We start from the raw sequence: 71,169 nt of genomic DNA on the forward strand, positions 1-71,169 counted from the left end.
CGACTTGTAGGGCAAGGGGCGAGCGACCCCTGCCCACATAATCTTCCTCCCATCATCATCTTTCTCACCCCTATGTATGACCTCTACCACTGTGTTTCAAGGGTAGATGTCTCTACCTTGCAATATCTAATTCAAAAGTACCCCCCTTACACTGTGTCACATTGTGGTATGACAGCACCCAAACTGCTAGCATGCCTGTTGATACAGAATTGTTAAAATAAACCTTGCCAGTATATGTTTTCAGACACCGATTATTTAGTGTCGTTTCACTTTAATCCACCCCAAGGGAATTATTAATAAAAACCTGAGTTACCCCCTCTCCCCTTTTCCTGGGGCGGGTTGTAACACCAATCAGCACTGACTCCGCCCAGTATGCGGAGCCAGTGACGCAGAACAATCAACACGGACTCCACCTCTTGACTCCACCCAGTGGGCGGGGTCAGTGCTCTATAGAAGCAGAGTACATACCGGACGGCAGTGGGTATTCTACCAGACACGCGACAGAACAGCAACAGCAAAAGCAGAGACCAGAATGGGCTAAACCCGCGATTGTTAAATCGCGCACTGAGACAAATTCTCCCTAACCCTAGCCCTTACCCATACCCCTAACCCTAACCCTAACAGTAACCCTGTCTTTTGCTAACCCTAAACCTAACCCTAACCCTAACCCTAACTTTTGCCAACTCTAACCCTAACCCTAAATTTCCTAACCCTAACCCTAACCCTTTCTAACCCTAACCCGAACTCAAAACCTAACCCTAACCCTAACCCTAACACTAAACCCTAAACCAAAAGGAAACTTCCTTTGCTTTGCCTACTGGGCGGAGTCAGTGCTGATTGGTGTTACAACCCGCCCCAGGAAAAGGGGAGAGGGGGTAACTCAGGTTTTTATTAATAATTCCCTTGGGGTGGATTAAAGTGAAACGACACTAAATAATTGGTGTCTGAAAACATATACTGGCAAGGTTTATTTTAACAATTCTGTATCAACAGGCATGCTAGCAGTTTGGGAGTTGGGCTATCAGTTGGGAGGCATGGCTGAAAACAGGAAACAACAGCCCTAATTCCCAGGAAAGAAAGCCTGGAAGCTTTGGCTTTGTGGTGCAGTTGGTGGGCCACACTGGGCACTCCATGGGCAGGCAGCAAGAGTTTTCTGGATCTGGGAGTCAATCTGGGGGCCTCGGAGTGTTTGAGGGGAAGTTGGGAGTGTCCTGTGGGACCAGGATGGGATTTGAGGGCTCCTGGAGGGGCTGGGACGGGTGTATAGTGCAGGCATCGTCTAGTATTGATGGGGGTAATCAGTGAGCTGACTGTTTCATAATCATCAAAATTTTAACATACAATATGATTACTAGAATAAAAAGCAAAAAGGTAATATCAACAAAACAGTAACAGGGTGAAGCTCTTGGTTGAAGACTGGTTTCTTCTTTTTCTCCAGTGATTTTAATTCTTTTTCGTCTGGGTTTTAATCCCATCTTTGGCATTTTGCTGCGAACATTTTGTCCCCATATCCATTGGAAATTGTATTAACTGTTGATGAGAACAAAGTGGAATCCCAAGGTATGTGATATGTTGATAGGATTTCACTGGTTGGCTTTTAATTTGTCCAGGTTTATCGCCATAATGCTTCTGCTCTTTAACCACTTGAATCAGAATGAATTGAGTTGTTTTCTGGGTCAGGTTCTCTTTTTGAGTCCAAGGTTTTTTAGTGGATTCAGTATCAGGTACAAAGGAAATTGAGGGAGGTAAAGAATAATCTTCCCTTTGTTCATTATCACAGGGATCACTCAGTCTATTTTCATTAATGTGAGGAAAGCTGGGAGACTCTAGAAACATCAGTTGAACTTCAAATTCTCCTTGTTTCTTTCTCTCCTGAGACTTAGAATCAGGGTTCTCTGTGGTTTCCCAAGTCTCAATGCCAGGGTAAGACACTGGTTTATGAAGTTGCCTGACCAAACCAGGAGCCTGTTTTTTTAGCAACAGTTTTCTCTCTGCACTCTGGTGCAACAAGACTTTGAAGGAGGTCAACCTCAGTTTGAAGCAGCTCATTTTTAGCAACAAGTTTATCCGATTTTTCTCCTGTTTCCCTCTCAAAGGCTAACGATGACTTCAGCACCACATTTTCTGATTTCAAAACAGTAGATTCAACATCAGAAATCCATTCATGACTTCCCTGTCAGCACTCCATCCAAATGTCTGTGCTCTCACTTTGACCTGAGAGAAACCTCAGGCAGGTGGAAAAGGGCAGATAAAGAAAAAACAGATGGGTCCAGCAGAAGTGATGCTGCTTCTGTCAAAAGCAGAGCAGAGACCGAAAGCACTTGAGGAAGTTGCTTACAGAAGCACTTGTGCATTCCAAGTTACAGCTCAGGAGTCTCAGTGACTTGTCCAACATGAGAGTTTCTTTTCCATTTCTCAACCCCCAGATTCCTCAGGAGTAGGAAACTGGAAACACTGACTGAGAAAAGCTCCATTCCTTCCTAATAATTGTGCTTTGCCCTTCCCATTTGACAGTGCTCTTGGAAATGTGCTGCTGTGATCTGGATCTGTGAGCAGCCCTGACCTCCCAGAGCACTCATCCAATGGCAGGAAGACCCCCCCTGGCTCCTGCTGGGGTTCTTGCCACCACGACCCAGTATGGGTCAATGGAATGGGGAGCAGGGCGATGGAACCAGTAAGGACCAGTTAAGGGGGTTGGGGGCACTTCAGCATCTCCATCAAGGTCAGACCAGTACAGAGCAGCATAGACCAGTATAGATCGGTATAGACCAGTATAAACCAGTATGGACCAGTATAGACCAATATGGGTCACTGGAATGGGGAATGGGGTGGTGGGACCAGTAAGGACCAGTTAAGGGGCTTGGGGGCACTTCAGCATCTCCATCAAGGTCAGACCATTATAGACCAGTATAGACCAGTGTAGACCAGTATAGACCAGTATAGACCAGTAAAAAACCAGTACGGACTAGTATGGACCAGTATGGACCAGTACAGGTCACTAGAACAGCGAGCAGGGTGGTGGGACCAGTAAGGACCAGTTAAGGGGCTTGGGGGCACTTCAGCATCTCCATCAAGGTCAGACCAGTACAGACCGGTACAAACCAGTATGGACCAGTATAGACCAGTATAAACTAGGGTAGAGCAGTATAAACCGATATAAACCAGTACGGGTCACTGAAACAGTGAATGGGGTGGTGGGATCAGTAAGGACCAGTTAAGGGGGTTGGGGGCGTTTCATCATCTCCGTCAAGGTCAGACCAGTACAGACCAGTATAAACCAGTATAGAGCAGTATGGACTGGTATAGACCGGTATAGACCAGTATAAACCAGTACAGACCGGTACGGGTCATTGGAATGGGGAATGGGGCAGTGGGACCAGTAAGGACCAGTTAAGGGGGTTGGGGGCACTTCAGCATCTCCATCAAGGTCAGACCAGTACAGACCAGTATAAACCAGGGTAGAGCAGTATAAACCAGTATAAACCAGTACGGGTCCCTGGAACAGGGAATGGGGTGGTGGGACCAGCAAGAACCAGTTAAGGGGGTTGGGGGCACTTCAGCATCTCCATCAAGGTCAGGTCAGTATAAACCCGTATAGACCAGTATGGGCCAGTATAAACCGGTATAAACCAGTATGGACCAGTACAGGTGACTGGAACGGGGAATGGGGCGGTAGGACCAGTAAGGACCAGTTAAGGGGGTTGGGGGCACTTCAGCATCTCCGTCAACGTCAGACCAGTACAGACTAGTATAGACCAGTATAGACCAGTATAGATTAGTATAAACCAGTATGGACCAGTATAGACCAATATAAACCAGTGCGGGTCACTGGAACAAGGAATAGGGTGGTGGGACCAGTAAGGACCAGTTAAGGGGGTTGGGAGCACTTCAGCATCTCCATCAAGGTCAGACCAGTACAGACCAGTATAAACCAGGATAGACCAGTATAAACCAGTATGGACCAGTAGGGGTCACTGAAACGCGGAATGGGGTGGTGGGACCAGTAAGGACCAGTTAAGGCAGAACTCAGTTGGGACTTAGTGGTTTGGGGGTGGGCGTGTCCCTTCTTTAGGTGGGCGTGGTCTCTCCCTGGTGGGCGTGTCCCATCCCAAGGTGGCCATAGCCTCTGCAAGTGGGCGTGTCTTTTGCATCCTCTCCCCCTCCCTGAACTGAAAGCTCAACTGGGACTTACTGGGTTTTGGGTGGGTGTGTCCCCTCCCAATGATGGACCCACTTTCAGCCCCTCCCCCCACCTTGAAGGGCCCCCCCAAAGCCCCTCCTCCCCCTTCCTGCACCTCCCCAACCCTCAGGGTCCCTCCTGTCCCACCCCAACCCTCAGGACCCTCCTGCCCCTCCCCCCACCTCGGGGTCCCTCCTGCCCCTCCCCCACCCTCAAGGCCCCGCCCACCCCTCCCCCACCCTCAGGGACGGTCCTGCCCTTCCCCCACCCTCAGGGAACCTCCTGCCCTTCCCCCACGCTCAAGGACCATCCTGCTCCATCCCCACCCTCAGTGTTCCCTCCTTCCCCTCCCCCCCCCCCACTGGGGCCGTTACTGGTCCCTTACTGGTCTGTACTGGGAAGGGAGAGGGGAGGGGCCGCCCCCTCGAGGCCCCTCACCCCCAGTGACGTCACCGGGTCCCAAAAATAGCCCCGGGGGCCCAAACTGGAGGGGGGACCTGGAGCCGCTCCCAGTGTGACCAGTTCAGGTACTGGGAGGGACTGGGAGGGACTGGGAGGGGGCAGGGCTTCCCCCCCTCCCCCCTCCGTGTCCTTGGGGTGACCTTGGGGAGGGAGGGGGATGGGCCGCTCCCAGTGGCTCCCAGTAGCTCCCAGTAACCCCAGTAATGCCTCCGGTATCTCCAGCGACCCCCCCAGTAACCCCAGTGACCCCCCCAGTAGCTCCTAGGAGCTCCCAGTAGCCCCAGTGTCTATCCCAGTAGCTCCCAGTAACTCCCAGGAATCCTAGTGTCCATCCCAGTAACTCCCAGTAACCCCAGTGTCCACCCCAGTAGCTCCCAGTAACTCCCAGTAAGTCCCCCAGTAGTTCCCAGTAACTCCCAGTAACCCCAGTGACCCCCCCAGTAGCTCCCAGTAACCCCAGTGTCCATCCCAGTAACCCCAGTGACCCCCCCAGTAGCTCCCAGTAACTCCAGTGTCCATCCCAGTAACCCCAGTGACCCCCCCAGTAGCTTCCAGTAGCTCCCAGTAACTCCCAGTGTCCCCGCCAGTGCCTCCCAGTATGTCCCAGTTTAACCCAGTTCCCTCCCCCCCCCGTGGGCCCTGGGCCGGGTGGGGGAGGGGCGGGCTCACATTTCCATGGCAACATCCCTTTCCCTCTGGCCCTGTTTCTCCCAGTTCCTCCCAGTTTAACACAGTTTTTACACATTTTTCCCCATTTTTCCACATTTCCCCCCATTTTCCCTCATTTTTCCCAGATTTTCCCCCATTTTTCCACATTTTCCTGAATTTTTCCCCATTTCCCCCCCATTTTCCACATTTTTCCCAATTTTCCTACATTTTCCCAGATTTTTCCCATTTTTCCCCAATTTTCCCAGATTTTTCCTCATTTTGTCCAGATTTTCTCAGATTTTCCCCCCATTTTCCCACATTTTTCACCATTTTTTCCACATTTTTCCCACGTTTTCCCAGATTTTCACACATTTTTCTCCAGATTTTCCCAGATTTTTTTTTCCCATTTTTTCCACATTTTCCCAGATTTTTTCTCACATTTTTCCCAGATTTGCCCAGATTTTTTCCACATTTTCCTGGATTTTTCCCACAATTTCCCATATTTTCCCCATTTTTCCAAAATTTTTTTTATCTTTCCCCATTTTTCCCCATTTCCTGGATTTTCTCCCATTTTTTCCACATTTTCCCAGATTTTTCCTCATTTTTCCCAGATTTTCCCAGATTTTCCTCAATTTTTCCCGATTTTCCCTATTTTTCCGTATTTTTTTCCCATTTTTTCCCATTTTCACACATTTTTCCTCATTTTCCCCCATTTTCACGGATTTCTCCTCATTTCCCCCATTTTCCCACAGTTTTTCCCAATTTTTTCACATTTTCACAGATTTTTCCCCATTTTCCCACATTTTCCCAATTTTTTTCCCACATTTTCCCAGATTTTCTCCCTAGTTCCCCAGATTTTTCCTCATTTTTCCCATTTTTTCCCAGATTTTTTCCTGATTATTTTCCCCATTTTCCCGGATTTCCCCCCTTTTTTTCCCACATTTCCCCGGATTTTTCCCAATTTCCCCCCATTTTCCGTGATTTTTCCCACATTTTCCCAGGTTTTTCCACATTTCACCCCATTTTTCCCACATTTTTCCCCATTTTTCTCAGATTTTTTCCCCATATTTCCAGATTTTCCCAGAATATTCCCCAGTTTCCCCCCATTTTTTCCCTATTTTCACAGATTTTTCCCATTTTTTCCCCTTTCCCCCCCATTTTTCCCACATTTTTCCCACATTTTCTCCCATTTTCCCCAGAATTTCCCAGGTTTTTTCCCAATTTTTCCCCATTTTCCCAGTTTTTTCCCAATTTTTTCCCCATTTTCCCGGATTTTTTCTCAATTTCCCCCCATTTTCCCAGATTTTCCCCCCATTTTTCCCCCATTTTCCCAGATTTTCACACATTTTTCCCCATTTTCCCCCTTTTTTCCTCATTTTTCCATATTTTCCCAGATTTTTCCCCATTTTCCCCAGAATTTCCCACATTTTCCCCCAGTTTTCCCCATTTCCCCGGATTTTTCTCACATTTTTCCCAGAATTTTCCGCAATTGCCCCATTTTCCCACATTTTCCCAGATTTTTCACCATTTTCCAGATTTTCCCCCCATTTTTCCCACATTTTCACAGATTTTTCTCCAGATTTCCCCCACATTTTTCCCCCATTTCCCCACATTTTCTTGGATTTTTGGGTCCCCAGTTTTCCAAATTTCCCAAATTTCCCCAGTGGGAAAAAATGGGGGGAAAAAACAGGAATTTTGGGGAAAATGGGGAAAAATTGGGGAAAAAAGTGGGAAATTTGGTGAACACGAATGAAAAATTGGGAAAAATGGGGGAAAATTTGAGAAAAAAGTGGGAAATTTGGGGAAAATTGATAAAAATGGGGAAAAATGGGGGGAAATTTAGGAAAACTGGGGGAAAATCCGGGAAAATGTGGACAAAGGGGGGAAATTTTGGGGAAAAAGTCAGAAATTTGGGGAAATGGGGGATTTTGAGGGGAAATGGAGGGAAAACTGTGAAAAAAGTAAGAAATTTGGGGAAAACGGGTGAAAATTCAGGAAAAATGGGGGATAATTGGGAAAAATTAGGGGAAATTTAGGGAAAAATTGGGGAAAAATGGCGGAATTTGGGGAAAATGGGGAAATTTGGGAAAAATGGGGTGAATTGAGAAAAAAAAGGGGGAATTTGGGCAAAATTGGATGAAAAATTGGGGAAAGTTGGGAAAAATGGGGGCAAATTTGGGGAAAATGGGAAAAAATGGGGGAAATTTGGGAACAATGGAAGGAATTTGGAAAAGAAATGGGGAAAAATTGAGAAAAATGGGGAAATTTGGGAAAAATGGGGGAAATGGGGGGGAAATTGGGGAAAGAGTGGGAAATCTGGGAGAAATGGATGAAAAACTGGGAAAAATGAGGGGAAATTTGGGAAAAACTTGGGTGTCCCCACCAGGTTCGGCCCCGCCATGGCCCCGATAGCCCCGGGATCAGATGAGACCCCTCCCCCATGCCCTGAGCCCTCCCCCTCCCCGAGGTCACTGCCCTGACCGCCCGAGTCCAGGCTGTGACCCCTCCCCCACCCTGTGGCCCCTCCCACACTTTATGGCCCCTTCCCCATTCTGTGGCCCCTACCCCATTCTGTAGCCCCTACCCCACTCTGTGACCCCTCTCCAACTTCATGGCCCCTCCCCCACTCTCTGACCCCTCCCCCACTCTATAGCCCCTCATCCACTTTATGGCCCCTCCCCCACTCTCAGACCCTTCCCCCACTTTATGGCCCCTCCCCCACTCTGTGGCTCCTCCCCCACTCTGTGACCCCTCCCCCATTCTGGGACCCCTCTCCCACTCTGTGGCCCCTCCCACACTTTACGGCCTCTCCCCCACTCGGTGACCCCTCCCCCACCGACAGCTTCTCCCTGCAGAGAGAACAGCCAACACACTATTTCACTTCTCACTTTAACAAAGCTCTTTTCTCCTTCAAGCCCCTCAAAGGCGCCAAGGCCACATAGGAGGCCACACACAAACAGTACTCCTCTTCCCACTTGACTACACCTTCCCCCTCACTGTTCTACAGGGAACACCAGGAATCTGCTCGCAGAGGCCTCTCGTTTCCCATCAGTAGCTCAGCACAAGGAGTTAAAGGAGCTCAAGCCTTAGGCCACAAGAGCTGACAGCGAGGAAACTTTGGGAGCAAACTAATGCTGCTAACACGGACCCAGCTGAATCCAGCACACAATCACAGAATCCAAGAGTCCTTCAGCTTGGAAAAGACCTCCAAGCTCACTGAGTCTTGTGCAGCCCCTCCCCGACCGCCTGCAGGGACTGGATGATGCTTTGCACAAGCACCAAAAGGAATGTTGTGAAAGCCATGGCCTGCAGGAGGACACAGAGAAGGGCTTGGTTGGGGCTGGGAAGGAGGGAGCTGGCGCTGGGGGAGCGGGGATGGAGCCTCGGGGATGTGGCGCAGCAAGGACAGGGGCCCAGGCAGCTGGCAGGCGGCAAGGCCTCACCCCCTGCCCCAGCAGCAGCACCGGGTCCTGCCCAAGGCACTCCTGCCAGGGGCTGGGCCCTGCAGGCAGGGGCAGAACCCACTCCCTGGGGCGACCTTGCTGCCCCGGCCCTCGTCCGGCCCAACCTCTCCCTGTGTGCGTGCTCCCCACAGCACAGGTTGCACTGGGCAGCATCCCCTGATGGGCCCTGCAGAGCTGCCCCACAGGGACACTTCCCTTTTATGTCACAGGTGCCACAGCCTGTCCCAGCCAGCCCTGCCCATTGTCCCCACCCCGGCTCAGTGACTCACAGTGGCCCCTGGCAACCAAAGAACCAAAGCCCCACACCCCCAGAGTGCAGCCCTTCCCATGTGCAAGGGGCCCCCAAAGGGTTCCCTGCACAAAGCAGCCCCTCCAAACCCTTGTCAGATAGAAAACTGGGGGACGTGACCCTTGGATGCTTTTAGGACAGAGATACAAGCTTTTCTTGAATAATGGAGGCGGTCACTTTTTTATTATTAATATTTACAGTTATCCATTTGGGGACAGGATGTCCTACAGGCTAATGTGGTGTCACATTTGGAGTGAAAAGTACTTTTCAAAGAAACCCAGGGTGCATGGGTGATGCAGAGGAAGCTGCCAAGTCACCCAATGTGAAGCTCAACACTGCTTTGCAACAGCACTGCCCTTTCACACACATCTTTGGCAAAGACAAAGATGTCAGGCTTTAGTTTCTAAATCAGTAACACTTGACAAGACCTCTTTATGAACTGACAGCAAGAGAACTTAGGAGCAGCTTAGGGTTGGCAAGTGTAGGAGCCAAGAAGAGAAGGACTGATGGGTATGTCATGAACACTGACAGCTGGATGGTCGTGGAGCTGACCAAGGACTGCTAGACACAAAAGACATCACCTGCTGGACTTGGCCCAAACACCAGCCCCCTCCTCTCCCTTCTCAACCACTCAACCACAGCCTGCACACACCCACACCTGCCAGGGCCAACTGGCTGTTTCTCTTCTCTTTTCTGCCTGGGGGCGAAGGAAGAAGGACAGGAAGGGCATTTGCCTTCGGGTCAGAGGGAAGGGGAAGGAGATCCCCCCAGATCCATCCCTGGCAGGATGGGGGCTGGAGGAGACATTGGGGGACCCCCAAGAATATTTTCGAGGGGAAGAAAGGATGGGGGCACCCACAGGGGGTTGGGGGGGGGACACCCAGGAATCTCGTGGTGGGACACTGGGGAGTTCCCAGTAGTTTCTTGGGGGGGTGGACCCCCAGCAGTCCGGGGTGGAAAAATGGACAGAGGAATCCACCGTAAAGGGTTGGTGGCACCCAAAAGACTCTAGGAGGGGGTCGGGAGGGACCCCGAAGTCCTGAAGAGTGTTTGGGGGTCCCCAGGAGGGAGTCTGGGGGTCTGAGGTGGTCCCAGGAGATTTTCAAGGGTTAAGGGGATGCACAGGAGATTTGGGGGAGGAGGGGGAAAGGCGGAGGGTCCCCAGGAGTCTTGGGGGGGATCTGGGCGGTTCCCGAGAGTCTTGGGGGAGATTCGGAGGGGTCACCAGGAGCCCCCGGACCCCCTGAACTCACCCCACACCACCATGGCCTCGTTGGGGCCGCACGTGAAAAACAGTGCGACGGGGGGAGACCCTGGGACCGGGATCGATCGGGACCAATCGGGTTCAATCCCAATCCTCCCCTCCCCCGCCATCACCGTCCCGCTCCCGGCAGCCCCCGCGGAAGTTTCGACGTTCTATTGGGTGACTCACCGGCACAAGGACAGGGGCCCAGCAGAATTTGGCAATGACGTCATTCCAGCAGAACCATTCTATTGGCTGCGACCCACGAGGGAGCCCCAAAACCTGTTCATGGCTTGGGGGGGAAGGACAGCCGGCACGGCCGGGAATGGGGGTGCAGAGGGTGTTCAAGTGCCCAGGAAAGGGGCAAAAAACTTTCCCCTCTCCCTCCCAGTGCCCCCTCAGCCCATCCCAGTGTCTCCCCTCTCTCCCAGTGCCCCCTCAGCCCATCCCGGTCTCTCCCCTGCTCTCCCAGTGCCCCCATCCATCGAGGTCCCAGCCCGGCCCTGCCCCCTGCTCTGCTCCGGCCTGGATTTCTCCCCTGCAGGGGCAGCTGAGGTGGCTCCAGGGCGGGCGGGAGCTTTCGGGGCAGGGGGTGACTCCTGACATGCTGCTGGAACCGCCCCTGCCTGGGCGGGCCCGTCAGCCTGGGGCACCTCCTCACCCGAGCCTGGGGGACGGGCCGGCAACTGGGAGGGGCTTTGGGAAGGAATGGGGAGGCTGAGAAGGGCTTGGAGGTCGTGGGGGTAAGTGGGAAGGTGTTTGGGGAAGTTTGGGGGTTTGGGAGGGAGGTTGGGGAGATTGGGGCAGCTGTGAGGGGTTTTGGGGAGTCGTCGGGGATGTGGGAAGGAACTGGGAGAGAGTTTGGGGGCATACTCAAGGGGAAGGGGGCAACTAGGAGAGGGTTTGAAAGGTCCTGGGAGGGCTGGAGGTAACTGGGAGGGGTTTGGGGGCATCTTGTGGGTTTTTGTGGGTCTGGGAGGCAGTCTGGGGGCCTCGGAGGGTTTAAGGGGAACTTGGGAGTGTCCTGTGGGACCGGGATGGGATTTGAGGGTTCCTGGAGGGGCTGGGAGGGCTTTATGCCTTTATACTGCGGGCATTGTCTAGTATTGATGGGGGTAATCCGTGAGTTGACTGTTTCATAATCATCCAAATTTTAACAAGACTTTGAAGGTGGTCAACCTCAGTTTGAAGTAGCTCATTTTTAGCAACAAATTTATCCAATTTTTCTCCTGTTTCCCTCTCAAAGGCTAACGATGACTTCAACACCACATTTTCTGATTTCAAAACAGTAGACTCAACATCAGAAATCCATTCATGACTTCCCTGTCACCACTCCATCCGAATGTCTGTGCACTCACTGTGGCCTGAGAGAAACCTGCCTGTTTGCAGCGCACTGACTGGGCAACTTTTCTTTTTGCAAGTGGAAAAGGGCAGATAAAGAAAAAACAGATGGGTCCAGCAGAAGTGATGCTGCTTCTGTCAAAAGCAGAGCAGAGACCGAAAGCACTTGAGGAAGTTGCTTACAGAAGCACTTGTGCATTCCAAGTTACAGTTCAGGAGTCTCAGTGACTTGTCCAACAGGGGAGCTCCTTTTCCATTTCTCAACCCCCAGATTCCTCAGGAGTAGGAAACTGAAAACACTGACTCAGAAAAGCTCCATTCCTTCCTAATAATTGTGCTTTGTCCTTCCCATTTGACAGTGCTCTTGGAAATGTTGCTGGTGTGATCTGGATCTGGGAGCAACCCTGACCTCCCACAGCCCTGACCACACACACCTCATCCAACGGCAGGAAGAACCTGCCTGGCTCCTGCTGGGGTTCTCACCACCCACCGACAGCTTCTCCCTGCAGAGGGGTGGGCAACTACCCAGGCAGGATGAGACCTGACCCCAGCAGGCAGCAAAGTCCCTGCCCTGGCACAAAGAACCCCGGAGCACAGGGACCCTGCTCTGCAGGACAGCCCCGGGCATCCCTGGCTGCACCCCCACCTTCCCACCCCGCAGCCATCCCTGGCAGAAGGAGCCCACCTGCGCTGTCCCTCTGACGGTGCTGCAGGGAAGGCCTGCCCTGGAGAACATCCTCCTCCGACGCAACAGAGAAACTGGGAGAGTCCTGACAGATGTGCAAGGCTGTGGGATGTGGTAGCTTTAGGAGATTCCTCCAGGAACACAAGCGACATTGCCCTGCACCTGTAGACTCACTCTGCAGAGGAGTGTGAAGTCGTGTCCCCAAGTTGTGTCTCAGCTGAACACCTGCCATCTTTCTGCTGCCTTTAACCTCCCTTTGCCTTTCTTCTCTTCTCTCGTGCCTACAGGCAGTGCCCTCGGCCCTGCTGGGCTGTGCAGAGGAGCTGCTCCTGGGCAGAGCTGTCTCTCTGCAGTGCTGCCCGCTTGCCAGGATTTCCCTGTGTGCCAGGAGCACGGCCCAGCTGAGCAGCACAGCAAGAGCCAAAGGCAACCCTTTCTCTGCCCCTCTGGGTTCCCCGCAGGTGTCCCTGGGGCTCCAGGGGAACCTGCTGTGGAACAGACTGAAGGAAACAATGATGTTCCCTCTTCTCACCTCTTCAGTGACACTTCTTTCCAGCAGTGACACTTCTTTCCAGCAGTGACATTTCTCCTCTTAGAAAATTACCAGGGTATGATGATCACCTTTTCTAGTTTCATCATTACACAGGACACCAGGAGGGTGACAGCAAAGGATCTGGTAACTCCCTGGCACAACGGGGGTTTTCCTGGAGTCACACAGAGAAATGTGTCAGGGCTCTGAGAGGTGTCCAACCCTGAGCTGGACTGATGCACACACGGGGGTGTTCAGAGGCACTTCCCTGGCACACACACAGGCAGTTCATTGCAGCAGGGGCAGTGTCTCCCTGGGCTCCTGCTACCACTCCCAGAGCCTGGAGCCACCTCAGCCCTGTAATGCTCCCACCCTGCCCACTCCTACACTTCAGATGAACATTGGGGTTTTCTAGTCACTGGAACTGCCCAGACCAGCCCCTCCCTGGTGCCCCCATCTCCCTGCCCCGCCCCAGCCCAGCAGAGCAGCACAGTCGTTTCTGGTCCTGCAGCAAGAAAGGGAGGCAATAGAGAACAGGGACAGTGACTGCATGTCTGGACTGCTCAGGAGATCATCAGCTCAGGCGGCAGCTCCTGCAGCCCCAGGGCCAGACCCGCTTCCCAGTGGCCCAGGCAGCTGCTGCCACGTGGGCACAAGCTCTGCTGCCCAGGAGGGTCCTGTAGTGAAGGGCTTTGCAGATGGCCACGTAGCGGTCATAGGACATGATGGTGAGAAGGGCAAGCTCCGCTGTGATCAAGAAGAAAAGCAAAAAACACCTGTGCAGCTCATCCTGAGTAGGACATGCCCCTGGTGTTCCAGAGGGAATTGGCCATGGCTTTGGGGAGAGTGGTGCAGATGCAACCTGGGTGTGTGAGGGAGAGGTGGAGCAGGAAGAAGTCCCTGGGGGGTGCGCAGGTGGTGGTGGTAGGCTATGGCGCTGAGGATGAGGCCGTTGCCCAGGAGGGCAGCCAGGGAGATGCCCAGGAAGAAGCAGAAGTGCAAGAGCTGCAGCCAGGAGGAGGAAGTGGGGGATGGAGCTGCTGTTGGCCATGAGCTTCCTCCGGGCATCAGGAAATGTCCAAGGAGGAAAAGGCAGTGAAAACTTTGGGACAGGTTTCCTAGATCAAACCCATGAATTCCTCTGAGCATCTACCCTCATCCCAAGTATCTGCGGTCACACATATATAGATTCTGGACTGTAGAAGACAGGCTTAGCATGACTTTAAGATGATTTCTTCTCAATTTTTTGATTTATTTTTCTACTGCCAGGTCTGAGAGGGGCATCGTGGAACCAAAGGAACCCTGAGACATTTCAGAATCCCACATGTGTTGGGTCTGTCTGAGCTGGAGTTCATTTTCTCACTGCAGGCGTCACAGGGCTGTGCTTTGCATTGGGAGCTACAAAGGGGTTAATCACACCAGTGCTTTGGCAACTGCTGAGCAGGGCTGGTGCAGCATCTGCATTGTCGGCTTCGTCCCCTGAATCGGGGGCAAGATCATGGGAGGTGATACAGACAGGTCAGTTGAGCCAAATGGACCAAAGGGACATTGCAGAATATATGGCGTCAGCTGAGCTACAAGAGCTCAGGAAAGGAACAGGAAAGGGGGAAAATCCATTTTTTTACAATACATGCCTTCTGAGCGGCTTCTCTGTGTGGTGAAGCCCTGTTTCCCATGAAGTGGCCAGGTATCACTGCTGACAGGAAGTAGAGAGAAAATCTTTTTATTTTCCTCTTCACTTATGCATGCACAAACTTTGGCTTTTGCTTTAGTAAAGTGCCTGATCTCAAGGTAGAAATAATTTTCCATCTTATTCTGTCTCTTCTGTCTGGCTGGGAAGGGCAGCAATAGAGCAGCTTGGTCGGCACCTGGCATCCAGGTAAGGTCAACCCACTGCAACATTGCAGGGTCTCATGGAACCAAAGGACTGCTGGGAGACTGGGGGAACTCACGGAATCAAGTGGCCGTCGTGGCACTGCCTTGCATCATAGAAGCAAATGTTCCCTGGGAAACTACAGAAACCAGGGACTTAAGGGACATCATTGGGATGTGCGGGACCTCATGGAATTAAACAATCCGTGGGATATCTTTGGAACTTCATGGAATCAAAGGGATTGGAATCAAAGGGATAAAACAAAAGAATTAAACCCCATGACCAGAAACCATTGGATCGAACATTTCTTTAATATGCCAGCTGGGGATTCATGGGGGTACTCTGCCATGCATGAATCAAAGAATCAGTATAAATTTCGGAGTAAAAATACAGTGATACTTGAAAGACCCTCCCCTTCACAAGCAGTCCAAAATTCTCTTATGATTTTAAGGTCAAATAGCCTCTTGGATTTTATTCGTGGAGCAAGACTGCCATCTAGCGTCCATTTCTTCTGGGAGGGGCAGTCCTTTTCACAGAGTGGTCTTCTCCCTTAGCAGGCCTCGTAGCGTCTCTGATTGATCTTTCCGACCCCTAACCCCTAAACTAAATGCTTTAGGACCAGCTAAGACGTGTCTTAGAACTTCCCATTTGCTTAAACAATGTATAATTGACTTTCTTCTTAACAGAACAATCTCTTCTTAAACAAGTTTTCTGAGGCCTGTCAGCTAATTTCTTGAAGATGGGCATATGATACACTCTCTATTAGTTTCCATGTATCATCTACATTCTCTCTCCTACAACTAATTGTAGTCTTAAAAGAAAAGAAAAGACTGCTACCATGCCAAGAAAGCAAACCCCTTTGTTGATTAGGATTTTTATCTAAGAAAAACTTCTGATTTACGAAGCCATTAAGGATGGAGATCCTCTCTCATTTCAGTGCCATTGTGACAATATGGGGCCTCATGGAACACATGGAACACAGAACACTGCACATTCCCAAGCAATCAAGGGGCCATTGTAACACTCCAGGGCCTCATGGAAGACAGAGGCCCCGCAGAGAGACCTCAAATCAGAGGTTTGGGCAATCCTCAACCAGAGGAACTTCAACAGGGGGAAGTGCCAGATTCTGTCCCTGTGATGGGGCAACCCCGAATGTCCGGACAGACTGGGAAGGATATTCTGCATAGCAGCGCTGGAAAATGGCCTCTGGGGTCCTGGTGGATGGTCAGTTGGCCAAGAGTCAGTGGTGCTCTGGCGGGGGCTCACTGCTCGGTCACAGGAGGGTTTTCAGACACACGAGTCCTTCGCTTGCACACAGACACAGACAGTTCATGGCAGCAGGGGCAGTATCTCCTGGGGTTCCTGCTGCCACGCCAGGAGCCTGGATGCACCTAAGCCCTTGTGGGGTGCCACCTGCTCTGCCACTATCTGAGATGCCCCACCGCCTGAGAGATGGAAACGCGGAGCTCTGTCCAAGAGAAGCACATCCCAGAGCTGCATGCATGGGCTTTGCCAGGATTTAGAACCGTAAATGCAATGTGACACCGAGACACTCTTTGTCCCACATAACTTCAAGGTCTCCCCAGGAGGTTGATGGCAATTGTTCTTGCTCTGGGTCATCTCCCCACACCAACAGCAGGTGTGTGCTCAAGACTTGTCTGTGCAATGCAAACAGATACACGCTGTCTAGTTCTTCCGGTCTCTCCAAGGAAGGCAAAAGAATCTCTGTGTGCCGGGTGAGAAGCCAGTGCTGGAAGTTGTGGTTCTATTGTGAGTGCCAAGAGCGGATGGCAGGTCTGTGATGAATGCCCTGAGGAGATGACCTGGGTTTTCCAGTGCACATGGCAATAGATCACACCCTGCTTTGGTGGTCATTTATGTCCTACGGAGGTGACAGAGATGGGAAAGAGAACGAAATTTTTGAATGTGCCTCTGAGTGCCCCTCAACCTGCTGCAAATGTGCAGATTCCAGTGCATCCAGTTCAGGTGTGAGAGAGTGTTCCCTGGTCCTCTGAGCAAGAAGAGCTGGACGAGGGACACAGCAGAACTCGCTTACTGAGACTGCATCTCCATGAATCCCAAAGCAAGTGCGAGGGGTTATGCCACATCCGAGTTTTCTCAGGGAAAGGTGTTTCTCCCATGCACTGCCTCCTCGTGGCACTGGTGCCACAGCCCCCGACAAAACCACAAGTGGTCTTTGTCCCTAGCAAAGATGCTCCTACTGCTAGCAGGGATGTTCCACGGAAAAGGCCAGGAGAGGTTGAGCCCGGAGGGCACTGAGCCCGGAGGGATGTTCTGCCTCTCGTGCCCCTCGACCATTCTCGCAAGCGCTTGCCCTGGAGGACAATTCAGGAGTCTCCACGTGCCAAAAGACAGATGTGAGGGAAGAGACGATGGCGGTGTAAGACGCACATGGCCTGTCAATCTGAAGATCCTCGATAGCAAACACCACCCCTGCCACCCAGCCTGGCCCCGCCGTTTCCATGGTGCAGAGCACGGACCGCCGCCGCACTGTCGCCGCTGTCGCCTGACCTCTGCCTCCAGCCAGCACCCAAGGAGAGCCCGAGAGGCGTGGCAGCAGGAACCCCAGGAGATACTGCCCCTGCTGCCATGAACTGTCTGTGTCTGTGTGCAAGCGAAGGACTCGTGTGTCTGAAAACCCTCCTGTGACCGAGCAGTGAGCCCCCGCCAGAGCACCACTGACTCTTGGCCAACTGACCATCCACCAGGACCCCAGAGGCCATTTTCCAGCGCTGCTATGCAGAATATCCTTCCCAGTCTGTCCGGACATTCGGGGTTGCCCCATCACAGGGACAGAATCTGGCACTTCCCCTTGTTGAAGTTCCTCTGGTTGAGGATTGCCCAAACCTCTGATTTGAGGTCTCTCTGCGGGGCCTCTGTCTTCCATGAGGCCCTGGAGTGTTACAATGGCCCCTTGATTGCTTGGGAATGTGCAGTGTTCTGTGTTCCATGTGTTCCATGAGGCCCCATATTGTCACAATGGCACTGAAATGAGAGAGGATCTCCATCCTTAATGGCTTCGTAAATCAGAAGTTTTTCTTAGATAAAAATCCTAATCAACAAAGGGGTTTGCTTTCTTGGCATGGTAGCAGTCTTTTCTTTTCTTTTAAGACTACAATTAGTTGTAGGAGAGAGAATGTAGATGATACATGGAAACTAATAGAGAGTGTATCATATGCCCATCTTCAAGAAATTAGCTGACAGGCCTCAGAAAACTTGTTTAAGAAGAGATTGTTCTGTTAAGAAGAAAGTCAATTATACATTGTTTAAGCAAATGGGAAGTTCTAAGACACGTCTTAGCTGGTCCTAAAGCATTTAGTTTAGGGGTTAGGGGTCGGAAAGATCAATCAGAGACGCTACGAGGCCTGCTAAGGGAGAAGACCACTCTGTGAAAAGGACTGCCCCTCCCAGAAGAAATGGACGCTAGATGGCAGTCTTGCTCCACGAATAAAATCCAAGAGGCTATTTGACCTTAAAATCATAAGAGAATTTTGGACTGCTTGTGAAGGGGAGGGTCTTTCAAGTATCACTGTATTTTTACTCCGAAATTTATACTGATTCTTTGATTCATGCATGGCAGAGTACCCCCATGAATTCCCAGCTGGCATATTAAAGAAATGTTCGATCCAATGGTTTCTGGTCATGGGGTTTAATTCTTTTGTTTTATCCCTTTGATTCCAATCCCTTTGATTCCATGAAGTTCCAAAGATATCCCACGGTTTGTTTAATTCCATGAGGTCCCGCACATCCCAATGATGTCCCTTAAGTCCCTGGTTTCTGTAGTTTCCCAGGGAACATTTGCTTCTATGATGCAAGGCAGTGCCACGACAGCCACTTGATTCCGTGAGTTCCCCCAGTCTCCCAGCAGTCCTTTGGTTCCATGAGACCCTGCAATGTTGCAGTGGGTTGACCTTACCTGGATGCCAGGTGCCGACCAAGCTGCTCTATTGCTGCCCTTCCCAGCCAGACAGAAGAGACAGAATAAGATGGAAAATTATTTCTACCTTGAGAAAAAGGCACTTTACTAAAGCAAAAGCCAAAGTTTGCGCATGCATAAGTGAAGAGGAAAATAAAAAGATTTTCTCTCTACTTCCTGTCAGCAGTGATACCTGGCCACTTCATGGGAAGCAGGGCTTCACCACACAGAGAAGCCGCTCAGAAGGCATGTATTGTAAAAAAATGGATTTTCCCCCTTTCCTGTTCCTTTCCTGAGCTCTTGTAGCTCAGCTGACGCCATATATTCTGCAATGTCCCTTTGGTCCATTTGGCTCAACTGACCTGTCTGTATCGCCTCCCATGATCTTGCCCCCGATTCAGGGGATGAAGCCGACAATGCAGATGCTGCACCAGCCCTGCTCAGCAGTTGCCAAAGCACTGGTGTGATTAACCCCTTTGTAGCTCCCAATGCAAAGCACAGCCCTGTGACGCCTGCAGTGAGAAAATGAACTCCAGCTCAGACAGACCCAACACATGTGGGATTCTGAAATGTCTCAGGGTTCCTTTGGTTCCACGATGCCCCTCTCAGACCTGGCAGTAGAAAAATAAATCAAAAAATTGAGAAGAAATCATCTTAAAGTCATGCTAAACCTGTCTTCTACAGTCCAGAATCTATATATGTGTGACCGCAGATACTTGGGATGAGGGTAGATGCTCAGAGGAATTCATGGGTTTGATCTAGGAAACCTGTCCCAAAGTTTCCACTGCCTTTTCCTCCTTGGACATTTCCTGATGCCCGGAGGAAGCTCATGGCCAACAGCAACTCCATCCCCCACTTCCTCCTCCTGGCTGCAGCTCTTGCACTTCTGCTTCTTCCTGGGCATCTCCCTGGCTGCCCTCCTGGGCAACGGCCTCATCCTCAGTGCCGTAGCCTGCCACCACCACCTGCACACCCCCCAGGGACTTCTTCCTGCTCCACCTCTCCCTCACACACCCGGGTTGCATCTGCACCACTCTCCCCAAAGCCATGGCCAATTCCCTCTAGAACACCAGGGGCATGTCCTACTCAGGATGAGCTGCACAGGTGTTTTTTGCTTTTCTTCTTGATCACAGCGGAGCTTGCCCTTCTCACCATCATGTCCTATGACCGCTACGTGGCCATCTGCAAAGCCCTTCACTACAGGACCCTCCTGGGCTGCAGAGCTTGTGCCCACGTGGCAGCAGCTGCCTGGGCCACTGGGAAGCGGGTCTGGCCCTGGGGCTGCAGGAGCTGCCGCCTGAGCTGATGATCTCCTGAGCAGTCCAGACATGCAGTCACTGTCCCTGTTCTCTATTGCCTCCCTTTCTTGCTGCAGGACCAGAAACGACTGTGCTGCTCTGCTGGGCTGGGGCGGGGCAGGGAGATGGGGGCACCAGGGAGGGACTGGTCTGGGCAGTTCCAGTGACTAGAAAACCCCAATGTTCATCTGAAGTGTAGGAGTGGGCAGGGTGGGAGCATTACAGGGCTGAGGTGGCTCCAGGCTCTGGGAGTGGTAGCAGGAGCCCAGGGAGACACTGCCCCTGCTGCAATGAACTGCCTGTGTGTGTGCCAGGGAAGTGCCTCTGAACACCCCCGTGTGTGCATCAGTCCAGCTCAGGGTTGGACACCTCTCAGAGCCCTGACACATTTCTCTGTGTGACTCCAGGAAAACCCCCGCTGTGCCAGGGAGTTACCAGATCCTTTGCTGTCACCCTCCTGGTGTCCTGTGTAATGATGAAACTAGAAAAGGTGATCATCATACCCTGGTAATTTTCTAAGAGGAGAAATGTCACTGCTGGAAAGAAGTGTCACTGCTGGAAAGAAGTGTCACTGAAGAGGGGAGAAGAGGGAACATCATTGTTTCCTTCAGTCTGTTCCACAGCAGGTTCCCCTGGAGCCCCAGGGACACCTGCGGGGAACCCAGAGGGGCAGAGAAAGGGTTGCCTTTGGCTCTTGCTGTGCTGCTCAGCTGGGCCGTGCTCCTGGCACACAGGGAAATCCTGGCAAGCGGGTAGCACTGCAGAGAGACAGCTCTGCCCAGGAGCAGCTCCTCTGCACAGCCCAGCAGGGCCGAGGGCACTGCCTGTAGGCACGAGAGAAGAGAAGAAAGGCAAAGGGAGGTTAAAGGCAGCAGAAAGATGGCAGGTGTTCAGCTGAGACACAACTTGGGGACACAACTTCACACTCCTCTGCAGAGTGAGTCTACAGGTGCAGGGCAATGTCGCTTGTGTTCCTGGAGGAATCTCCTAAAGCTACCACATCCCACAGCCTTGCACATCTGTCAGGACTCTCCCAGTTTCTCTGTTGCGCCGGAGGAGGATGTTCTCCAGGGCAGGCCTTCCCTGCAGCACCGTCAGAGGGACAGCGCAGGTGGGCTCCTTCTGCCAGGGATGGCTGCGAGGTGGGAAGGTGGGGGTGCAGCCAGGGATGCCCGGGGCTGTCCTGCAGAGCAGGGTCCCTGTGCTCCGGGGTTCTTTGTGCCAGGGCAGGGACTTTGCTGCCTGCTGGGGTCAGGTCTCATCCTGCCTGGGTAGTTGCCCACCCCTCTGCAGGGAGAAGCTGTCGGTGGGTGGTGAGAACCCCAGCAGGAGCCAGGCAGGTTCTTCCTGCCATTGGATGAGGTGTGTGTGGTCAGGGCTGTGGGAGGTCAGGGTTGCTCCCAGATCCAGATCACACCAGCAACATTTCCAAGAGCACTGTCAAATGGGAAGGACAAAGCACAATCATTAGGAGGGAATGGAGCTCTTCTGAGTCAGTGTTTTCAGTTTCCTACTCCTGAGGAATCTGGGGGTTGAGAAATGGAAAAGGAGCTCCCATGTTGGACAAGTCACTGAGACTCCTGAGCTGTAACTTGGAATGCACAAGTGCTTCTGTAAGCAACTTCCTCAAGTGCTTTCGGTCTCTGCTCTGCTTTTGACAGAAGCAGCATCACTTCTGCTGGACCCATCTGTTTTTTCTTTATCTGCCCTTTTCCACTTGCAAAAAGAAAAGTTGCCCAGTCAGTGCGCTGCAAACAGGCAGGTTTCTCTCAGGCCACAGTGAGTGCACAGACATTCGGATGGAGTGGTGACAGGGAAGTCATGAATGGATTTCTGATGTTGAGTCTACTGTTTTGAAATCAGAAAATGTGGTGTTGAAGTCATCGTTAGCCTTTGAGAGGGAAACAGGAGAAAAATCGGATAAATTTGTTGCTAAAAATGAGCTGCTTCAAACTGAGGTTGACCACCTTCAAAGTCTTGTTAAAATTTGGATGATTATGAAACAGTCAACTCACGGATTACCCCCATCAATACTAGACAATGCCCGCAGTATAAAGGCATAAAGCCCTCCCAGCCCCTCTGGGAACCCTCAAATCCCATCCCGGTCCCACAGGACACTCCCAACTTCCCCTTATCCCTCCGAGGCCCCCAGACTGCCTCCCAGACCCACAAAAACCCACAAGATGCCACCAAACCCCTCCCAGTTACCTCCAGCCCTCCCAGGACCTTTCAAACCCTCTCCTGGTTGCCCCCTTCCCCTTGAGTATGCCCCCAAACTCTCTCCCAGTTCCTTCCCACATCCCCGACGACTCCCCAAAACCCCTCACAGCTGCCCCAATCTCCCCAACCTCCCTCCCAAACCCCCAAACTCCCCCAAACACCTTCCCATTTACCCCCACGACCTCCAAGCCCTTCTCAGCCTCCCCATTCCTTCCCAAAGCCCCTCCCAGTTGCCGGCCCGTCCCCCAGGCTCGGGTGAGGAGGTGCCCCAGGCTGACGGGCCCGCCCAGACAGGGGCGGTTCCAGCAGCATGTAAGGAGCCACCCCCTGCCCTGAAAGCTCCCGCCCACCCTGGAGCCACCTCAGCTGCCCCTGCAGGGGAGAAATCCAGGCCGGAGCAGAGCAGGGGGCAGGGCCGGGCTGGGACCTCGATGGACGGGGGCACTGGGAGAGCAGGGGAGAGACCGGGATGGGCTGAGGGGGCACTGGGAGAGAGGGGAGACACTGGGATGGGCTGAGGGGGCACTGGGAGGGAGAGGGGAAAGTTTTTTGCCCCTTTCCTGGGCACTTGAACACCCTCTGCACCCCCGTTCCCGGTCGTGCCGGCTGTCCTTCCCCCCCAAGCCATGAACAGGTTTTGGGGCTCCCTCGTGGGTCGCAGCCAATAGAATGGTTCTGCTGGAATGACGTCATTGCCAGATTCTGCTGGGCCCCTGTCCTTGTGCCGGTGAGTCACCCAATAGAACGTCGAAACTTCCGCGGGGGCTGCCGGGAGCGGGACGGTGATGGCGGGGGAGGGAAGGATCGGGATTGAACCCGATTGGTCCCGATCGATCCCGGCCCCAGGGTCTCCTCCCGTCGCACTGTTTTTCACGTGTGGCCCCAACGAGGCCATGGTGGTGTGGGGTGAGTTCAGGGGGTCCGGGGGCTCCTGGTGACCCCTCCGAATCTCCCCCAAGACTCTCGGGAACCGCCCAGATCCCCCCCAAGACTCCTGGGGACCCTCCGCCTTTCCCCCTCCTCCCCCAAATCTCCTGTGCATCCCCTTAACCCTTGAAAATCTCCTGGGACCACCTCAGACCCCCAGACTCCCTCCTGGGGACCCCCAAACACTCTTCAGGACTCCGGGGTCCCTCCCGACCCCCTCCTAGAGTCTTTTGGGTGCCACCAACCCTTTACGGTGGATTCCTCTGTCCATTTTTCCACCCCGGACTGCTGGGGGTCCACCCCCCCAAGAAACTACTGGGAACTCCCCAGTGTCCCACCACGAGATTCCTGGGTGTCCCCCCCCCAACCCCCTGTGGGTGCCCCCATCCTTTCTTCCCCTCGAAAATATTCTTGGGGGTCCCCCAATGTCTCCTCCAGCCCCCATCCTGCCAGGGATGGATCTGGGGGGATCTCCTTCCCCTTCCCTCTGACCCGAAGGCAAATGCCCTTCCTGTCCTTCTTCCTTCGCCCCCAGGCAGAAAAGAGAAGAGAAACAGCCAGTTGGCCCTGGCAGGTGTGGGTGTGTGCAGGCTGTGGTTGAGTGGTTGAGAAGGGAGAGGAGGGGGCTGGTGTTTGGGCCAAGTCCAGCAGGTGATGTCTTTTGTGTCTAGCAGTCCTTGGTCAGCTCCACGACCATCCAGCTGTCAGTGTTCATGACATACCCATCAGTCCTTCTCTTCTTGGCTCCTACACTTGCCAACCCTAAGCTGCTCCTAAGTTCTCTTGCTGTCAGTTCATAAAGAGGTCTTGTCAAGTGTTACTGATTTAGAAACTAAAGCCTGACATCTTTGTCTTTGCCAAAGATGTGTGTGAAAGGGCAGTGCTGTTGCAAAGCAGTGTTGAGCTTCACATTGGGTGACTTGGCAGCTTCCTGTGCATCACCCATGCACCCTGGGTTTCTTTGAAAAGTACTTTTCACTCCAAATGTGACACCACATTAGCCTGTAGGACATCCTGTCCCCAAATGGATAACTGTAAATATTAATAATTAAAAAGTGACCCCCTCCATTATTCAAGAAAAGCTTGTATCTCTGTCCTAAAAGCATCCAAGGGTCACGTCCCCCAGTTTTCTATCTGACAAGGGTTTGGAGGGGCTGCTTTGTGCAGGGAACCCTTTGGGGGCCCCTTGCACATGGGTAGGGCTGCACTCTGGGGGTGTGGGGCTTTGGTTCTTTGGTTGCCAGGGGCCACTGTGAGTCACTGAGCCGGGGTGGGGACAATGGGCAGGGCTGGCTGGGACAGGCTGTGGCACCTGTGACATAAAAGGGAAGTGTCCCTGTGGGGCAGCTCTGCAGGGCCCATCAGGGGATGCTGCCCAGTGCAGCCTGTGCTGTGGGGAGCACGCACACAGGGAGAGGCTGGGCCGGACGAGGGCCGGGGCAGCAAGGCCGCCCCAGGGAGTGGGTTCTGCCCCTGCCTGCAGGGCCCAGTCCCTGGCAGGAGTGCCTTGGACAGGGCCCGGTGCTGCTGCTGGGGAAGGGGGTGAGGTCTTGCCGCCTGCCAGCTGCCTGGGCCCCTGTCCTTGCTGCGCCACATCCCCGAGGCTCCATCCCCGCTCCCCCAGCGCCAGCTCCCTCCTTCCCAGCCCCAACCAAGCCCTTCTCTGTGTCCTCCTGCAGGCCATGGCTTTCACAACATTCCTTTTGGTGCTTGTGCAAAGCATCATCCAGTCCCTGCAGGCGGTCGGGGAGGGGCTGCACAAGACTCAGTGAGCTTGGAGGTCTTTTCCAAGCTGAAGGACTCTTGGATTCTGTGATTGTGTGCTGGATTCAGCTGGGGCCGTGTTAGCAGCATTAGTTTGCTCCCAAAGTTTCCTCGCTGTCAGCTCTTGTGGCCTAAGGTTTGAGCTCCTTTAACTCCTTGTGCTGAGCTACTGATGGGAAAGGAGAGGCCTCTGCGAGCAGATTCCTGGTGTTCCCTGTAGAAGAGTGAGGGAGAAAGTGTAGTCAAGTGGGAAGAGGAGTACTGTTTGTGTGTGGCCTCCTATGTGGCCTTGGCGCCTTTGAGGGGCTTGAAGGAGAAAAGAGCTTTGTTAAAGTGAGAAGTGAAATAGTGTGTTGGCTGTTCTCTCTGCAGGGAGAAGCTGTCGGTGGGGGAGGGGTCACCGAGTGGGGGAGAGGCCGTAAAGTGGGGGAGGGGCCACAGAGTGGGAGAGGGGTCCCAGAATGGGGGAGGGGTCACAGAGTGGGGGAGGAGCCACAGAGTGGGGGAGGGGCCATAAAGTGGGGGAAGGGTCTGAGAGTGGGGGAGGGGCCATAAAGTGGATGAGGGGCCATAGAGTGGTGGAGGGGTCAGAGAGTGGGGGAGGGGCCATAAAGTGGGGGAAGGGTCTGAGAGTGGGGGAGGGGCCATAAAGTGGATGAGAGGCCATAGAGTGGGGGAGGGGTCAGAGAGTGGGGGAGGGGCCATGAAGTGGGAGAGGGGTCACAGAGTGGGGTAGGGGCTACAGAATGGGGTAGGGGCCACAGAATGGGGAAGGGGCCATAAAGTGTGGGAGGGGCCACGGGGTGGGGGAGGGGTCACAGCCTGGACTCGGGCGGTCAGGGCAGTGACCTCGGGGAGGGGGAGGGCTCAGGGCATGAGGGAGGGGTCTCACCTGATCCCGGGGCTATCGGGGCCATGGCGGGGCCGAACCTGGTGGGGACACCCAAGTTTTTCCCAAATTTCCCCTCATTTTTCCCAGTTTTTCATCCATTTCTCCCAGATTTCCCACTCTTTCCCCAATTTCCCCCCCATTTCCCCCATTTTTCCCAAATTTCCCCATTTTTCTCAATTTTTCCCCATTTTTTTTCCAAATTCCTTCCATTGTTCCCAAATTTCCCCCATTTTTTTTCATTTTCCCCAAATTTGCCCCCATTTTTCCCAACTTTCCCCAATTTTTCATCCCATTTTACCCAAATTCCCCCTTTTTTTTCTCAATTAACCCCATTTTTCCCAAATTTCCCCATTTTCCCCAAATTCTGCCATTTTTCCCCATTTTTTTCCTAAATTTCCCCTAATTTTTCCCAATTATCCCCCATTTTTCCTGATTTTTCACCCGTTTTCCCCAAATTTCTTACTTTTTTCCCAGTTTTCCCTCCATTTCCCCTCAAAATCCCCCATTTCCACAAATTTCTGACTTTTTCCCCAAAATTTCCCCCCTTTGTCCACATTTTCCCGGATTTTCCCCCAGTTTTCCTAAATTTCCCCCCATTTTTCCCCATTTTTATCATTTTTCCCCAAATTTCCCACTTTTTTCTCAAATTTTCCCCCATTTTTCCCAATTTTTCATTCGTGTTCACCAAATTTCCCAATTTTTCCCCAATTTTTCCCCATTTTCCCCAAAATTCCTGGTTTTTTCCCCCCATTTTTTCCCACTGGGGAAATTTGGGAAATTTGGAAAACTGGGGACCCAAAAATCCAAGAAAATGTGGGGAAATGGGGGAAAAATGTGGGGAAAATCTGGAGAAAAATCTGTGAAAATGTGGGAAAAATGGGGGGAAAATCAGGAAAATGGTGAAAAATCTGGGAAAATGTGGGCAAATGGGGCAATTGCGGAAAATTCTGGGAAAAATGTGAGAAAAATCCGGGGAAATGGGGAAAACTGGGGAAAAAACCTGGGAAATTCTGGGGAAAATGGGAGAAAATCTGGGGAAAATGTGGGAAAAATGGGGGGGAAAGGGGAAAAAATGGGAAAAATCTGGGAAAATAGGGAAAAAATGGGGGGAAAATGGGGAATATTCTGGGGAAATCTGGAAATATGGGGAAAAAAATCTGAGAAAAATGGGGAAAAATGTGGGAAAAATGGGGGAAAATCAGGAAAAATCTGGGAAAAATCATGGAAAATGGGGGGAAATTGGGAAAAAATCCGGGGAAATGTGGGAAAAAAGGGGGGAAATCCGGGAAAATGGGGAAAATAATCAGGAAAAATCTGGGAAAAAATGGGAAAAATGAGGAAAAATCTGGGGAAATAGGGAGGAAAATCTGGGAAAATGTGGGAAAAAATTTGGGAAAATGTGGGAAAATGAGGAAAATGCAAGAAAATGGGGGCAAAATGGGGAAAAATCTGGGGAAAATGGGGAAAATGGGGAAAAATCTGGGAAGATGTGAAAAAATTGGGAAAAACGGTGGGAAAATGGGGGAAATGAGGAGAAATCCGTGAAAATGGGGGAAAATGAGGGAAAAGGTGTGAAAATGGGAAAAAATGGGGAAAGAATCCGGAAAAATGGGGAAAATCGGGAAAAATCAAGAAAAATGGGGGAAAATGTGGGAAAATGTGGGAAAATGTGGGAAAATGTGGGAAAATCTGGAAGAAAATCTGGAGAAAAATCTGAGAAAATGTGTGAAAAATGGGAAAAAATGTGGGAAAAATCTGGGAAAATGTGGGAAATTCTGGGAAAAGTGGAGGAAAAATCTGGGAAAAATCCGGGAAAATGGGGAAAAAATAGGGAAAAATCTGGGAAAATCTGGGAGAAATCTGGGAAAATGGGGACAAACTGGGGGGGAAATGCTGGAAATTCTGGGAAAAATGGGGGGAAATGGAGAAAAATGGAAAAAAATCCCAGAAAATGGGGAAAAATGGGGAAAGATTTAAAAAAATGGGGAAAGATTTAAAAAAGTGGGAAAAAATCTTGGGAAAATCTGGGAAAAATGGGAAAAATCTGGGAAAATCTGGGAAAAATGGGAAAAATCTGGGAAAATCTGGGAAAAATGAGGAAAAATCTGGGAAAATGTGGAAAAAATGGGAGAAAATCCAGGAAATGGGAAAAAAATGGGGAAAGATAAAAAAAATTTTGGAAAAATTGGGAAAATATGGGAAATTCTGGGAAAAATCCAGGAAAATGGGGGAAAAAATCTGGGCAAGTCTGGGAAAAATGTGAGAAAAAATCGGGGAAAATGTGGAAAAAATGGGGAAAAAAAATCAGGGAAAATCTGGAGAAAAATGTGTGAAAATCTGGGAAAATGTGGGAAAAATGTGGAAAAAATGGGGAAAAATGTGGGAAAATGGAAGGAAAATCTGGGAAAATCTGGACAAAATGAGGAAAAATCTGGGAAAATGGGGGAAAAATGGGAAAAATCTGGGAAAATGGGGGAAAAATGGGAAAAATCTGGGAAAATGGGGGAAAAATGGGAAAAATCTGGAAAATGAGGGGGAAATGGGGAAAAATTCAGGAAAATTGGGAAAAATGGGGGAAAATCTGGGAAAAATGTGGAAAATGGGGGGAAATGTGGAAAAATGTGGAAAAATGTGGAAAAACTGGGTTAAACTGGGAGGAACTGGGAGAAACTGGGCCAGAGGGAAAGGGATGTTGTCATGGAAATGTGAGCCCACCCCTCCCCCACCCGGCCCAGGGCCTACGGGGGGGGGGAACTGGGTTAAACTGGGACATACTGGGAGGCACTGGGGGGGACACTGGGAGTTACTGGGAGCTACTGGAAGCTACTGGGGGGGTCACTGGGGTTACTGGGATGGACACTGGAGTTACTGGGAGCTACTGGGGGGGTCACTGGGGTTACTGGGATGGACACTGGGGTTACTGGCAGCTACTGGGGGGGTCACTGGGGTTACTGGGAGTTACTGGGAGCTACTGGGGGCTTACTGGGAGTTACTGGGAGCTACTGGGGTGGACACTGGGGTTACTGGGAGTTACTGGGATGGACACTAGGATTCCTGGGAGTTACTGGGAGCTACTGGGATAGACACTGGGGTTACTGGGAGCTCCTAGGAGCTACTGGGGGGGTCACTGGGGTTACTGGGGGGGTCGCTGGAGATACCGGAGGCATTACTGGGGTTACTGGGAGCTACTGGGAGCCACTGGGAGCGGCCCATCCCCCTCCCTCCCCAAGGTCACCCCAAGGACACGGAGGGGGGGAGGGGGGGAAGCCCTGCCCCCTCCCAGTCCCTCCCAGTCCCTCCCAGTACCTGAACTGGTCACACTGGGAGCGGCTCCAGGTCCCCCCTCCAGTTTGGGCCCCCAGGGCTATTTTTGGGACCCGGTGATGTCACTGGGGGTGAGGGGCCTCGAGGGGGCGGCCCCTCCCCTCTCCCTTCCCAGTACAGACCAGTAAGGGACCAGTAACGGCCCCAGTGGGGGGGGGAGGGGAAGGAGGGAACACTGAGGGTGGGGATGGAGCAGGATGGTCCTTGAGCGTGGGGGAAGGGCAGGAGGTTCCCTGAGGGTGGGGGAAGGGCAGGACCGTCCCTGAGGGTGGGGGAGGGGTAGGCGGGTCCCTGAGGGTGGGGGAGGGGCAGGAGGGACCCCGAGGTGGGGGGAGGGGCAGGAGGGCCCTGAGGGTTGGGGTGGGACAGGAGGGACCCTGAGGGTTGGGGAGGTGCAGGAAGGGGGAGGAGGGGCTTTGGGGGGGCCCTTCAAGGTGGGGGGAGGGGCTGAAAGTGGGTCCATCATTGGGAGGGGACACACCCACCCAAAACCCAGTAAGTCCCAGTTGAGCTCCCAGTTCAGGGAGGGGGAGAGGATGCAAAAGACACGCCCACTTGCAGAGGCTATGGCCACCTTGGGATGGGACACGCCCACCAGGGAGAGACCACGCCCACCTAAAGAAGGGACAGCCCACCCCCAAACCACTAAGTCCCAACTGAGTTCTGCCTTAACTGGTCCTTACTGGTCCCACCACCCCATTCCGCGTTTCAGTGACCCGTACTGGTCCATACTGGTTTATACTGGTCTATCCTGGTTTATACTGGTCTGTACTGGTCTGACCTTGATGGAGATGCTGAAGTGCTCCCAACCCCCTTAACTGGTCCTTACTGGTCCCACCACCCTATTCCTTGTTCCAGTGACCCGCACTGATTTATATTGGTCTATACTGGTCCATACTGGTTTATACTAATCTATACTGGTCTATACTGGTCTATACTAGTCTGTACTGGTCTGACATTGACGGAGATGCTGAAGTGCCCCCAACCCCCTTAACTGGTCCTTACTGGTCCTACCGCCCCATTCCCCGTTCCAGTCACCTGTACTGGTCCATACTGGTTTATACCGGTTTATACTGGCCCATACTGGTCTATACGGGTTTATACTGACCTGACCTTGATGGAGATGCTAAAGTGCCCCCAACCCCCTTAACTGGTTCTTGCTGGTCCCACCACCCCATTCCCTGTTCCAGGGACCCGTACTGGTTTATACTGGTTTATACTGCTCTACCCTGGTTTATACTGGTCTGTACTGGTCTGACCTTGACGGAGATGATGAAACACCCCCAACCCCCTTAACTGGTCCTTACTGGTCCCACTGCCCCATTCCCCATTCCAATGACCCGTACCGGTCTGTACTGGTTTATACTGGTCTATACCGGTCTATACCAGTCCATACTGCTCTATACTGGTTTATACTGGTCTGTACTGGTCTGACCTTGACGGAGATGATGAAACGCCCCCAACCCCCTTAACTGGTCCTTACTGATCCCACCACCCCATTCCCTGTTTCAGTGACCCGTACTGGTTTATATCGGTTTATACTGCTCTACCCTGGTTTATACTGGTCCATACTGGTCCATACTGGTTTGTACCGGTCTGTACTGGTCTGACCTTGATGGAGATGCTGAAGTGCCCCCAACCCCCTTAACTGGTCCTTACTGGTCCCACTGCCCCATTCCCCATTCCAGTGACCCATATTGGTCTATACTGGTCCATACTGGTTTATACTGGTCTATACCGATCTATACTGGTCTATGCTACTCTGTACTGGTCTGACCTTGATGGAGATGCTGAAGTGCCCCCAACCCCCTTAACTGGTCCTTACTGGTCCCACCGCCCTGCTCCCCATTCCATTGACCCATACTGGGTCGTGGTGGCAAGAACCCCAGCAGGAGCCAGGTGGGGTCTTCCTGCCATTGGATGAGTGCTCTGGGAGGTCAGGGCTGCTCACAGATCCAGATCACAGCAGCACATTTCCAAGAGCACTGTCAAATGGGAAGGGCAAAGCACAATTATTAGGAAGGAATGGAGCTTTTCTGAGTCAGTGTTTCCAGTTTCCTACTCCTGAGGAATCTGGGGGTTGAGAAATGGAAAAGAAACTCTCATGTTGGACAAGTCACTGAGACTCCTGAGCTGTAACTTGGAATGCACAAGTGCTTCTGTAAGCAACTTCCTCAAGTGCTTTCGGTCTCTGCTCTGCTTTTGACAGAAGCAGCATCACTTCTGCTGGACCCATCTGTTTTTTCTTTATCTGCCCTTTTCCACCTGCCTGAGGTTTCTCTCAGGTCAACGTGAGAGCACAGACATTCGGATGGAGTGGTGACAGGGAAGTCATGAATGGATTTCTGATGTTGAATCTACTGTTTTGAAATCAGAAAATGTGGTGTTGAAGTCATCGTTAGCCTTTGAGAGGGAAACAGGAGAAAAATCGGATAAACTTGTTGCTAAAAATGAGTTGCTTCAAACTGAGGTTGACCACCTTCAAAGTCTTGTTGCGCCAGAGTGCAGAGAGAAAACTGTTGCTAAAAAAACAGGCTCCTGGTTTGGTCAGGCAACTTCATAAACCAGTGTCTTACCCTGGCATTGAGACTTGGGAAACCACAGAGAACCCTGATTCTAAGTCTCAGGAGAGAAAGAAACAAGGAGAATTTGAAGTTCAACTGATGTTTCTAGAGTCTCCCAGCTTTCCTCACATTAATGAAAATAGACTGAGTGATCCCTGTGATAATGAACAAAGGGAAGATTATTCTTTACCTCCCTCAATTTCCTTTGTGCCTGATACTGAATCCACTAAAAACCCTTGGACTCAAAAAGAGAACCCGACCCAGAAAACAACTCAATTCATTCTGATTCAAGTGGTTAAAGAGCAGAAGCATTATGGCGATAAACCTGGACAAATTAAAAGCCAACCAGTGAAATCCTATCAATATATCACATACCTTGGCATTCCACTTTGTTCTCATCAACAGTTAATACAATTTCTAATGGATATGGGGACAAAATGTTCGCAACAAAATGCCAAAGATGGGATTAAAACCCAGACGAAAAAGAATTAAAATCACTGGAGAAAAAGAAGAAACCAGTCTTCAACCAAGAGCTTCACCCTGTTACTGTTTTGCTGATATTACCTTTTTGCTTTTTATTCTAATAATCATATTGTATGTTAAAATTTTGATGATTATGAAACAGTCAGCTCACTGATTACCCCCATCAATACTAGACGATGCCCGCACTATACACCCGTCCCAGCCCCTCCAGGAGCCCTCAAATCCCATCCTGGTCCCACAGGACACTCCCAACTTCCCCTCAAACACTCCGAGGCCCCCAGATTGACTCCCAGATCCAGAAAACTCTTGCTGCCTGCCCATGGAGTGTCCAATGTGGCCCACCAACTGCACCACAAAGCCAAAGCTTCCAGGCTTTCTTTCCTGGGAATTAGGGCTGTTGTTTCCTGTTTTCAGCCATGCCTCCCAACTGATAGCCCAACTCCCAAACTGCTAGCATGCCTGTTGATACAGAATTGTTAAAATAAACCTTGCCAGTATATGTTTTCAGACACCAATTATTTAGTGTCATTTCACTTTAATCCACCCCAAGGGAATTATTAATAAAAACCTGAGTTACCCCCTCTCCCCTTTTCCTGGGGCGGGTTGTAACACCAATCAGCACTGACTCCGCCCAGTAGGCATAGCAAAAGAAGTTTCCTTTTGGTTTAGGGTTTAGTGTTAGGGTTAGGGTTAGGGTTTAGGGTTAGGGTTAGGGTTAGGGTTAGGGTTGGGGTTCGGGTTAGGGTAAGGGTTAGGCTTGGGGTTAGGGTTAGGGTTAGTCAGAATCTGTCTTAATGCGCAATCTAACTATCGCGGGTTTACCCCATTCCAGGAACGCAGTGGTGCCCAGTAAACCCCTCTCAGGCTATAAGCCCGATTCAGTGTCCACCACTGTCAGAATCTTTTGCTTTTTCTCCTTGGTCTCTGCTTTTGCTGTTGCCGTTCTGTTGCATGTCTGGCTGAATACCCACTGCCGTCCAGTATGTACTCTGCTTCTATAGAGCACGGGTCCCGCCCACTGGGTGGAGTCAAGAGGTGGGCTCAATGCTGATTGGTCCGCGTCACTGGCTTTGCCTTCTTGGCGGAGTCAGTGCTGATTGGTCCACACAGTAACTGCAAGCTACGCGCAAACCCTTTTCCCTAACACTAACCCTAAAAAAGAGACTGCAAGCTACGCGCAATCCCGGTTCCCTAATGCTAGCCCTAAAAAAGAGACTGCAAGCTATGCGCAAACCCGTTTCCCTAACCCTAAAAATAACCTGCAAGCTATGCGCAAACCCTTTTCCCTACCCCTCACCTTAAAAAAGAGACTGCAAGCTACTAAGGTTAGGGTTAGGGTTAGGGTTAGGGTTAGGGTTAGGGTTAGGGTTAGGGTTAGGGTTTAGGGTTAGGGTTAGGGTTAGGGTTAAGGTTGGGGTTAGGTTTTGAGTTAGTGTTAGAAAGGGTTAGGGTTAGGGTTAGGAAATTTAGGGTTAGGGTTAGGGTTAGCAAAAGTTTGGGTTAGGGTTAGGGTTAGGTTTAGGGTTAGCAAAAGACAGGGTTACTGTTAGGGTTAGGGTTAGGGTTAGGGTTATGGGTAAGGGTTAGGGTTAGGAAGAATTTGTCTCAGTGCGCGAACTAACAATTGTGGGTTTAGCCCATTCCGGACACGCAGCGGTGCCCAATAAGCCCCTCTCAGGCTATAAACCGGATTCACTGCCCACCGCTGTCAGAATCTTTTGCTTTTTCTCTTGGGTTTCTGCTTTTGCTGTTGCTGTTCTGTCGCGTGCCTGGCAGAATACCCACCGCTGTCCAGTATGTACTCTGCTTCTATAGAGTACTGTCCCCTAACCCCAACATTAAACAGAGACTGGAAGCTATGCGCAAAACCTGTTCCTTAACCCTAACCCTAATCTAGAGACTGCAAGCTATGCGCAAACCCTTTTCCCTAACCCTAACCTTAAAAGTGAGAACGCAAACTATGCGCAAACCCTTTTCCCTAACCCTAACTCTAAAAACGAGACTGCAAGTTATGCGCAAACCCTCTTCCCTAAACCTAACCTTAAAAAAGACTGCAAACTATGTGCAAACCCTGTTACCTAACCCTAAGCTTAAAAAAGAGACTGCAAGCTATACGCAAACCCTTTTCTCTGAACCTAACCTTAAAAAAGAGACTGCAAGCTTTGCGCAAACCCGATTCCCTGACCCTAATCCTAAAAAAGCGAATGCAAGCTATGTGCAAACCCTCTTCCCTAACCTTAACCTTAAAAAAGAGACTGCAAGCTATGCATAAAACCATTTCCCTAACCCTAACTTTAAAAAAGAGACTGCAAGCTACTAGGGTTAGGGTTAGGGTTAGGGTAAGGGTTAGGGTTGGGGTTAGGGTTCGGGTTAGGGTTAGGGTTAGGGTTAGGGTTAGGGTAAGGGTTAGGGGTTAGGGTTGGGGTTAGGGTTAGGGTTAGTCAGAATCTGTCTCAATGCGCGATCTAACTATCGCGGGTTTACCCCATTCCAGGAACGCAGTGGTGCCCAGTAAACCCCTCTCGGGCTAACTCAGGTTTTTATTAATAATTCCCTTGGGGTGGATTAAAGTGAAACGACACTAAATAATCTGTGTCTGAAAACATATACTGGCAAGGTTTATTTTAACAATTCTGTATCAACAGGCATGCTAGCACTTTGGGTGCTGTCATACCACAATGTGACACAGACATAACCTTTGGGGGGGGGAAAGAAAATGCATAGGGGAGAGAAAGGCAGGATAAGAGCAAGGGAGAGTAAGAGAAAGAAAAGCTGAGAGTGGACAGATGTATATAGTCACCGCCCACGGGGTCCAGCGATGCTTCCATGTCTGTCAGTTGAAGTGGTGGCCTTGATCTGCCGGGGGTGAAGGAGGGAAGTCCCCATACTCCAAGAAGTTATGAGTTATAGCCATGATTAGTGTCACGGACCATGCCTCGAGCCTCCAACATCTCGAGGGTTGCAGTCTCTCTTCTAAGGTTAGGGAACAGGCTTTGGGCATAGCTTGCAGTTACTGTGTGGACCAATTGTCAGAGACTGAAATGGTTAATGATTTATGCATTCTAGGAGACTTTTCAGGCTTTTGACTTGCATGATACCTCAGATGAGCAGTCGGGCCCCTCCCTCCCTCCAGTGTTGACGGTGTGAAGCCCTGAAAAGGTGTAAGGGGGATATTTTTGAATTAGATGATCAATGGAGCATAGAGGCGTGAGAACAAAGTCATATTAGGATGTGAAACTAGCTAGAGTATGGTACAATGTAACTTATGGCAGAAGCTAATTGTAAGGTCCATTGTGCTTTTCAACAAGTCAGCTTGTAAGGTCCATTGTGCTTTTTAGCAAGTCAGCTTGATATTCCCTATTATCCGAGCTGAGTTTTTCCTTGGTTTTGCTACATATTGCAAGATAGATACATCTACCCTTGAAACACAATGGTAGAGGTCATACATAGGGGTGAGAAAGATGATGATGGGAGGAAGATTATGTGGGCAGGGGTCGCTCGCCCCTTGCCCTACAAGTAGGGCATGCGCAGACTGTTGCCATTAGGTAATGATTAGGCGGTGTTTGGCTGCCATTCAGGCATCACCTTATACTGCGTACTGGCCCTACGTAGTGTAATGTGGAACTGATAAAATGGGGTGTCGAGACTGCTGAGTTGAGCGATACTCATCCTACCACCGAGACTGTGTTGCTCCGCGGGGAAGCCCGCTAAGCCTGGGTACCGACCAGCTGCTGCAGATCCTGACAGCCCTGGCCTGTCTGTGTGGGTAAGCACAGTTTATTGATAGGAAGCAACTGAGAGAACAAACTTTTTAATATCCTTTTAGTGTTCCTTTAATTCTCCTTTTATGTTTATAGTATTTTTCCTTTAGTTTCCCTTTTTACTAACCAATATCGTGTTATCCATAATATTGTGTTAAGATTCTTTTTTGGTATCCCTTTTTCACTAGTTAATACTGTATTAAATGCTGTTCGTAGTATTTGTTTTAATGCCACCCGATAAGATAGTTATTTTGTATCCTTTTTTCTTTTTTAGTTTTTAATTCCTCTTGCTAAGTTTATTACTATGATTATTACTCTCACTGTAATAAAAGATATTTTGTGTGCTTGAGTATTTTTTGGCACTTGTCTTTATTCCGGACATGTATCTGAACGTACTGCTACAAAAGGCAAGAGCTGAGCTTACAGGTTTATGACTGTTGATATATCTGATGAGGAATCAGGCCCCTCCCTCCCTCTGCTATGAGATGTTAGGGTTAGTGTTAGGGTTAAGGTTAGAAAGGGTTAGGGTTTAGGTTTTAGGGTTTACGGTTTGCGTTCCTGGAATGGGGTAAACCCAGGATAGTTAGATCGCGCGTTGAGACAGATTATGACTAATCCTAACCCTAACCCCAACCCTAACACCTAACCCTTACCCTAACCCTAACCTTAACCCTAACCCTAACCCTAACCCTAACCCTAACCCTAACCCTAACCCTAACCCTAACCCTAACCCTAAACCCTAACCCCAACCCTAACCCTTACCCTAACCCTAACCCTAACCCTAGTAGCTTGCAGTCACTTTTTTAAAGTTAGGGTTAGGGAACTGGTTTTGTGCATAGCTTGCAGTCTCTTTTTTAAGGTTAAGGTTAGGGAACAGGGTTTGCACATAGCTTGCATTCACTTTTTTAGGATTAGGGTCAGGGAATCGGGTTTGCGCATAGTAATACTAACCCTAAAAAAGAGACTGCGAGTTATGCGCAAACCCGGTTCCCTAACCCTAAAAAAAACCTAACCCTAACCCTAACCCTAACCCTAACCCTAACCCTGATTCTAAGTCTGAGGAGAGACAGAAACCAGGGGACTTTGAAGTTCAACTGATGTTTCTACAGTCTCTCAGCTTTCCTCACATTAATGAAAATTGACTCATTGAGGATAATGAGGATGCAGCTTCTGCTATGGGGAATTCTAAGCATTCTGGGGTCGGTAAGACAACCTGGTAAGTAACACTTGAGTGAATGGGGGGTTGTCTTGGGGGCTTGTTTCCCTTCTCTTTTCTGTCTCTCGGTTTCTCATTTTGTTTGCTACTTTCTTTGGAATAAATGTTGTTTTGTTCAGCTTTCAACTGTGTACTGGTTTCAGTTTTGGCAATCTCCCTGCTGCCACGGTCCGGGGGGATGGGAAATAGGACTGAGCACTGCAATAACGGTTCTTGGCACAGTTGAGGGTTCGTGCAGCAATGCCACTTTATTCAGGGACAACAGGGGTTTAAATAAGGGGTTTAAAGTCTGAGGGGAGGATTCTGAACTGGGGAGGAGCATGGGACTGACAACTCAGGGAAAAGTGTGATAGGGAGACAGGGAAAAGGTGGGTGGAACTTCGGAGTTCCTCTTTACCTCTTTACTCCTGACGGGGTACTGCGATCCCCCTACACCGCTGACTCTGATGTTAGTGGTCTGGGCTGGCCAGCCGTACGGCCAGTCCTTGGAGGCAATTATGGTGACATCCGCCCCCATGTCGAGTAACCCTTCCACCTTGACTTTCTGAGGGTGCCTAGGTTGAGAAAAGTAGATGAGACATGTTAGAAGAGGGCGAGAGGTCTTCACCGAGGTTGTCCAGTGGACTTCCCTCAGTGATCCCTCCCTCCGCTTCTCATCTGGGGACACCACGCAGAGCAGCTCGTCGGTGGAGACAATCTTCGCCACGGGGAAGCGGTCCTCCAACTGCACGGGAGAGAGATGCACAGTTAGGCATATAGCTATATTTGTGTTCGTCAGTCCCGTCAGGAGAGTAGGCACTACAATTATTCCCTTAGCCACTGCTGAAAAGTGCGATATCATCAGGTAAGTCTTATCTGGATCAACCGGGGCAGATGGTCTAACCCTGGCCTGCTCATAGGAGCTTAGGTGAGTAGACGGGTGAGTAACGGAAAGGATTATCCAATTTAGGGGAACACACTGGTTTTTAACTGAGATAGGGTCTGCTGAATTTAAAGGATCACACTGAACGGGAATGAGGTCTGTCGGAGGCTCTTGGGTAATGGGGTAGCTGGGTACGGTGTTGGGCGCAGGATGGAGCGGAGAGCAGGGGTTATTTGTGTCGTTGCGCCCCCCTGGGCGATCTGCTCCCCGTTTCCCTGATGTTCACAGGAGCAAGGGCGAAGATCGGGCAAAGATTGGAAGGTTACCCTTTTCCTCAGCTCTGGGGACCTCCTGGGGGGAAGGGGCTCACCATTGATATTGGTCATTGACCTACAACTAGAAGACCAATGGCGGTCCTTCCCACACCTCCGACATAGGGTCTTAGGCAAATTTGGTTCGGGGACTAACTTAGGACAATGTTTTTTGAAGTGTCCCTTTTCACCACAATTGAAACATGATTGGGGACCCATGAAAGTGGTAGCCAATAGACGCGCTTTATGGGAATTGGAACCTATATTTTTACAAGTGTCTATCATTTCGAGTAGGGAGGGATCCTCTAACATCTTCAAAGCTTTCTGACAGTCCTCATTCGCCTTTTTGATAACCAATTTATTGAATAAAATTTCCTGGCTCTCTTTTTGGTGGACCTGCCTGCTGATTGCCTCTTTTAGCCTGGTTATGAATTCTACAAAAGGTTCTTTTGGGCCTTGGTTAATAAGTGTGAAAGAAGGCGTCTGCACATAGGCATCTGTCACCCTTTTCACGACCTCTAATGCCAATTCTTTAGTCGCTTCTAAAAATTTGGGGTCAATTCGAGCTTGATCCCCCCTACTCGAATAGTTCCCCTCCCCATAGAACATGTCTATTGCCTGCTGAATTGGGATTCCCCTTCTTTCCATTTTGTCATTGACATATGCAGTGATTAATTTTTTCCATTCTACCTCAAATACTAAGGACTGTACTGTTGTAAAGAGTCCTCCTATCACTGCTCTTATGTTGTAACGTATCAGCTTACAGGCCAGGAAGAAGGATTCTAGCAACTCGATGGTGAAGGGTGCCCCCAGCCCATACTCGACGATGGCCTTTTTCATATCTTTTAGCATGGGGTACAATATTGGTCGCCACTTGTTGTGACGGGGGAAGAATGAGACCCTCAATATGAGAATCAGCAAGCTTCGTTTATTGATCATTGCTAACAGCTTAATATATGCTTTATAATTAGTTCATACATATTGCAAAAGCTAAGCTCATTATTGGTTCTGCTTAAATGTTGATCTCACCTCTTCCTCATTTCTTTGTTGACACAGGTGGTACTCAGTTGCTTTTTGTTTTGCTAATCACAATGTCCTGTTTACCAGCCAGCTAACAGGGTACAAGGGCACTGTAACCTCGCTATCTAAGATGTTCCCATGGCCTAGGCAAGCCGTGTTCTATAGCCAATTCCCTACAGTCACTCTGGGGCCCTTCCTTCCTCTACATAGATGGGAAATGCTTTTAGGAATTCAGTGTCTTTAGCGCTAACAGCCTCCTCCCTGAAGGCTCTCCAGATATCTGGTAGCTTAAGCTGCCATTCAGGGGAGTGCTGCATTAAGTCTATGTCCGGTTCAGGGTGGCGGCAGGCGGGGTAGGCCTCGGTGGTGTGAGGCCTATGGGCGCAGCCATCTTGCTGGAAGGAGGCCCTGACCTTCGCCTTGACCCTGTCCTTTGCCACCCTTCCGCCCCTTGAAGGTGATTGTCCTGGTTTAAAAGTTAACCAGCAGGGGGAATGAACCCAACTCAAAGGAGAGATTATAAGTCAGAATAACAATTTATTAAAATAATACAGTAAGTACAATAATACAAACAAACAATTGGTCTCAACCCACAAAAACCCAAATGTATGACCCAGTACCCTGGGGCCTGAACAAAGTGGTGTTCCTTGGGCCCTGTTTGAGTCCAAAGTAAAGGGAGAGGGGAAGAACCTGCTGGTGGGAGAGCTGCTGCAGTCTGGCCAGAACTGGTGATCGCAGTCCAGTGGTGGTCTAAGTCTGGTTGAGAGCGATGAGATGCAGCCGTCCTCTGGATCCCACGAGTGGGTTCAAAAATGTTCCAAAACTCCAAGATTATATATCCTCCAGTTCAGGCAGGAATGCTTGGTACTCTCCTCAGGGCGGGGAGTTCACAAAGGGTGTGAGGACAGAAACATCCTTCTATCTCACAGGCCTCTTAACACCTAGTTTATAGCCTGAGGAGTCAGGCTCTATGGGCAGAGGGTGCGAATAGTCTATTGACAACAATAGTCTAGTTTCTGGGAAATGACATGGAAGGCTATAGAATACAGTTTTGGGTTACACCCACCATGCTCTATGGGCAGAGGGTGCGAATAGTCTATTGACAACAATAGTCTAGTTTCTGGGAAATGACATGGAAGGCTATAGAATACAGTTTTGGGTTACACCCACCATGATGAACTGATCTCAGCTGTCCTAACTAGGACATTATCCACCCCTTATTCTATGCCATCCATGTCATGCCCAAATTAACCCCCTTTAAAAACTATATCCCTTTAAAACTATATACATCTATCTATCTATCTATATATATATATATATACAATGAAACATTACAGACTATTCTCACTCAAAATTAGGTCCCCTTGTGGTACACAACGTGTCTCCCCATCTTTTTGCATTACCCACCAGGTGGAACCAGGTCCCTGAGCAAAAACAATCCCTCGGATGGGTTTGCCTTTGCTTGAGGTGGGACTAATCCAAACAGTCTTCCCTAACATTCCTCTCATATGTACCACGGGGACTTTATCTCCATCTACAGTATGCAAAAGTTCTGATTGGGCAGGGCCAGTTCGATTGATGGAACCTCGGGTGTTGACCAACCAGGTGGCCTTTGCTAAATGCAGCTCCCAGTGTTTGAGAGTCTCCCCACACAGTGCCTTCAGAGTGGTTTTCAGCAGTCCGTTGCACCGCTCAACTTTTCCAGCAGCTGGTGCATGGTAGGGGATATGATACACCCACTCAATGCCGTGCTCTTTGGCCCAGGTGTCTATAAGGCCATTCTTGAAATGGGTCCCATTATCAGACTCAATTCTCTCCGGGGTGCCGTGTCGCCACAGGACTTGTTTTTCAAGGCCCAGGATGGTATTCCGGGCAGTGGCATGAGGCACGGGGTATGTCTCCAACCATCCAGTGCTTCCTTCTACCATGGTCAGTACGTAGTGCTTGCCTTGGCGGGTTTTGGGGAGCGTGATGTAGTCAACTTGCCAGGCTTCCCCATACCTGTACTTTGACCACCGTCCACCATACCATAGAGGCTTCACCCGCTTGGCCTGCTTGATGGCAGCACATGTCTCACAGTCATGGATGACCTGTGAGACAATGTCCTTGGTTAAGTCCACCCCTCGGTCACGAGCCCATCTGTATGTTGCATCTCTCCCCTGGTGACCGGAGGCGTCATGGGCCCATCGAGCCAGAAATAATTCTCCTTTGTGCTGCCAATCCAGATCTACCTGAGAGACTTTAATCCTGGCAGCTCGGTCCGCCTGCTCGTTGTTACAATGCTCCTCATTAGCCCGTTTCTTGCCTACATGAGCGTCTACGTGACGGACCTTCACACTCAGCTTCTCTACCCGGCCAGCGATGTCCTGCCACATCTCCGCCGCCCAGATGGGTTTCCCTTGGCGCTGCCAGTTGGCCTTTTTCCATCGCTCCAACCATCCCCACAGAGCATTGGCCACCATCCATGAGTCAGTGTAGAGATAGAGTCTTGGCCACTTCTCTCGTTCAGCTATATCCAAAGCCAACTGAACGGCTTTAAGCTCTGCAAACTGACTTGACCCACCTTGTCCTTCAGTCGCTTCTGCAACTCGCCGTGTGGGACTCCATACAGCTGCCTTCCATTTTCGGTTTGTCCCTACAATGCGGCAGGAGCCATCCGTGAAGAGCACATATCGCCTTTCATCTGCGGGTAGCTTGTCATATGGTGGGGCCTCCTCAGCCCGTGTCACCTTCTCCTCCTCTTCTTCAGAGGATAGTCCGAAACTCTCACCTTCGGACCAATTGGTGATAATTTCCAGAATCCCAGGGCGATTAGGATTCCCTATCCGGGTTCGCTGCATGATCAGAGCCATCCACTTACTCCATGTGGCATTGGTGGCATGATGTGTGGAAGGAACTCTTCCCTTGAACATCCAGCCCAGCACTGGTAGTCGGGGTGCCAGGAGGAGCTGCGCTTCGGTGCCGATTACTTCTGAGGCAGCTCGAACTCCTTCATAGGCAGCCAGGATCTCTTTCTCAGTTGGTGTATAGCTGGCTTCAGATCCTTTGTATCCCCGACTCCAGAATCCTAGCGGTCGTCCTCGGGTCTCCCCAGGCACTTTCTGCCAGAGGCTCCAAGAAGGGCCATTCTCCCCGGCTGCGGTGTAGAGCACGTTCTTCACGTCCTGTCCTGTCCTTACTGGCCCAAGGGCTACCGCATGGGCAATCTCCTGTTTAATTTGTTCAAAGGCTTGTTGTTGTTCGGGGCCCCACTGGAAATCATTTTTCTTCCGTGTCACAAGGTAGAGAGGGCTTACAATCTGACTATACTCGGGGATATGCATCCTCCAAAAGCCCACAGCGCCTAGGAAAGCCTGTGTTTCCTTCTTGCTGGTTGGTGGGGACATGGCTGCTATTTTGTTAATCACCTCCATTGGAATTAGGCGGCGTCCATCTTGCCACTTCACTCCTAGGAACTGAATTTCCTGAGCGGGTCCCTTGACCTTACTCCGTTTAATGGCAAAACCGGCTCTTAGGAGAATCTGGATTATCTTCTCTCCTTTCTCGAAGACTTCGCCCGCTGTGTTCCCCCATACAATGATGTCATCAATGTACTGTAGGTGCTCTGGAGCCTCACCCTTTTCCAGTGCAGTCTGGATCAGTCCATGGCAAATGCTGGGACTGTGTTTCCACCCCTGAGGCAGTCGATTCCAGGTGTACTGCACACCTCTCCAAGTGAAAGCAAATTGTGGTCTGCACTCCGCTGCCAAAGGAATGGAGAAAAAGGCATTGGCTATGTCAATGGTGGCATACCACTTGGCTTCCTTGGACTCCAGCTCATACTGGAGCTCCAGCATGTCCGGCACAGCAGCACTCAGGGGTGGTGTGACTTCATTGAGTCCACGGTAATCCACCGTCAGCCTCCACTCTCCGCTGGACTTACGCACTGGCCATATAGGGCTATTAAAGGGTGAGCGAGTCTTGCTGACCACCCCCTGGGTCTCCAGTTCGCGGATCATCTTATGTATAGGGGTCACAGAGTCTCGGTCGGTGCGGTATTGCCGACGGTGCACTGTTGCTGTGGCTATCGGTACCAATTGTTCTTCAACCTTCAGCAGTCCCACAGCAGAGGGGTCCTCTGAGAGACCAGGCAAGGTGTTCAACTGTCTAATTTCCTCCGTCTCCACAGCAGCTATGCCAAAAGCCCAACGAAGTCCTTTTGGGTCTTTGAAATACCCACTCCTCAGGTAATCTATGCCAAGGATACACGGGGCCTCTGGACCAGTCACGATGGGGTGTCTGTGCCATTCCTTCCCAGTCAGGCTCACTTCAGCTTCCAGTACAGTCAGCTGTTGGGATCCCCCTGTCACCCCAGAAATGGAGATGGATTCTACCCCTACGTATCTTGATGGCATTAATGTACATTGTGCGCCAGTGTCCACTAAAGCCTTATATCTTTGTGGCTCTGATGTGCCAGGCCACCGAATCCACACAGTCCAATAGACTCGATTGTCCCTCTCCTCTACCTGGCTAGAGGCAGGGCACCCCTAGTCCTGGTCATGGTACTCATTGTGCTCTTCTTGTGGGTATGACCTGGAGGTCCCTTCAAGAGGATCAGACGTATCATCATTCCTGTACCGTCTGGAGTCTTGCCCACGAGAGACTGGAGCAACGTTCACCCTTGAAGAGTTCTTTATGGTATTTGTTCCTCTTTTCAGTTCACGTACCCGGGCTGCTAAGGAAGAGGTGGGTTTCCCATCCCACTTCCTCATATCTTCTCCGTGCTCACGGAGGTAAAACCATAGATCGCCACGTGGAGTGTACCTTCTCTCCTTAGCTGGGGGGCGCTGGCTCCTGATAGCAGAGACTCTTGTTTGTCCTGGCGAGATATGGAAAATCCCTTCCTTAATCTCTTCTCTTAGCTTCTGGTGTCCCTCTTCAATTTTCTCTTCCAGGCTTCGGACGTGTTCAGCCAGTTTGGTTTCCACAGATGAGACGTGGGCTTGTAATGGGGCGGTGACAGTGTCTTCATAAATCCTGAGTTTGCTAACCAATGCTCCCACCTTGTCCTCTCCCTCCCTCCATTGCAGCGTTGCTAAGTAGCGGGAATACATTTCTGGCCCGAGTCGTGCAAACTTTAACCACATTTGGGAGGTGCACTGTACGGCATCTGGACTCTTAGGGAATCTTTCATCCTCTGAAAAGATTATCTCCAGTACAGCTAACTCCCTTAAGCACCGGATACCTTGTTCCATCGTGTTCCACTGTCCTTGCTGTACATGGAGGTCCTCCTTGCAAAGGTATCTCTCCCTCACACTGGACAACAGTCGCCGCCAGAGGCTGAGAGTTTCCTGCCTCCTTCCAATCCCCTGATCAATGACTACATCTCGAGACAGGGATCCCAGCTGTCTGGCTTCACTCCCATCTAGGATCGTATCGTTAGCTGCGGCATCCCAGATTCGGAGCAGCCAGGTCAGAATGGACTCATTTGCCTGTCGTGTGAACTCTCTCCGGAGCTCACGTAGCTCACCCAGGGATAGGGACCGAGTGATTATTTCTGGCTCTGTCTCCTCCGGTGGATGTGAAGGTCCCGCCTCTTCATCATCATTTGCTATGCGAACTGATTTAGTCTTTGATTTCCTTTTCTGGACAGGGGCGACTGCTATTGGTTTTGTTTGTTCTTCTGGCTCCTCGATGGTTTGTGTGGGCACGGTGCCGGTTGGTTTATTTCTTTCTCCCTCTGACTCAGCTGTGGTTTGGGTGGACGTGGTGTCTGCGGATTTGCTCCTTCTCTCCTCGCCCTGACAGTGTTGTGCCATGTCAAGCAGTGCCCGGTAGGCAGTGGCCAGGGCCCAGCAGGTTGCTGTGAGCTGGCCATCTCTGGAGCTGCCAGAGCATTTTTCCTTTACCAGTCTTATCATGCTAACAGGATCCTGCAGTTGTTCAGGGGTGAATTTCCAGATCATTGGAGGAGAAAACTTTTCCAAATACTGGCTGATGTCCTCCCACTTCCCGTGCCACTCAGCATTATCTGCTCCCAGGGCAGGTGTCCAAACAACCTCCCTAAAAGGCACTTTTCTGACCCTAAACATGGTCTACACAGTACAGAGCAGACAGAGCAACACTAACAATAACATTATGCTGTCCTTAACATCAAAAGGGAACTCAATATTTTCAAAAACTGTTGTAGCAGGTCTGAAGGGGAAGAAGGAGGTGGGAGGCTGGAAACCATCCACCCCTGTTCCCCCAAAAAGCTGGGTACGATTTTTAATGAGGCCCCAGAGGTAGCAACCCAAACCAGGACAGGCAAACAGGACTGAATACACATTTACAATGAAACTCATTGCTTCTGATGTTAGAATGACATAAACATAATATACTAATAAAGCAATTTGGATCCCTCTCCCTGGTCTTAAAGAGAGCATCAAAACAGACAAATAATACCCCATCTGTGGAAATATGAACAGGCTCAAATACAACATCCATGTGAGTGCATCAAACAACATGGTGATCAGGGAGTTTCTAGATTCAAATAGACAAATGCTTCAAATGAAATTGTGATTCTGACTTCTCTCTCTCTGCCCGACGTTTGGGCGCCAAAATGTCCTGGTTTAAAAGTTAACCAGCAGGGGGAATGAACCCAACTCAAAGGAGAGATTATAAGTCAGAATAACAATTTATTAAAATAATACAGTAAGTACAATAATACAAACAAACAATTGGTCTCAACCCACAAAAACCCAAATGTATGACCCAGTACCCTGGGGCCTGAACAAAGTGGTGTTCCTTGGGCCCTGTTTGAGTCCAAAGTAAAGGGAGAGGGGAAGAACCTGCTGGTGGGAGAGCTGCTGCAGTCTGGTCAGAACTGGTGATCGCAGTCCAGTGGTGGTCTAAGTCTGGTTGAGAGCGATGAGATGCAGCCGTCCTCTGGATCCCACGAGTGGGTTCAAAAATGTTCCAAAACTCCAAGATTATATATCCTCCAGTTCAGGCAGGAATGCTTGGTACTCTCCTCAGGGCGGGGAGTTCACAAAGGGTGTGAGGACAGAAACATCCTTCTATCTCACAGGCCTCTTAACACCTAGTTTATAGCCTGAGGAGTCAGGCTCTATGGGCAGAGGGTGCGAATAGTCTATTGACAACAATAGTCTAGTTTCTGGGAAATGACATGGAAGGCTATAGAATACAGTTTTGGGTTACACCCACCATGCTCTATGGGCAGAGGGTGCGAATAGTCTATTGACAACAATAGTCTAGTTTCTGGGAAATGACATGGAAGGCTATAGAATACAGTTTTGGGTTACACCCACCATGATGAACTGATCTCAGCTGTCCTAACTAGGACAGTGATGTATCCAGGGAAGAGGCGGGGCTGGAGGAAGTGGGTGTGCTCGTGGGCATGCCGGGGGAGGGATCTCTGATGCAATCAGGTGGAGGCAGAGGCGGCCTGGAGGGTGGTGCTAAGGGAGCCCGCCTCCTCTTTTCCTGAGCTGATTTTTTCCACGGTGTCCCTTCCCGCCTTTTCTCCCCATGGTCCCTGGGTCTCTCCTCCTCGACGCCATTTTGAATTTGGCGCTATGGTTTCTTCCCCCTCCCACCATATTGTGTGTCTGTCTGCTCAGTGTCCGTCTCTGTCTGCTCAGTGTCCCTCTCTGTCCGCTCAGTGTCTGTCTTGGGGAGGCTGATACTCTTGTTCATCATCTGGTGCTGTAGCACCATCAGAACTAACCTCCATGCGATGAGCGCCTCTTTAGCTATACGGTCCCCCTTATCCCTGTCCCACCAGAGGCTGTAGCCTATGGCTTGCCACTGCTCTACGCTGGTGTCCTCGGCAAGCTGGTGACCCTTGTGGTCGAGCCATCTGGCGAGTGATTTTACCAATTTTTTATCTAAGGGGTGACTGTGTTCTATTACAAAGTCTTTTAGGTACCTGTATACAAATTTTTGGGAGGTTGAGAGTGTGAGTCCCATGTTGATGTTAGTCGGGTCTCAACAACAGTCTCTTGATGGAAAGTCCTCCCTTTGGTGTTCTGCTGGGCTGTGGGTGTTAGGGTAGGGTGAGGAATGTCCTCAGCAGTTCACCTGTCTGGTGCGTCGACCCGTGCAGCTACTGCTGAGCCCACAACCGTCTGTTCTGCTGAGGAGGACCGGTGGGGACGATCACCTCTCCTGGCGTCGCCTGAACCCAGTTGAGGACACAGGAGTTCTCTCAATATGAGAGTCCTCAACTGTGCGCCACGTTGGGCGCCACTTGCCATGGTCCAGGGGGATGGGAAATGGGACCGAGCACTGCAATAACGGTTCTGGGCACAGTCGAGGGTTCGTGCAGCAATGCCACTTTATTCAGGGACAACAGGGGTTTAAATAAGGTAAGTCTGAGGGGAGGATTCTGAACTGGGGAGGAGCATGGAACTGACAACTCAGGGAAAAGTGTGATAGGGAGACAGGGAAAAGGTGGGTGGAACTTCGGAGTCTCCAGGAGAAAGGGTCAATGGGAGCTCTCTTTGCACTGCAGCAAACTGTAGCCAATCAGTGGCAGAGGAGCGGGAAAGCAGGGGAGGACAGGGTGACAAACAACTTTGGGCGGGAAAATCTGAGGGAGAAAGGGGAACAACATGGAGGTATAACAAACTTCATAAAAATTCAACAGTAAACTGGGGTACATAAAACTCCATGACAATACAGCAATAAACTGGGGTAAAACTGGGGAACAACTGTCAGTCCGGTGGATGAATTGTCCAGTGTATAAAAGTCCATCTAGTTCCCATAGATGCTTCTCCATGCCACATATCATTCCCAATTGGTTTTTTCTTCCACCACACCCTGCTACATGCAAACATAACAAACGACAGCATCAGCAGATGTCTTTCCATTCATCTTTCCCTTCCCATTCTCCGTTCCTCTTCCCTTCCCATTCCCACAGCCAACACACTATTTCACTTCTCACTTTAACAAAGCTCTTTTCTCCTTCAAGCCCCTCAAAGGCGCCAAGGCCACATAGGAGGCCACACACAAACAGTACTCCTCTTCCCACTTGACTACACCTTCTCCCTCACTCTTCTACAGGGAACACCAGGAATCTGCTCGCAGAGGCCTCTCGTTTCCCATCAGTAGCTCAGCACAAGGAGTTAAAGGAGCTCAAGCCTTAGGCCACAAGAGCTGACAGCGAGGAAACTTTGGGAGCAAACTAATGCTGCTAACACGGACCCAGCTGAATCCAGCACACAATCACAGAATCCAAGAGTCCTTCAGCTTGGAAAAGACCTCCAAGCTCACTGAGTCTTGTGCAGTCCCTCCCCAACCGCCTGCAGGGACTGGATGATGCTTTGCACAAGCACCAAAAGGAATGTTGTGAAAGCCATGGCCTGCCGGAGGACACAGAGAAGGGCATGGTTGGGGCTGGGTAGGAGGGAACTGGCGCTAGGGGAGCGGGGATGGAGTCTCGGGGATGTGGCGCAGCAAGGACAGGGGCCCAGGCAGCTGGCAGGCGGCAAGACCTCACCCCCTGTCCGAGCAGCAGCACCGGGCCCTGCCCAAGGCGCTCCTGCCAGGGGCTGGGCCCTGCAGGCAGGGGCAGAACCCACTCCCTGGGGCGGCCTTGCTGCCCCGGCCCTCGTCCGGCCCAGCCTCTCCCTGTGTGCGTGCTCCCCACAGCACAGGCTGCACTGGGCAGCATCCCCTGATGGGCCCTGCAGAGCTGCCCCATGGGGACACTTCCCTTTTATGTCACAGGTGCCACAGCCTGTCCCAGCCAGCCTTGCCCATTGTCCCCACCCCGGCTCAGTGACTCACAGTGGCCCCTGGCAACCAAAGAACCAGAGCCCCACACCCCCAGAGTGCAGCCCTACCCATGTGCAAGGGGCCCCCAAAGGGTTCCCTGCACAAAGCAGCCCCTCCAAACCCTTGTCAGATAGAAAACTGGGGGACGTGACCCTTGGATGCTTTTAGGACAGAGATACAAGCTTTTCTTGAATAATGGAGGCGGTCACTTTTTTATTATTAATATTTACAGTTATCCATTTGGGGACAGGATGTCCTACAGGCTAATGTGGTGTCACATTTGGAGTGAAAAGTACTTTTCAAAGAAACCCAGGGTGCATGGGTGATGCACAGGAAGCTGCCAAGTCACCCAATGTGAAGCTCAACACTGCTTTGCAACAGCACTGCCCTTTCACACACATCTTTGGCAAAGACAAAGATGTCAGGCTTTAGTTTCTAAATCAGTAACACTTGACAAGACCTCTTTATGAACTGACAGCAAGAGAACTTAGGAGCAGCTTAGGGTTGGCAAGTGTAGGAGCCAAGAAGAGAAGGACTGATGGGTATGTCATGAACACTGACAGCTGGATGGTCGTGGAGCCGACCAAGGACTGCCAGACACAAAAGACATCACCGGCTGGACTTGGCCCAAACACCAGCCCCCTCCTCTCCCTTCTCAACCACTCAACCACAGCCTGCACACACCCACACCTGCCAGGGCCAACTGGCTGTTTCTCTTCTCTTTTCTGCCTGGGGGCGAAGGAAGAAGGACAGGAAGGGCATTTGCTTTTGGGCCAGAGGGAAGGGGAAGGAGATCCCCCCAAATCCATCCCTGGCAGGATGGGGGCTGGAGGAGACATTGGTGGACCCCCAAGAATATTTTCGAGGGGAAGAAAGGATGGGGGCACCCACAGGGGGTTGGGGGGAGGGACCCAGGAATCTCGTGGTGGGACACTGGGGAGTTCCCAGTAGTTTCTTGGGGGGGTGGACCCCCAGCAGTCCGGGGTGGAAAAATGGACGGAGGAATCCACCGTAAAGGGTTGGTGACACCCGAAAGACTCTAGGAGGGGGTCGGGAGGGACCCCGGAGTCCTGAAGAGTGTTTGGGGGTCCCCAGGAGGGAGTCTGGGGGTCTGAGGTGGTCCCAGGAGATTTTCAAGGGTTAAGGGGATGCACAGGAGATTTGGGGGAGGAGGGGGAAAGGCGGAGGGTCCCCAGGAGTCTTGGGGGGGATCTGGGCGGTTCCCGAGAGTCTTGGGGGAGATTCGGAGGGGTCACCAGGAGCCCCCGGACCCCCTGAACTCACCCCACACCACCATGGACTCGTTGGGGCCGCACGTGAAAAACAGCGCGGCGGGGGGAGACCCTGGGGCCGGGATCGATCGGGACCAATCGGGTTCAATCCCGATCCTCCCCTCCCCCGCCATCACCGCCCCGCTCCCGGCAGCCCCCACGGAAGTTTCGACGTTCTATTGGGTGACTCACCGGTACAAGGACAGGGGCCCAGCAGAATTTGGCAATGACGTCATTCCAGCAGAGCCGTTCTATTGGCTGCGACCCACGAGGGAGCCCCAAAACCTGTTCATGGCTTGGGGGGGAAGGACAGCCGGCACGATGAGGAACAGGGGTGCAGAGGGTGTTCAAGTGCCCAGGAAAGGGGCAAAAAACTTTCCCCTCTCCCTCCCAGTGCCCCCTCAGCCCATCCCAGTGTCTCCCCTCTCCCCCAGTGCCCCCTCAGCCCATCCCGGTCTCTCCCCTGCTCTCCCAGTGCCCCCGTCCATCGAGGTCCCAGCCCGGCCCTGCCCCCTGCTCTGCTCCGGCCTGGATTTCTCCCCTGCAGGGGCAGCTGAGGTGGCTCCAGGGCGGGCGGGAGCTTTCGGGGCAGGGGGTGGCTCCTGACATGCTGCTGGAACCGCCCCTGTCTGGGCGGGCCCGTCAGCCTGGGGCACCTCCTCACCCGAGCCTGGGGGACGGACCGGCAACTGGGAGGGGCTTTGGGAAGGAATGGGGAGGCTGAGAAGGGCTTGGAGGTCGTGGGGGTAACTGGGAAGGTGTTTGGGGGAGTTTGGGGGTTTGGGAGGGAGGTTGGGGAGATTGGGGCAGCTGTGAGGGGTTTTGGGGAGTCGTCGGGGATGTGGGAAGGAACTGGGAGAGAGTTTGGGGGCATACTCAAGGGGAAGGGGGCAACTAGGAGAGGGTTTGAAAGGTCCTGGGAGGGCTGGAGGTAACTGGGAGGGGTTTGGGGGCATCTTGTGGGTTTTTGTGGGTCTGGGAGGCAGTCTGGGGGCCTCGGAGGGTTTAAGGGGAACTTGGGAGTGTCCTGTGGGACCGGGATGGGATTTGAGGGTTCCTGGAGGGGCTGGGAGGGCTTTATGCCTTTATACTGCGGGCATTGTCTAGTATTGATGGGGGTAATCCGTGAGTTGACTGTTTCATAATCATCCAAATTTTAACAAGACTTTGAAGGTGGTCAACCTCAGTTTGAAGCAGCTCATTTTTAGCAACAAATTTATCCGATTTTTCTCCTGTTTCCCTCTCAAAGGCTAACGATGACTTCAACACCACATTTTCTGATTTCAAAACAGTAGACTCAACATCAGAAATCCATTCATGACTTCCCTGTCACCACTCCATCCGAATGTCTGTGCACTCACTGTGGCCTGAGAGAAACCTGCCTGTTTGCAGCGCACTGACTGGGCAACTTTTCTTTTTGCAAGTGGAAAAGGGCAGATAAAGAAAACACAGATGGGTCCAGCAGAAGTGATGCTGCTTCTGTCAAAAGCAGAGCAGAGACCGAAAGCACTTGAGGAAGTTGCTTACAGAAGCACTTGTGCATTCCAAGTTACAGTTCAGGAGTCTCAGTGACTTGTCCAACAGGGGAGCTCCTTTTCCATTTCTCAACCCCCAGATTCCTCAGGAGTAGGAAACTGAAAACACTGACTCAGAAGAGCTCCATTCCCTCCTAATGATTGTGCTTTGCCCTTCCCATTTGACAGTGCTCTTGGAAATGTGCTGGTGTGATCTGGATCTGGGAGCAGCCCTGACCTCCCACAGCCCTGACCACACACACCTCATCCAACGGCAGGAAGAACCTGCCTGGCTCCTGCTGGGGTTCTCACCACCCACCGACAGCTTCTCCCTGCAGAGGGGTGGGCAACTACCCAGGCAGGATGAGACCTGACCCCAACAGGCAGCAAAGTCCCTGCCCTGGCACAAAGAACCCCGGAGCACAGGGACCCTGCTCTGCAGGACAGCCCCGGGCATCCCTGGCTGCACCCCCACCATACCACCCCGCAACCATCCCTGGCAGAAGGAGCCCACCTGCGCTGTCCCTCTGACGGTGCTGCAGGGAAGGCCTGCCCTGGAGAACATCCTCCTCCGGCGCAACAGAGAAACTGGGAGAGTCCTGACAGATGTGCAAGGCTGTGGGATGTGGTAGCTTTAGGAGATTCCTCCAGGAACACAAGCGACATTGCCCTGCACCTGTAGACTCACTCTGCAGAGGAGTGTGAAGTTGTGTCCCCAAGTTGTGTCTCAGCTGAACACCTGCTATCTTTCTGCTGCCTTTAACCTCCCTTTGCCTTTCTTCTCTTCTCTCGTGCCTACAGGCAGTGCCCTCGGCCCTGCTGGGCTGTGCAGAGGAGCTGCTCCTGGGCAGAGCTGTCTCTCTGCAGTGCTACCCGCTTGCCAGGATTTCCCTGTGTGCCAGGAGCCCGGACCAGCTGAGCAGCACAGCAAGAGCCAAAGGCAGCCCTTTCTCTGCCCCTCTGGGTTCCCCGCAGGTGTCCCTGGGGCTCCAGGGGAACCTGCTGTGGAACAGACTGAAGGAAACAATGATGTTCCCTCTTCTCACCTCTTCAGTGACACTTCTTTCCAGCAGTGACACTTCTTTCCAGCAGTGACATTTCTCCTCTTAGAAAATTACCAGGGTATGATGATCACCTTTTCTAGTTTCATCATTACACAGGACACCAGGAGGGTGACAGCAAAGGATCTGGTAACTCCCTGGCACAGCGGGGGTTTTCCTGGAGTCACACAGAGAAATGTGTCAGGGCTCTGAGAGGTGTCCAACCCTGAGCTGGACTGATGCACACACGGGGGTGTTCAGAGGCACGAGTCCTTCCCTGGCACACACACAGGCAGTTCATTGCAGCAGGGGCAGTGTCTCCCTGGGCTCCTGCTACCACTCCCAGAGCCTGGAGCCACCTCAGCCCTGTAATGCTCCCACCCTGCCCACTCCTACACTTCAGATGAACATTGGGGTTTTCTAGTCACTGGAACTGCCCAGACCAGCCCCTCCCTGGTGCCCCCATCTCCCTGCCCCGCCCCAGCCCAGCAGAGCAGCACAGTCGTTTCTGGTCCTGCAGCAAGAAAGGGAGGCAATAGAGGACAGGGACAGTGACTGCATGTCTGGACTGCTCAGGAGATCATCAGCTCAGGCGGCAACTCCTGCAGCCCCAGGGCCAGACCCGCTTCCCAGTGGCCCAGGCAGTTGCTGCCACGTGGGCACAAGCTCTTCTGCCCAGGAGGGTCCTGTAGTGAAGGGCTTTGCAGATGGCCACGTAGCGGTCATAGGACATGATGGTGAGAAGGGCAAGCTCCACTGTGATCAAGAAGAAAAGCAAAAAACACCTGTGCAGCTCATCCTGAGTAGGACATGCCCCTGGTGTTCCAGAGGGAATTGGCCATGGCTTTGGGGAGAGTGGTGCAGATGGAGCCCGGGTGTGTGAGGGAGAGGTGGAGCAGGAAGAAGTCCCTGGGGGGTGTGCAGGTGGTGGTGGCAGGCTACGGCTCTGAGGATGAGGCCGTTGCCCAGGAGGGCAACCAGGGAGATGCCCAGGAAGAAGCAGAAGTGCAAGAGCTGCAGCCAGGAGGAGGAAGTGGGGGATGGAGCTGCTGTTGGCCATGAGCTTCCTCCGGGCATCAGGAAATGTCCAAGGAGGAAAAGGCAGTGAAAACTTTGGGACCGGTTTCCTAGATCAAACCCATGAATTCCTCTGAGCATCTACCCTCATCCCAAGTATCTGCAGTCACACATATATAGATTCTGGACTGTAGAAGACAGGCTTAGCATGACTTTAAGATGATTTCTTCTCAATTTTTTGATTTATTTTTCTACTGCCAGGTCTGAGAGGGGCATCGTGGAACCAAGGGAACCCTGAGACATTTCAGAATCCCACATGTGTTGGGTCTGTCTGAGCTGGAGTTCATTTTCTCACTGCAGGCGTCACAGGGCTGTGCTTTGCATTGGGAGCTACAAAGGGGTTAATCACACCAGTGCTTTGGCAACTGCTGAGCAGGGCTGGTGCAGCATCTGCATTGTCGGCTTCGTCCCCTGAATCGGGGGCAAGATCATGGGAGGTGATACAGACAGGTCAGTTGAGCAGGGGAGAGACCGGGATGGGCTGGGGGGGCACTGGGAGAGAGGGGAGACACTGGGATGGGCTGAGGGGGCACTGGGAGGGAGAGGGGAAAGTTTTTTGCCCCTTTCCTGGGCATTTGAACACCCTCTGCACCCCTGTTCCCGGCCGTTCCGGCTGTCCTTCCCCCCCAAGCCATGAACAGGTTTTGGGGCTCCCTCGTGGGTCGCAGCCAATAGAATGGTTCTGCTGGAATGACGTCATTGCCAAATTCTGCTGGGCCCCTGTCCTTGTGCCGGTGAGTCACCCAATAGAACGTCGAAACTTCCGTGGGGGCTGCCGGGAGCGGGGAGGTGATGGCGGGGGAGGGAAGGATCGGGATTGAACCCGATTGGTCCCGATCGATCCCGGCCCCAGGGTCTCCCCCCGCTGCGCTGTTTTTCACGTGCGGCCCCAACGAGGTCATGGTGGTGTGGGGTGAGTTCAGGGGGTCCGGGGGCTCCTGGTGACCCCTCCGAATCTCCCCCAAGACTCTCGGGAACCGCCCAGATCCCCCCCAAGACTCCTGGGGACCCTCCGCCTTTCCCCCTCCTCCCCCAAATCTCCTGTGCATCCCCTTAACCCTTGAAAATCTCCTGGGACCACCTCAGACCCCCAGACTCCCTTCTGGGGACCCCCAAACACTCTTCAGGACTCTGGGGCCCCTCCCGACCCCCTCCTAGAGTCTTTGGGTGTCACCCACCCTTTACGGCGGATTCCTCCGTCCATTTTTCCACCCCGGACTGCTGGGGGTCCACGCCCCCAAGAAACTACTGGGAACTCCCCAGTGTCCCACCACGAGATTCCTGGGTCCCTCCCTCCCCCCAACCCCCTGTGGGTGCCCCCATCCTTTCTTCCCCTCGAAAATATTCTTGGGGGTCCACCAATGTCTCCTCCAGCCCCCATCCTGCCAGGGATGGATTTGGGGGGATCTCCTTCCCCTTCCCTCTGGCCCAAAAGCAAATGCCCTTCCTGTCCTTCTTCCTTCGCCCCCAGGCAGAAAAGAGAAGAGAAACAGCCAGTTGGCCCTGGCAGGTGTGGGTGTGTGCAGGCTGTGGTTGAGTGGTTGAGAAGGGAGAGGAGGGGGCTGGTGTTTGGGCCATGTCCAGCAGGTGATGTGTTTCGTGTCTAGCAGTCCTTGGTCGGCTCCACGACCATCCAGCTGTCAGTGTTCATGACATAACCCTTCTCTTCTTGGCTCCTACACTTGCCAACCCTAAGCTGCTCCTAAGTTGTCTTGCTGTCAGTTCATAAAGAGGTCTTGTCAAGTGTTACTGATTTAGAAACTAAAGCCTGACATCTTTGTCTTTGCCAAAGATGTGTATGAAAGGGCAGTGCTGTTGCAAAGCAGTGTTGAGCTTCACATTGGGTGACTTGGCAGCTTCCTGTGCATCACCCATGCACCCTGGGTTTCTTTGAAAAGTACTTTTCACTCCAAATGTGACACCACATTAGCCTGTAGGACATCCTGTCCCCAAATGGATAACTGTAAATATTAATAATAAAAAAGTGGCCCCCTCCATTATTCAAGAAAAGCTTGTATCTCTGTCCTAAAAGCATCCAAGGGTCACATCCACCAGTTTTCTATCTGACAAGGGTTTGGAGGGGCTGCTTTGTGCAGGGAACCCTTTGGGGGCCCCTTGCACATGGGTAGGGCTGCACTCTGGTGGTGTGGGGCTCTGGTTCTTTGGTTGCCAGGGGCCACTGTGAGTCACTGAGCCGGGGTGGGGACAATGGGCAGGGCTGGCTGGGACAGGCTGTGGCACCTGTGACATAAAAGGGAAGTGTCCCCGTGGGGCAGCTCTGCAGGGCCCATCAGGGGATGCTGCCCAGTGCAGCCTGTGCTGTGGGGAGCACAGGGAGAGGCTGGGCCCGGTGCTGCTGCGTGGGCAGGGGGTGAGGCCTTGCCGCCTGCCAGCTGCCTGGACCCCTGTCCTTGCTGCGCCACATCCCCGAGGCTCCATCCTTGCTCGCCCAGCTCCAGCTCCCTCCTTCCCAACCCCAACCAAGCCCTTCTCTGTGTCCTCCTGCAGGCCATGACTTTCACAACATTCCTTTTGGTGCTTGTGCAAAGCATCATCCAGTCCCTGCAGGCGGTCGGGGAGGGGCTGCACAAGACTCAGTGAGCTTGGAGGTCTTTTCCAAGCTGAAGGACTCTTGGATTCTGTGATTGTGTGCTGGATTCAGCTGGGTCCGTGTTAGCAGCATTAGTTTGCTCCCAAAGTTTCCTCGCTGTCAGCTCTTGTGGCCTAAGGCTTGAGCTCCTTTAACTCCTTGTGCTGAGCTACTGATGGGAAAGGAGAGGCCTCTGCGAGCAGATTCCTGGTGTTCCCTGTAGAACAGTGAGGGGGAAGGTGGTGTCAAGTGGGAAGAGGAGTACTGTTTGTGTGTGGCCTCCTATGTGGCCTTGGCGCCTTTGAGGGGCTTGAAGGAGAAAAGAGCTTTGTTAAAGTGAGAAGTGAAATAGTGTGTTGGCTGTTCTCTCTGCAGGGAGAAGCTGTCGGTGGGGGAGGGGTCACCGAGTGGGGGGAGGCCGTAAAGTGGGGGAGGGGCCATAAATTGGGGGAAGGGTCTGAGAGTGGGGGAGGGGCCATAAAGTGGATGAGGGGCCATAGAGTGAGGGAGGGGTCAGAGAGTGGGGAAGGGGCCATGAAGTGGGAGAGGGGTCACAGAGTGGGGTAGGGGCTACAGAATGGGGTAGGGGCTACAGAATGGGGTAGGGGCCACAGAATGGGGAAGGGGCCATTAAGTGTGGGAGGGGTCACAACCTGGACTTGGGGGGGCAGGCCAGTGACCTCGGGGAGGGGGAGGGGTCAAGGCATGGGGTAGGGGTCTCACCTGATCCCGGGGCTATCGGGGTCATGGCGGGGCCGAACCTGGTGGGGACACCCAAGTTTTTCCCAAATTTCCCCTCATTTTTCCCAGTTTTTCATCCATTTCTCCCAGATTTCCCACTCTTTCCCCAATTTTCCCCCCAGTTCCCCCATTTTTCCCAAATTTCCCCATTTTTCTCAATTTTTCCCCATTTTTTTTCCAAATTCCTTCCATTGTTCCCAAATTTCCCCCATTTTTTCCCATTTTCCCCAAATTTCCCCCCATTTTTCCCACTTTCCCCAATTTTTCCTCCAATTTTACCCAAATTCCCCCTTTTTTTTCTCAATTCACCCCATTTTTCCCAAATTTCCCCATTTTCCCCAAATTCTGCCATTTTTCCCCATTTTTTTCCTAAATTTCCCCTAATTTTTCCCAATTATCCCCCATTTTTCCTGATTTTTCACCCGTTTTCCCCAAATTTCTTACTTTTTTCCCAGTTTTCCCTCCATTTCCCCTCAAATCCCCCATTTCCCCAAATTTCTGACTTTTTCCCCAAAATTTCCCCCCTTTGTCCACATTTTCCCGGATTTTCCCCCAGTTTTCTTAAATTTCCCCCCATTTTTCCCCATTTTTATCATTTTTCCCCAAATTTCCCACTTTTTTCTCAAATTTTCCCCCATTTTTCCCAATTTTTCATTCGTGTTCACCAAATTTCCCACTTTTTTCCCCAATTTTTCCCCATTTTCCCCCAAATTCCTGTTTTTTTCCCCCCATTTTTTCCCACTGGGGAAATTTGGGAAATTTGGAAAACTGGGGACCCAAAAATCCAAGAAAATGTGGGGAAATGGGGGAAAAATGTGGGGAAAATCTGGAGAAAAATCTGTGAAAATGTGGGAAAAATGGGGGGAAAATCTGGGAAAATGGGGGGAAATCGAGAAAAAATCTGGGAAAATGGGGAAAAAATTCAGTAAAAACTGGGAAAATGGGGAAAAATTGGGAAAAAACCTGGGAAATTCTGGGGAAAATGGGAGAAAATCTGGGAAAAATGTGGAAAAAATGGGGGGGAAAGGGGAAAAAATGGGAAAAATCTGGGAAAATAGGGAAAAAATGGGGGGAAAATGGGGGGGAAATATTCTGGGAAAATCTGGAAATATGGGAAAAAAATCTGAGAAAAATGGGGAATAATCTGGGAAAAATGGGGGAAAATGAGGAAAAATCTGGGAAAATGTGGGAAAAATCATGGAAAATGGGGGGAAATTGGGAAAAAATCCGGGGAAATGTGGGAAAAAAAGGGGGGAAATCCGGGAAAATGGGGAAAATAATCAGGAAAAAATCTGGGAAAAAATGGGGAAAATGAGGAAAAATCTGGAGAACTAGGGAGAAAATCTGGGAAAATGTGGGAAAAAATTTGGGAAAATGTGGGAAAATGGGGAAAAATGCGAGAAAATGGGGGCAAAATGGGGAAAAATCTGGGGAAAATGGGGAGAGTGGGGAAAAACCTGGGAAAATGTGAAAAAATTGGGAAAAACTGTGGGAAAATGGGGGAAATGAGGAGAAATCCGTGAAAATGGGGGAAAATGAGGAAAAATGTGTGTAAATGGGAAAAAATGGGAAAGAAATCCGGAAAAATGGGGAAAATGTGGGAAAAATCAAGAAAAATGGGGGAAAATGTGTGAAAAATGGGAAAAAATGTGGGAAAAATCTGGGAAAATGTGGGAAATTCTGGGAAAAGTGGAGGAAAAATCTGGGAAAAATCTGGGAAAATGGGGAAAAAATAGGGAAAAATCTGGGAAAATCTGGGAGAAATCTGGGAAAATGGGGACAAATGGGGGGGAAATGCTGGAAATTCTGGGGAAAATGGGGGGAAATGGAGAAAAATGGGAAAAAATCCCAGAAAATGGGGAAAAATGGGGAAAGATTTAAAAAAATGGGAAAAAATCTTGGGAAAATCTGGGAAAAATGGGGAAAAATCTGGGAAAATCTGGGAAAAATGAGGAAAAATCTGGGAAAATGTGGAAAAAATGGGAGAAAATCCAGGAAATGGGGAAAAATGGGGAAAGATAAAAAAATTTTGGAAAAATGGGGATAATGTGGGAATATCTGGGAAAAATCCAGGAAAATGGGGGAAAAAATCTGGGCAAGTCTGGGAAAAATGTGAGAAAAAATCTGGGAAAATGTGGAAAAATTCGGAAAAAAAATCTGGAGAAAAATGTGAGAAAATCTGGGAAAATCTGGACCAAATGGGGAAAAATCTGGGAAAATGGGGGAAAAATGGGAAAAAATCTGGGAAAATGTAGGAAAATTGGGAAAAATCTGGAAAATGGGGGGGAAATGGGGAAAAATTCAGGAAAATGTGGAAAAATGGGGGAAAATCTGGGAAAAATGGGGAAAATGGGGGGAAATGTGGAAAAATGGGGAAAAATGGGGAAAACCTGGGTTAAACTGGGAGGAACTGGGAGAAACTGGGCCAGAGGGAAAGGGATGTTGCCATGGAAATGTGAGTCCGCCCCTCCCCCACCCGACCCAGGGCCCACGGGGGGGGGGGGGAACTGGGTTAAACTGGGACATACTGGGAGGCACTGGGGGGGACACTGGGAGTTACTGGGAGCTACTGGAAGCTACTGGGGGGGTCACTGGGGTTACTGGGATGGACACTGGAGTTACTGGGAGCTACTGGGGGGGTCACTGGGGTTACTGGGAGTTACTGGGAGCTACTGGGGGGCTTACTGGGAGTTACTGGGAGCTACTGGGGTGGACACTGGGGTTACTGGGAGTTACTGGGATGGACACTAGGATTACTGGGAGTTACTGGGAGCTACTGGGATAGACACTGGGGTTACTGGGAGCTCCTAGGAGCTACTGGGGGGGTCACTGGGGTTACTGGGGGGTCGCTGGAGATACCGGAGGCATTACTGGGGTTACTGGGAGCTACTGGGAGCCACTGGGAGCGGCCCATCCCCCTCCCTCCCCAAGGTCACCCCAAGGACATGGAGGGGGGGAGGGGGGGAAGCCCTGCCCCCTCCCAGTCCCTCCCAGTCCCTCCCAGTTCCCTCCCAGTCCCTCCCAGTACCTGAACTGGTCACACTGGGAGCGGCTCCAGGTCCCCCCTCCAGTTTGGGCCCCCGGGGCTATTTTTGGGACCCGGTGACGTCACTGGGGGTGAGGGGCCTCGAGGGGGAGGCCCCTCCCCTCTCCCTTCCCAGTACAGACCAGTAAGGGACCAGTAACGGCCCCAGTGGGGGGGGAGGGGAAGGAGGGAACACCGATGGTGGGGATGGAGCAGGATGGTCCTTGAGCGTGGGGGAAGGGCAGGAGGTTCCCTGAGGGTGGGGGAAGGGCAGGACCGTCCCTGAGGGTGGGGGAGGGGTAGGCGGGTCCCTGAGGGTGGGGGAGGGGCAAGAGGGACCCCGAGGTGGGGGGAGGGGCAGGAGGGTCCTGAGGGTTGGGGAGGGGCAGGGAGGGACCCCGAAAGTGAAGGAGGGGTCCTGAGGGTCCCTGAGGGTGGGGGAAGGGTAGGAAGTTCCCCGAGGGTGGGGGAGGGGCAGGAGAGTCTCTGAGGTTGGGGGAGGGGTCCTGAGGGCCCCTGAAGGTGGGGGAGGGGCAGGGAGGGGTCCTGAGAGTGGGGGAGGGGTAGCAGGTTCACTGGGGGGAGGGGAAGGAAGGGACCCTGAGGGTGGGGGAGGGACAGGAGGTACCCTGAGGGTTGGGGAGGTGCAGGAAGGGGGGGGAGGGGCTTTGGGGGGGCCCTTAAAGGTGGGGGGAGGGGCTGAAAGTGGGTCCATCATTGGGAGGGGACACGCCCACCCAAAACCCAGTAAGTCCCAGTTGAGCTCCCAGTTCAGGGAGGGGGAGAGGATGCAAAAGACACGCCCACTTGCAGAGGCTATGGCCACCTTGGGATGGGACACGCCCACCAGGGAGAGACCACGCCCACCTAAAGAAGGGACACGCCCACCCCCAAACCACTAAGTCCCAGCTGAGTTCTGCCTTAACTGGTCCTTACTGGTCCCACCACCCCATTCCGCGTTCCAGTGACTCGTACTGGTCCATACTGGTTTATACTGGTCTATCCTGGTTTATACTGGTCTGTACTGGTCTGACCTTGATGGAGATCCTGAAGTGCTCCCAACCCCCTTAATTGGTCCTTACTGGTCCCACCACCCTATTCCGTGTTCCAGTGACCCGTACTGGTTTATATTGGTCTATACTGGTCCATACTGGTTTATACTAATGTATACTGGTCTATACTGGTCTGTACTGGTCTGACGTTGACGGAGATGCTGAAGTGCCCCCAACCCCCTTAACTGGTCCTTACTGGTCCCACCGCCCCATTCCCTGTTCCAGTCACCTGTACTGGTCCATACTGGTTTATACCGGTTTATACTGGCCCATACTGGTCTATACGGGTCTATACTGGTTTAAACTGACCTGACCTTGATGGAGATGCTGAAGTGCCCCCAACCCCCTTAACTGGTCCTTACTGGTCCCACTACCCCATTCCCCATTCCAATGACCCGTAACGGTCTGTACTGGTTTATACTGGTCTATACCGGTCTATACCAGTCCATACTGGTCTATACTGGTTTATACTGGTCTGTACTGGTCTGACTTGACGGAGATGATGAAGCGCCCCCAACCCCCTTAACTGGTCCTTACTGGTCCCACCGCCCCATTCCCCGTTCCAGTCACCTGTATTGGTTTATATCGGTTTATACTGCTCTACCCTGGTTTATACTGGTCTATACTGGTCCATACTGGTTTGTACCGGTCTGTACTGGTCTGACCTTGATGGAGATGCTGAAGTGCCCCCAACACCCTTAACTGGTCCTTACTGGTCCCACCACCCTGCTCACTGTTCTAGTGACCTGTACTGGTCCATACTGGTCCATACTGGTCCCTACTGGTTTTTTACTGGTCTATACTGGTCTATACTGGTCTATACTGGTCTACACTGGTCTATACTGGTCTATAATGGTCTGACCTTGATGGAGATGCTGAAGTGCCCCCAACCCCCTTAACTGGTCCTTACTGGTCCCACCGCCCTGCTCCCCATTCCATTGACCCATACTGGGTCGTGGTGGCAAGAACCCCAGCAGGAGCCAGGTGGGGTCTTCCTGCCATTGGATGAGTGCTCTGGGAGGTCAGGGCTGCTCACAGATCCAGATCACACCAGCACATTTCCAAGAGCACTGTCAAATGGGAAGGACAAAGTACAATTATTAGGAAGGAACGGAGCTTTTCTCAGTCAGTGTTTCCAGTTTCCTACTCCTGAGGAATCTGGGGGTTGAGAAATGGAAAAGGAGCTCCCATGTTGGACAAGTCACTGAGACTCCTGAGCTGTAACTTGGAATGCACAAGTGCTTCTGTAAGCAACTTCCTCAAGTGCTTTTGGTCTCTGCTCTGCTTTTGACAGAAGCAGCATCACTTCTGCTGGACCCATCTGTTTTTTCTTTATCTGCCCTTTTCCACCTGCCTGAGGTTTCTCTCAGGTCAAAGTGAGAGCACAGACATTTGGATGGAGTGGTGACAGGGAAGTCATGAATGGATTTCTGATGTTGAATCTACTGTTTTGAAATCAGAAAATGTGGTGTTGAAGTCATCGTTAGCCTTTGAGAGGGAAACAGGAGAAAAATCGGATAAACTTGTTGCTAAAAATGAGCTGCTTCAAACTGAGGTTGACCACCTTCAAAGTCTTGTTGCGCCAGAGTGCAGAGAGAAAACTGTTGCTAAAAAAACAGGCTCCTGGTTTGGTCAGGCAACTTCATAAACCAGTGTCTTACCCTGGCATTGAGACTTGGGAAACCACAGAGAACCCTGATTCTAAGTCTCAGGAGAGAAAGAAACAAGGAGAATTTGAAGTTCAACTGATGTTTCTAGAGTCTCCCAGCTTTCCTCACATTAATGAAAATAGACTGAGTGATCCCTGTGATAATGAACAAAGGGAAGATTATTCTTTACCTCCCTCAATTTCCTTTGTGCCTGATACTGAATCCACTAAAAACCCTTGGACTCAAAAAGAGAACCCGACCCAGAAAACAACTCAATTCATTCTGATTCAAGTGGTTAAAGAGCAGAAGCATTATGGCGATAAACCTGGACAAATTAAAAGCCAACCAGTGAAATCCTATCAATATATCACATACCTTGGCATTCCACTTTGTTCTCATCAACAGTTAATACAATTTCCAATGGATATGGGGACAAAATGTTCGCAGCAAAATGCCAAAGATGGGATTAAAACCCAGACGAAAAAGAATTAAAATCACTGGAGAAAAAGAAGAAACCAGTCTTCAACCAAGAGCTTCACCCTGTTACTGTTTTGTTGATATTACCTTTTTGCTTTTTATTCTAATAATCATATTGTATGTTAAAATTTGGATGATTATGAAACAGTCAGCTCACTGATTACCCCCATCAATACTAGACGATGCCCGCAGTATACACCCGTCCCAGCCCCTCCAGGAGCCCTCAAATCCCATCCTGGTCCCACAGGACACTCCCAACTTCCTCTCAAACACTCCGAGGCCCCCAGATTGACTCCCAGATCCAGAAAACTCTTGCTGCCTGCCCATGGAGTGCCCAGTGTGGCCCACCAACTGCACCACAAAGCCAAAGCTTCCAGGCTTTCTTTCCTGGGAATTAGGGCTGTTCTTTCCTATTTTCAGCCATGCCTCCCAACTGATAGCCCAACTCCCAAACTGCTAGCATGCCTGTTGATACAGAATTGTTAAAATAAACCTTGCCAGAATATGTTTTCAGACACCGATTATTTAGTGTCGTTTCACTTTAATCCACCCCAAGGGAATTATTAATAAAAACCGGAGTTACCCCCTCTCCCCTTTTCCTGGGGCGGGTTGTAACACCAATCAGCACTGACTCCGCCCAGTAGGCATAGCAAAGGAAGTTTCCTTTTGGTTTAGGGTTTAGTGTTATGGTTAGGGTTAGGGTTAGGTTTTGAGTTAGGGTTAGGGTTAGAAAGGGTTAGGGTTAGGGTTAGGGTTAGGGTTAGGTTTTGAGTTAGGGTTAGGGCTAGAAAGGGTTAGGGTTAGGGTTAGGAAATTTAGGGATAGTGTTAGAGTTAGCAAAAGTTAGGGTTAGGGTTAGGGTTAGGTTTAGGGTTAGCAAAAGACAGGGTTACTGTTAGGGTTAGGGTTAGGATAAGGGTTAGGGTTATGGGTAAGGGTTAGGGTTGGGAAGAATTTGCCTCAGTGCGCGATCTAACAATCGCGGTTTTAGCCCATTCCGGACACGCAGCGGTGCCCAATAAGCCCCTCTCAGGCTATAAACCCGATTCATTGCCCACCGCTGTCAGAATCTTTTGCTTTTTCTCTTGGGTCACTGCTTTTGCTGTTGCTGTCCTGTTGCGTGTCTGGCAGAATACCCACCACCGTCCAGTATGTACTCTGCTTCTATAGAGCACTGTCCTCTAACCCCAACATTTAAAGAGAGACTGGAAGCTCTGCGCAAACCCCTTTCCCTAACCCTAACCCTAAAAACGAGACTGCAAGTTATGCGCAAACCCTCTTCCCTAACCCTAACCTTAAAAAAGAGACTGCAAACAATGTGCAAACCCTGTTACCTAACCCTAACCTTAAAAAAGAGACTGCAAGCTATACGCAAACGTTTTCTCTGAACCTAACCTGAAAAAAGAGACTGCAAGCTATGCGCAAACCCAATTCCCTGACCCTAATAATAAAAAAACGAATGCAAGTTATGTGCAAACCCTGTTCCCTAACCTTAACCTTTAAAAAGAGACAGCAAGCTATGCACAAAACCAGTTCCCTAACCCTAACTTTAAAAAAGAGATTGCAAGCTGCTAGGGTTAGGGTTAGGGTTAGGGTAAGGGTTAGGGTTGGGGTTAGGGTTTAGGGTTAGGGTTAGGGTTAGGGTTAGGGTTCGGGATAGAGTTAGGGCTAGAGTTCGGGTTAAGGTTAGGGTTAGGGTTTAGGGTTTGGGTTAGGTTTAGAATTAGGGTTAGGGTTAAGGTTAGGGTTATTGTTAGGGTTAGGGTTAAAAAATTACGGTTAGGGTTAGAGTTAGCAAAAGTTAGTGTTAGGGTTAGGGTTAGGGTTAGGGTTAGCAAAAGACAGGGTTACTGTTAGGGTTAGGGTTAGGCTTAGGGTTAGGGTTATGGGTAAGGGTTAGGGTTGGGAAGAATTTGCCTCAGTGTGCGATCTAACAATCGCGGTTTTAGCCCATTCCGGACGCGCAGTGGTGCCCAATTAGCCCCTCTCAGGCTATAAGCCCAATTCACTGCCCACCACTGTCAGAATCTTTTGCTTTTTCTCTTGGGTCTCTGCTTTTGCTGTTGCTGTTCTGTTGTGTGTCTGACAAAATACCCACAGCCGTCCAGTATGTACTCTGCTTCTGTAGAGCACTGTCCCCTAACCCCAACATTAAAAGAGAGACTGGAAGCTATGCTCAAACCCTGTTCCCTAACCCTAACCCTAACCAAGAAACTGCAAGCTATGCGCAAACCTTTTTCCCTAACCCTAACCCTAAAAACGAGACTGCAAGTTATGCGCAAACCCGATTCCCTGACCCTAACCTTAAAAAAGAGACTGCAAGCTATACGCAGACCCTTTTCTCTGAACCTAACCTGAAAAAAGAGACTGCAAGCTATGCGCAAACCCGATTCCCTGACCCTAATCCTAAAAAAGCAAATGCAAGCTATGTGCAAACCCTGTACCCTAACCTTAACCTTAAAAAAGAGACTGCAAGGTATGCACAAAACCAGTTCCCTAACCCTAACTTTAAAAAAGAGACTGCAAGCTACTAGGGTTAGGGTTAGAGTTAGGGTAAGGGTTAGGGTTTAGGGTTAGTCAGAATCTGTCTCAATACACGATCTAACTATCGCGGGTTTACCCCATTCCAGGAATGCAGTGGTGCCCAGTAAACCCCTCTCGGGCTATAAGGCCGATTCAGTGCCCACCGCTGTCAGAATCTTTTGCTTTTTCTCTTGGGTCTCTGCTTTTGCTGTTGCTGTTCTTTTGCGTGTCTGGCAGAACACCCGCCGCCGTCCGGTATGTACTCTGCTTCTATAGAGCACTGGCCCCGCCCACTGGGTGGAGTCAAGAGGTGGAGTCCATGTTGATTGTTCTGTGTCACTGGCTCCACCTACTGTGCGGAGTCAGTGCTGATTGGTGTTACAACCCGCCCCAGGAAAAGGGGAGAGGGGGTAACTCAGGTTTTTATTAATAATTCCCTTGGGGTGGATTAAAGTGAAACGACACTAAATAATCGGTGTCTGAAAACATATACTGGCAAGGTTTATTTTAACAATTCTTTATCAACAGGCATGCTAGCAGTTTGGGTGCTGTCATACCACAATGTGGCACAGAGATAACCTTTGGGGGGGGGAAAGAAAATGCATAGGGGAGAGAAAGGCAGGATAAGAGCAAGGGAGAGTAAGAGAAAGAAAAGCTGAAAGTGGACAGATGTATATAGTCACCGCCCACGGGGTCCAGCGATGCTTCCATGTCTGTCAGTTGAAGTGGTGGCCTTGATCTGCCGGGGGTGAAGGAGGAAAACCCCATACTCCAAGAAGTTATGAGTTATAGCCATGATTAGTGTCACGGACCATGCCTCGAGCCTCCAACATCTCGAGGGTTGCAGTCTCTCTTCTAAGGTTAGGGAACAGGCTTTGGGCATAGTTTGCAGTTACTGTGTGGACCAATTGTCAGAGACTGAAATGGTTAATGATTTATGCGTTCTAGGAGACTTTTCGGGCTTTTGACTTGCATGATACCTCAGATGAGCAGTTGGGCCCCTCCCTCCCTCCAGTGTTGACGGTGTGAAGCCCTGAAAAGGCAAGAGCGGAGCTTACAGGCTTTTGACTGTTGATATATCTGATGAGGAATCAGGCCCCTCCCTCCCTCTGCTATGAGATGTTAGGGTTAGGGTTAGGGTTAAGGTTAGCAAGGGTTAGGGTTTAGGTTTTAGGGTTTACGATTTGGGGTTTAAGGTTGGGGTGTGGGTTTGGGTTAGGGTTTAGTGTTAGGGTTAGGATTAGGGTTAGGCAGAATCGGTCTCCATGCGTGATCTAACTATCGCGGGCTTAGCCCATTCCAGACATGCAGCAGTGCCCAATAAGCCCCTCTGGGGCTATAAGCCCGATTCAGTGCCCACCGCTGTCAGAATCTTTAGCTTTTTCTCTTGGGTCTCTGCCATTGTTGTTGCTGTTCAGCTGCGTGTCTGGTAGAATACCCGCCGCCGTCCGGCATGTACTCTGCTTCTATAGAGCACTGGACCTGCGCACTGGGTGGAGTCAAGAGGTGGGCTCAATGCTGATTGGTCGGCGCCTCTGGTTTTGCCTACTAGGCAGAGCCAGTGCTGATTGGTCCACACAGTAACAGCAAGCTATGCGCAAACCCTTTTCCCTAACACTAACCTTAAAAGAGAGACTGCAAGCTATGCACAAACCCGGTTCCCTAACCCTAACCCTAAAAAAGAGACTGCAAGGTATGTGCAAACCTGTTTCCCTAACCCAAAAAAAAAACCTGCCAGCTATGCGCAAACCCTTTTCCCAACCCCTCACCTTTAAAAAGAGACTGCAAGCTACTAAGGTTAGGGTTAGGGTTAGGGTTAGGGTTAGGGTTAGGGTTAGGGTTTAGGGTTTAGGGTTAGGGTTAGGGTTAGGGTTAGGGTTGGGGTTAGGGTTAGGGAAACGGGTTTGCGCGTAGCTTGCAGTCTCTTTTTTAGGGTTAGGGTTAGGGAAGAGGGTTTGCGCATAACTTGCAGTCTCGTTTTTAGGGTTAGGGTTAGGGAAAAGGGTTTGCACTTATCTTCCAGTCTCTCTTTTAATGTTGACTTTAGGGGACAGGGTTTGCGCATAGCTTGCAGTTACTCTTTTAATGTTGACTTTAGGGGACAGGGTTTGCGCATAGCTTCCAGTCTCTCTTTTAATGTTGGGGTTAGGGGACAGTGCTCTATAGAAGCAGAGTACGTACTGGACGGCGGTGCGTGTTCTGCCAGACACGGAACAGAACAGCAACAGCAAAGGCAGAGACCCAAGAGAAAAAGCAAAAGATTCTGACAGTGGTGAGAAGTGAATCAGGCTTATAGCCTGAGAGGGGCTTATTGGGCACCGCTGCGTGTCGGGCATTGGCTAAACCCGCGATTGTTATATCGCGCACTGAGGTAAATTCTTCCCAACCCTAACCCTTACCCATATCAGTAACCCTAACCGTAATCCCAACCCTAACCCTAACAGTAACCCTGTCTTTTTCTAACCCTAAACCTAACCCTAACCCTAACCCTAACTTTTGCTAATTCGAAACCTAAACCTAAATTTCCTAACCCTAACCCTCACCCTTTCTAAGCCTAACCCTAACTCAAAACCTAACCCTAACCCTAACCCTAACCCTAACCCTAACCCTAACAAAAACTCTTACCCTAACCTTAAACCCTAACCCTAACCCTAACCCTAACCCTAACCCTAACCCTAACCCTAACCCTAACCTTGGTAGCTTGCAGTCTCTTTTTTAAGGTGAGGGGTAGCGAAAAGGGTTTGCGCATAGCTTGCAGGTTTTCCTTAGTGTTAGGGAAACGGGTTTGCGCATAGCTTGCAGTCTCTTTTTTAGGGTTAGTGCTAAGGAAAAGGGTTTGCGCATTGCTTGCAGTCTCTTTTTTACGGTTAGTGTTAGGGAAAAGGGTTCGTGCATTGCTCGCAATTACTGTGTGGACCAATCAGCACTGACTCCGCCCAGTAGGCAAAGCCAGTGATGCAGACCAATCAGCATTGACTCTACCTCTTTACTCCACCCAGTGCGCGGGGTCAGTGCTCTATAGAAGCAGAGTACATACCGGACGGCGGCGGGTATTCTACCAGACACGCAACAGAACAGCAACAACAATGGCAGAGACCCAAGAGAAAAAGCAAAAGATTCTGACAGCGGTGGGCACTGAATCAGGCTTATAGCCCGAGAGGGGTTTACTGGGCACCACAGCGTTCCTGGAATTGGGTAAACCCGCGATAGTTAGATCGCGCATTGAGACAGATACTGACTAACCCTAACCCTAACCCCAACCCTAACACCTAACCCTTACCCTAACCCTAAACCCTAACCCCAACCCTAACCCTAACCCTAACCCTAACCCTAACAATAACCCTAACCCTAACCCTAACCCTAACCCTAACTCTAACCCTAACCCTAAGTTTCCTAACCCTAACCCTAAGCCTTTCTAACCCTAACCCTAACCTTCGTAGCTTGCAGTCTCGTTTTTATAGTTGGGGCTAGGGAAAAGTGTTTGCGCATAGCTTGCAGGTTTTTTTTAGGGTTAGAGAAACGGGTTTGCGCATAGCTTGCAGTCTCTTTTTTAGGGTTAGTGCTAAGGAAAAGGGTTTGCGCATTGCTTGCTGTTACTGTGTGGACCAATCAGCACTGACTCCGCCCGGTAGGCAAAGCCAGTGACGCCGACCAATCAGCATTGACTCCACCTCTTGACTCCACCCAGTGCGCGGGACCAGTGCTCTATAGAAGCAGAGTACATACCGGACGGCGGCGGGTATTCTATCAGACACACAACAGAACAGCAACAGAAAAAGCAGAGGCCCAAGAGGAAAAGCAAAAGATTCTGACAGCGGTGGGCACTGAATCGGGCTTATAGCCTGAGAGGGGTTTACTGGGCACCACTGCGTTCCTGGAATGGGGTAAACCCGCGATAGTTAGATCGTGCATTGAGACAGATTCTGACTAACCCTAACCCTAACCCCAACCCTAACCCCTAACCCTTACCCTAACCCTAACCTTAACCCTAACCCGAACCCTAACCCTAACGCTAACCCGAACCAGAACCCGAACCCGAACCCTAACCCTAACCCTAACCCTAAACCCTAACCCTAAACCCTAACACCAACCCTAACCCTAACCCTAACCCTAACCCTAACCCTAGTAGCTTGTAGTCTCTTTTTTTAAAGTTAGGGTTAGGGAACTGGTTTTGTGCATAGTTTCCAGTCTCTTTTTTAAGGTTAAGGATAGGGAACAGGGTTTGCACATAGCTTGCATTCGTTTTTTTATTATTAGGGTCAGGGAATCGGGTTTGCGCATAGCTTGCAGTCTCATTTTTAAGGTTAGGTTCAGAGAAACGGGTCTGCGTATAGCTTGCAGCCTCTTTTTTAAGGTTAGGTTTAGGGAAGAGGGTTTGCGCATAACTTACAGTCTCGTTTTTAGGGTTAGGGGTAGGGAAAAGGGTTTGCGCATAGCTTCCAGTCTCTTGGTTAGGGTTAGGGTTATGGAACAGGGTTTGCGCATAGCTTCCAGCCTCTCTTTTAATGTTGGGGTTAGGGGACAGTGCTCTATAGAAGCAGAGTACATACTGGACGGTGGTGGGTATTCTGCCAGACACGCAACAGAACAGCAACAGCAAAAGGAGAGACCCAAGAGAAAAAGCAAAAGATTCTGACAGTGGTGGGCAGTGAATCAAGCTTATAGCCTGAGAGGGGCTTAATGGGCACCGCTGCGTATCCGGAATGGGCTAAAATCATGATTGTTAGATCACGCACTGAGGCAAATTCTTCCCAACCCTAACCCTTACCCATAACCCTAACCCTAACCCTAACCCTAACCCTAACAGTAACCCTGTCTTTTGCTAACTCTAAACCTAACCCTAACCCTAACCCTAACTTTTGCTAACTCTTACCCTAACACTAAGTTTCCTAACCCTAACCCTTTCTAACCCTAACCCTAACTCAAAACCTAACCTTAACATTAACCCCAACCCTAACCCTTACCATAACCCTAACAATGACCCTCACCTTAACCCTAACTCTAACCCTAACTCCAAACCCTAACCCTAACCCTAACCCTAACCCTAACCCTAACCCTGACCTTAGTATCTTGCAGTCTCTTTTTTAAGTTGAGGGGTAGGGAAAAGGGTTTGCGCATAGCTTGCAGGGTTTTTTTAGGGTTAGGGAAACGGGTTTGC

At 51.0% G+C, this 71,169-nt stretch overlaps 1 long non-coding RNA gene across 1 annotated transcript; it reads right to left on the minus strand.

Moving 5' to 3' along the window:
- Positions 1 to 24,650: 24,650 nt before the first annotated feature.
- LOC127464029 (uncharacterized) lies at positions 24,651 to 29,106 on the minus strand. The gene is made up of 3 exons (XR_007901116.1): positions 29,059 to 29,106; positions 25,753 to 25,790; positions 24,651 to 25,074 (listed from the first exon to the last, which is right to left on the minus strand). It is a non-coding gene; the product is annotated as an uncharacterized LOC127464029 (long non-coding RNA).
- Between the last annotated feature and the right edge of the window lie 42,063 nt (positions 29,107 to 71,169).

The sequence above is a fragment of the Manacus candei genome, unplaced genomic scaffold (assembly GCF_025592945.1).
Source record: "Manacus candei isolate 608988 ecotype Guabito, Panama unplaced genomic scaffold, ASM2559294v1 h1tg000186l, whole genome shotgun sequence".
Taxonomy (NCBI): domain Eukaryota; kingdom Metazoa; phylum Chordata; class Aves; order Passeriformes; family Pipridae; genus Manacus; species Manacus candei.